The sequence below is a fragment of the Apteryx mantelli genome, chromosome 1 (genome assembly GCF_036417845.1).
Source record: "Apteryx mantelli isolate bAptMan1 chromosome 1, bAptMan1.hap1, whole genome shotgun sequence".
In the NCBI taxonomy this organism is placed as follows: domain Eukaryota; kingdom Metazoa; phylum Chordata; class Aves; order Apterygiformes; family Apterygidae; genus Apteryx; species Apteryx mantelli.
In genome coordinates this window covers 73,050,523-73,122,611 of record NC_089978.1, presented here as the reverse complement: position 1 = coordinate 73,122,611, position 72,089 = coordinate 73,050,523, and the positions used below count along the sequence as shown (strand labels likewise).

Here is a 72,089-nt window from a genome sequence, read left to right as displayed (position 1 = left end):
AAGATCTGATTCAGAAATTGTAATAATGAACTAGTTAAAAAAAATCCCACAAACTACCTCAAAATCAAAGCTTCTTGGATTGTTTTCTTTTTCTTGGTATTAGTATTGCTGTATCAAGTTAGATCTCTTGTTCAGAGGTGTGAAGTTATAGGGGAGTTGTCATTACTCAGAAGCAAAAACGGTTTTGAATAGAAGATTCAGAATAAAAATATCTAAATACATTCAAAAGACAAATGGAGAGAAACAGTACTCCTAAACAGTTATGCTAAAAATGCTAGTATTGCAAAGCCACAGCTGAACACTTAATGTCACATTCTGTCATAGGGTGACAAAGTCATTACAGTGATTATGGGAAAAAAACCTGGCATATTGGAACAGCCATGTTTTCACTGCAAGGGTCAGAAGCTGAGCTCACAAACTGCTCCCACTCAGGCAAGGAGCAAAAGAGGACATGGGGATTGGACGTGCTTGTATGTTCCTGTCTTCAACAAGCCAGACAGAAAAACGTGAACCGGCCTACTAGCAAAGCATTTTGCTTTTCACTGAATTGCTTATTTAAAGACCTCAGAGTTTAGCGTAACCAAAGAAACACTGGGGCTTTTTTCTTACGAAAAGTTTTCCATTTTTATGACATCTCACAGGCAGTTTATATCAGTAATACCAGTGTAGGAGAAACTTGTTTCCATGATGCTTTATTGGCATTTAGCCATTACAGTTTTACTTTTAACAGTCCTAAACCTACTCCTCTGTAAATGCACAGCAAGTGTTTGGGCCTCTTCTAGCTTCATTACCTTTATCTGCTTTTTTAATCGCTTCCCCCCAAGTGCTTTGCCTCAGATGCAAGTAATTCCCAGTGGAAGATGAGCTATGCTCAAAACTGGCTTCTTTTTACTGATTAAGGGTCCACACAAATTAGGTGCTCAGCTGAATAAAATCCACTGCTAAATACCAGTAAAATGATATCATGGAAACAGACCCACATAACCGGTCTTTGGTTTTACCCACCATTTGTCAGATATGATCACAACAATAGCAAATTATTAACTTAAAGAAAAAAGCTGACAGGGCAAAGATACTCGGGCAATATTCAAATGAACCACTTAACCTTTTGGTATTAAAAGCTTCCTGCAATAATGAAACATGAGTCATTCATTAAATAAATGTGCTTTGTTAAATATTAGACAAGAGAGCACATTCAATTTAACGCTCACATATACTTAGTGATAAAAAGCCATCTGTGTTGAACACAATCTCCAGGACAGGAACTATTTTGTGAATGGCACTCCAGTCTAGTAAAGCTCTGATGTATGGGAAAAAATACACAACAGCCAGAACATCATGGAAACAGGTGAGCCAGAAAGGAGAATAATTCCACAACCAACTGAGGTTATTCCCCTATCCGTGTTATCCATCTCATGCAAGCATAAAGAAGAACTAAAGTAAAAGAGCTCCACTTAGGTAGTGGGTAGATGAGGACAACTCACAAAAGTAGGGTAGTGTCTGCAAGGACTAAAGTTCACTCTGTTGCCCTTACTCTGCCATAATGCTGAACTGCAGTTTAATGAAAATATTCCTTTGTGGGTCTGTTCCCTAGGACTATTTAAAAGATGGCCTTTAAACTGTGTCCTTCTCCTCAGTTTTACCTACTGGTCACTTTTGGTAGTCCCTGCTGGACATGTTTTGCTTTTATGAATCTCTTGTGGTTCAGTTCTCCCAGAATACTGTGTAGTCTGGGAGACTTTCTGAATTCTTATGGTAGAAGAATAAAAATCTCAGACAATTGAAAAAAATGTGATGCTAGCCAAATAATGCTTCTAGTTAACATAAATCTATGTGTATATTACTATGCAGGTTAAAAAAGGAAGGAGGAGTGTAGTCTACAGACCTAGTCCCAGGCCCCAAAGATAGAAGCATCCCAGTAGAATTTAGGTTGCTTAGAATTTAGGTACAAAAATTTGGATCTCACATCTTGTGTATCTAGGCCTTCCTCTTCTTCTCAGCAATGGAAAGTAGCTCACAGTTGTCTCCTGGAATTTTAAAAGGAATTTGCACAGTCTGGTTCGGAGCCATCTCACCTGAATACAAACATTGACAGCTCAGCTAGCAGGCCTGAGCTCATCATATAGGCCAAGGTGCAATTTATTTGACATATGCTGGATGCCTGCTTTGGCAGAGGATGCCTCGTACCCTGAAGTCATAGAGGAAAGAAAGTCAAGAAGATGACTTGCATTCACTGATTGACAACTGTGCGTTCCTCCTGTAACACTGCACCATTAGTAGTGTTAAGTATGCAGTTTGGAAGCAAGAACTTTCTTAAGCATGACCTACCAGAAATGCATGAGAATCCGGTATCAAGAAATGAAAAATCCCCCCAATAAGTCCAAGCACACAACAAACAAATCAAAGTATTAGAGACAATTAAACTGGTCATTGAGATAATATTATTCATCAGATTTTGCCCTTTCTTCCTGCCCACAACTTGTCCATAAATTGACGTTCAAAGTTTCTTTTAGAACCACACCATTTGTCAGGGTACTCTGTATATGCCATCTGTGCGTTTCCATAAATGATTTCCAGCATCCCACTGCTTAAGCAGTTGACAGCTAGAATTCACTGGCTAGTCTTGGGCTGGCACCTAAGTCACCTACTCTCAACTGGATGATACAAGCATCATGAACAGAAGCAGGGCCTGCCTAAGTCCCTGAAGCATTGACTCAGTAGTTTGGGGGAGAGGAATGTGAAGAGAGCTACAGCATTTAAATAGTTGCTCAATCACACATGCGACCACTAAGGTTGTGTGTGTGGAACCCATGTATAAAGTGTGCCAAGTTCCTTCCTGAGTAAAGGAAAAATGAAGACTAGATTTATTGTCTGTCAAAAAACAGTGACATTCATTTTTGTCTTCTTGTATTCAAACCAGGAAATTGCTGTGTACTCCCCTTCCTCACTGACCCGTATGAGCACTCATAGCTCCCTGTTCACCTTGACTGAAGTGCAGTTGGCAGTTGGCAGCTGATGGCAATGGGATGCTGTCTATTCTCCAGCATTTTGGTATGAGGAATAAAACATCCTGACAGACGTCCATTAGTCACCTGACAAGCACAGAGGTTTTAACTGAGAAGCAAGTTAGTGGCTCCTCAAAAAAGGTCCTTAAAAATATCTAACCTAAGTCTGAATTTCATTTACCATATGATAAATAAAAATTTTAAGATGAGTTTCTGAGACATGAAACACTCCTTCCTTTTTTAACCTGCATATTAATATACACATAGATTTATGTTAACTAGAAACATTATTTGGCTAGCATCACATTTTTTTCAATTGTCTGAAATTTTTCTTCTTCTTCCACAAGAATTCAGAAAGTGCTTCAGACAGCTCCAGACCAATACATAGTACAAGTGTCATCATGTTTAGCTTTAATGATAGTGTTCTGGGCAAAGTCAACTATTTCATGTTGTTCTGTCAAGAAAAGAAAATGTATAAGCAATAAGAATTGAAAGATTCTGGGAATCTTCCCTGTAAGGATCACTACAGCAGAATGTCTCAACAGAAATAGCAATGAAAACGTGTGACAAAAGGATACACATACTCTACAGCATATATTTATATTTTCAACTATTTTCAAGTCCCTTGGACTCAGAGAAATGGTATTATAACTTCTACTGAGCCCTTTAGAGGGCTTTTTATCAGCACTTGAAAATTCACAGTATTCTTTAGCTTTAAGATTTCCTTGTTTGTGACACATAAATCCACATATCTAAGCCCATAAATAAGTATTTAGTTCATATTCTGACAGCAAAGAAACTAAATTATTGGAAGCAAAGTATTGTTTGCTATTTTGTTTTATAAACAAAATCCATCTATTGTGAGTCATGATTTCTGTATATTTTGGGTGGTTTCTGTGTCAGCCAGTTGCCCCATTCTTTACAATAACAGATTTGATCTTTACTAAATTTTGGAAAGTCTCCAGCAACTTTGTAGAGGTGAATCAGAGGAACCTTCAGCTCGTGTCTTCTACGTCTGCTGGAAGACACCAGAGAGAAAGGCACTCATGCTGAAAACAGTTGGAAAACAGCAAGAAAAGACTTGCTACAATTTGTCCTGAATCTCTTACCACAACAACTTTTTCTTTCAACTACATATCTCCAGTCTTGGCTGGTTAAGGGCATTCTTGCCAGCCATAATGCAGTGCTGAGAATACATTAAAAGCCAAACATAGAGCTGAACATTCCTTGTCACAGTACATCATTATAATATGATGAGAATGCTTTTTCTGAATTGTTCCACCCCAACAGCTATTCTGAGGGGCAAAGACCTGCCTAGCAGTCAAAATCCTAGGGAGAATTCTTAATAAATGCCACCTTTAAAATACCAGAATAGCTCTTCAAATTGTATGCATATGGAGAAAAAAACAAACGTTTTTTCTTATATTAATCTTTAGCTTCAGGGTTTAACTGAAAAATTGAATCTCGGCTAGTAATATATAGGCCAACACAACAGAAAAAAATATACATTTTTAGAAGTGTTCATGTTTTGGGCCAGTAATAAACAGCTGTGTTAAAGGTAACTAGCAAGATGGATCTGTAAGTAAGGATGCAGGCATATACTGAGCAATACAAACAGGAACTAGTCTGAAGAATTAGAGTCTGTGGAAATGTCAAGCCCACTTCATCCCGCAGCAGGAGAATGGTGTGGTGTGGAGGAGGCAGGACTGAGGATCTCCAGCAAACTAATCCTAGAGCTTCTACACTGGGTAAGGAATGAGCAGAGCTAGTTTTAGGAACTCATGCTACCTCATACCCACAAGTTATTTTTATTAGCCTGCTGGTTGTAGTAACTGTTTTCACAGGCGCACAAGTCCCTGCACTCTGTGACAACAACACTCAGTGTAGAGTTCAGATTCCCAAATACTAAAATTCAGTAGCAACAACATCTCGGTTCTTAGCAGATTCCTCTGCTGCCTGCAGTTGTCCTGTCCTTTTTGGTACAACATAGCGAGGTTGAACAGCCAGTCAGGACGGTACAGCTCTTCCATGCAAGAGAGCTCTGAGGGTCTAAGGGTTAGCTTCTGATTTCAGCAGTGCCAAATACTAAGCCTTTGAAAAGAAACATGGCACTACCAGGGCAGATTCCAGAGCACCGTTACCGACACTGCTGCAGGATTTCAATGGTTAGCAAACAGGGCTGATGTCCTACCATCAGCTATCTTTGGAAGTGTGCTATTGCCTTTTAGGGGAATGACTCAGGATTCTGGTTCATCACTTAGGTTCTGGGTATTTTCTTCATTTTACAAAACAGCCCTCCCCCAGATCTTTCAGTTTAATGCAAGAACAACAAACAGAGTAGAACTCAAGAGTTCCTGCTTTCACACTTTACCTCAGAGTATCTTCCACTAGTAGCATCTCCCATGTCATGAGTTTTTAAGGCCCACTGGCAGCCGTATAGTTACTTTTCTCACTGACTTGCACAGCGCCATATAAGTTATTAATTCATATTCATGAATTTAATTCATTTAATTCATTCGTAATACTTGCAGAAGTGCCTTCCTTTCTTTGCTTTCATTCAGTCAACAGGTTCCTATTTATTCTCCGGCCCGCTGTGTTCTGGATGTGGCACTGTGCTGGCAGCGTCGCTTCTGAGGCCAGTTCCAGGCACTGGGCTGAAGCTCCCCGAGGACTCTCTGTCCAGCGCTTCCTGATTCCTTCCTCAAATTCCTATGCAAAACTGTAGGCTGACACTAGCTTTATTACCAACAGATGCTTGAAATGCTGATGTTATAATTGCATCACCAGAACAGTGGGAAAATAGCACACTCCAAAGAAACCAGGACAGCTGGGCAAAAAAAGCAAAGCTATCCCTGCTTACTTGCTAAGTAAAGAAGAATACAGGCTCTTCCATTCAATCATCTATGTATTTTAGCAGGGGCCAAGAACCAGCCCCCTTTCACATTTCTTACCTCTGCATAGTCTCAGTTGAAGACTCAGGCGACTGCTGATGGAGTGAAGAGCTACTACTGCTGAGCGGGAGCAGTAAAGTGGCCCTGTGTAAGGGACAAGTGAAGTGTCATATCCCAAAGGGTGTTGGGGGGGGGGGGGGGGGAGGCAGCAGCGGCGGCGGCACACTCTGATACCTGAACTCACTAAATTGTAAATATCTTAAAAACCTGGTCTCAAATACAGGAGTTCAAGAGGCCGTAGAAGCCTATCTGCATTTCTGGGAGCCTGAACACTGCTCTTCATGTGACGCGGTTTTGCTGAGTTTCTGAGGCGCAAAGACAGAGAGGGGCACCAGGCTGTGAAGCCACGGGTGGGCCAGTGGCAGGACGCCCAGGTTCGGCCGGCCCTTGGGCACCGCCAGACACCCTGGTCCAGCAGGGCCAGGCGTGTGAGGGCTGTGGTGTGTCGGTCAACCTGGCAGGGGCCAACACCAGCCTCAGGGTTTAGGGCCAAGGTTTTCCATCCCTGGTCTGCAGATGTGGGGTCTGGTGGGCTGTTTCCACAATGGTCTGCCAGGAAAAGCAAGTCTGTGCATACATCTACATACCTGGAGTTACATGTATACACATGTGACGTTTGTAAAGGCTTTCACACTTCTCTTGGGGACGTTTGTGATGGTCTTCAAAAAAAAAGTTCAAAACCACTATTTTAAGAGTTGAACAAGTTTGGCTTAAATATACATTATATACTTCATCAATGTGTGTACAATACATGCACTTGATATTTAGTTTTGTATTTGAGTGTATACATATATATATATATGCGCATATATATATATACACATACATAAAATTTTAATTCTTAATGACTGATTTTTACAGACCGCTGAAATAGACATCATGTATTTGTCTCGTATTATTATAACAATCTTCTTCCAGATTTGGGGGAGTGGGAAGAAGAAGGAAGGAAGAGAGAAACTGCATGTGAACATTTTTGTTTGGGGGGATTGGAGGCATTTAAGGGACCTTTACAAAAATCACATTTAAGAGACCTCTTGTTCATCTTGCAAATAGTACAACAACAGCTTGCAGGAAATGATAATTATCTCCTACCACCACTTGCCGGTATCCTATAAAATATTCTTTTAAAATATCTAATGAGTTGAGGTGTGTCAAGTAGCTTTTTCACCACATGATGTGTGATAAACAGGATATCTCTCGTAATCAGAAATCTAAAGCATACAGAATGTAAAGATTAAAAGAGCAGTGTTTTTCTTTAAATGAATGTAATCAATGCACTTATTAGTTTGCTGCGGCAGAAGGAGAGAGTGGGTGGGTGTTTCAGAGTTGGCACATGTCTATTTGGCAACAGTGAATAGCCTGAGTGTTTATAGAGAGAGCTCTGTGGAATCCCTAGATTCTGCAGTTTTCCTTACCAATTTTGTCTCAGATAATTAAGAATTTTAAATAATAAAAGAAAAAGTTAAAGAGGAAGTACAAGCTCCAGCTGGATCAAATAAAAAAAAGAAGGGTTTTTAAGTTCTCAATATTGCCTTAAAATTAAAAATCAGCACTAAAGCACATTTTGGCTCTTAAAAGTAACTATGGAAAACTGGCACCTGCTTCCTCAACATATCTACTCCCTAGATGTATCCAGAGATATATCTCCTTACACTAGTGATTAAAAAAAGAAAAAGTTTCTACAGCTGTTGGACCTGCAGACACAACCCGTAAATGGGACCCATAAATGGGACAGCAATTCATAAATGGGAGAGGTTTGAGTTGGAGTCTTTCTGGTCTGTACCTGATTGAACTGAATCACTGCACTGGTCTAAGCCCTTAGCAATAGGTAGGCTAAAGTTGTTTTTGACCATGGTGATATGTGAGCAGCAATCCTAATGTCCGAGTTCCACCCTCTCCTTCAAGTAAGGCTAAAATGTTATAGCAGCCCTCCTTATCTAAAATGAAAAATATATGTAGGTTTGCACAAATGCAGTCTAATCACTCTTTAGTCATGTCTGGAAAGAATTGTGGCAGACATCCAGTTCAGACAAAGCCTCCCTCTCCTGTCAGACCAACTTTGATGTAGGCAAAGCAAGCAAATTGCCCGTGGGAGCAAACGTCTGGATGCAACAAACTGGCCATAGTTTTACTGCCTCTTTCACACGATCTAGGGTCCTGGAAAGCCAGGGTGGCTGTTGATGCTGCCATCAAGGAGGAGGTGAAGATACACAGAAAGAGCATCACTCATTTTTGAGGAAGGATTAGTATCACCCAGAAGCAGCAGTCATTCATCATACCTCTGCAGGTTTGTTGATGGCAGCAGAAACAAGAGGTCTGACCTTCTCTACTGCTTCAGCTTTTCTTCATTCTGAGCCCAACCCCTCATCCTAGAAACATAATTCAGCTTCACCTACGCTGCTGAAAAGCCATGGACGAGTTTTGACCATAGGCTAAACATTTGTGTACCTGTATGAGGTTCAAAAAGCCTACTGAATGGAGCCCGTGGAGGGCTGGTGGCCAGCTCGGAGCAGATAAGGAGGCAGCATGGTTCTCCTTTGGGAGCAGCACCTCCAGTGCTGTCAGCCATGAAGATTTGACTCAGGACACAGCATGGACATGGCAGCATGGGCCACAGGCTGCCTGCCGGCAACTGTGAGGATGGACAGACATGGTCAGGGACAGTGTCAGATGTCAGCCTACTCTCTTATTTGGATTCTCTACTGGGAGCTCAGAGACAGTCAGAAAGATCAAAAACTAGACAGACAGCTGGTGCAACTCCATTTACACTGTTAACTAAAGTTTTGTGATGAATATTACTGAATTCTTGTAGCACGTGGTCAGACTGAAAGCAATTTCTCTGCAGTCACACATGAACTATTTCCTGTGTCCTAGACCAGCACCATAAGGACTTCTCAATTTCAATATTGAGTCTGAATTGTTCCAGTCTCTATAACTATATGACTTTCCTAAGAACTATAGCATGTTTAATTTCTCAAATTAGCTCAAGAAATAAATTTCTTTTTTTTTCCAGGGGAAAGAATAAACTATATTTTCCCTATTTCTAATACTTATAATACATTGATCAAGCACTATTTTATCATCAGGTTGTCCTAACTGGTTGTCCAAAATCTGTTTCCTACTCTTCCATTACTCTTACTATGACTGAAAAGAGTTTGGTGCTCTCAGGCAATGTATTATTTTGCCAGTTACGTGAAATTAAATGCTAAGGAAAGACAGCAGCTATTTAGAGTGATAATTCTGTGGAAAAATCGACAAATTGCAGAGATGTTATGTCTGTTTATTCCCATCAGTGACTAAAGAAGTTTGGTAAAACAGTATTTGAAAAAAAAAAAAAAAATCTTCTAAATGCATACCTACTAGGTGCACTTTGCCCTTTTTTATTTTTACAAATGTAATAATCAGAAAGTTATGCTGAGCCACTAAAACCTAGAACAATACCCTGTACTCTGTGCAGTCAAAATTCCCATAGCATAGCTCTATTATACCTCTGTTAAGAAAGCCCATCCTTTCCTTTGAAGCCAGCTCTTCTCCAAACACTGGCAGCGTTCTCCCACCCTCTTAAAACAAACAAACCAAAAAAAAAAACCCAAACAGGAGATATGTGCTTTTACACTCTCTCCAAGAGCCACTTCCATCATCTATATCAGCATTTATATCAGCCTCAATGACCAACACCAGTTTGAAGTAATCTTTCCTTTAAGGCCATCACACTCTCTACCCACTTAGAAGTGTCCTCCTGTCACCTAGGGAAACTGATAGGTGTCCGAAAAGGGGACCTCCAAAAGCCACAGCAAAGCTAGCACTTCTCTCAAGGAGTTAAATGTTCAACGCCACACCAAAAGGGGCACCACCAGTATGAGGAGTCACAACTCCAAATGCTCTGCCAGGCCTCAGCCAGGCCTTCCTCCTTGCAAACCTTAACATGGAGGAGCCTCTGCTTGCCGGGCGCAGAGCCATGTCGGGGCCTCTTGACTCACAACATTTCTATCTCACAGGAGCAGGAGGGAGGATGAGGGAGCCGGGATGAACCTCCCTCCATCCCATTAGCTCTCCTCTTGACTGGTAAATCAGAAGGTAGCCAGGGCAGGACTGCAACCTGCACTATGCCATATGCACCCACGAAATTTCACAGAAGATAAAGGAGCAATCCCTACTCTTAAAAGCAAACATAAGGGCCTGATCTAAAGGCCCGTGAAGTCAATAAGAAGATTTGCACTGACTTTGAATCAGGTCCTGTGTGTGTCACTCTTACACTTGGGCAAGACCAGAAAAAAGGCAGCTGAAAGAACCAGGTTGAAGAAACAGGCTTTTGCTCATCTTGAGCTGTGAGATGCAGTCAAAGCCACGTTCTGCATCCTTTTCCAGTATATATTTTATCTGGGTAAAACATTTAAAATCATATCCTTCAAAGCACTTTACCATCTATTCCGATTTGGCAGTTACCATTTTCTTATGCCACATTTATTACTCACACAATTTCTGTGACCATTGATTATAAATAATGGCCACGCACAGCATTGTGTAGGTGAAATGCATTAACGTTGATACCATTCTGCTATTGGGGCATACTAAGCTGCTTGTATGGGGAGTTTCCTCCCCCTTCCCATTTTGATTTTTCTGCTGCTATACTTGATGACTAGCAATAAAAATGGGTAAACAGAGATGCAAGGGAAATGAAACTACATCTGCTGAACATTCAGAGCCAAAATACACAAGGTGGATAATTTGCATGCTGTATGTAAAAAGTAGTTATGCAGCTTGCTTCCTACTCTTTACATCTCCATAAAACATAATAATGGATTTCTAATTATACATCCAAATAATAGGCAAGCTGCAAGATGCTGGGAGAAAATTGGAAGGGGGGAAAGAAACTAACCAAAGGTACAGATGTAACAAGGGTAGTGACATTTCTATAAAGATGCTTTAATGGTTGTTAAGTAGTCATTTTGAAACAAAAATTTTTTAAGCCTCTTAATAAGAGTTTTAATTTTCTGACAATTTGCATCACAGTTAAGGGATGTCAAGACTATAATTTATAATCTACTACAAAGACCAAAGAGGAGCTCTTTTCATATCTATTAAAATAAATAGTAGATTCTTAAATTGGCTTTGTACAAAAGAAGTCAATCAGATTTCTGTCAAAGTCAGGCAGTGGATTGGGCAGTCTTGACTTTGACGTTAAACATTGATAAACTTTATATTAAAGTAAAGCATTATGTTTGTAAATGATAAGCTCCTTTAAGTAAAAAACAATCAATTTATATTGGATTATGAAATGCAGCTATCATCCCCTTTTTACTGGTAAATGAGAGAATTTAAATCAGCCACATATTGCTCTAGGGCAGGGCAGGCATCAGCTTCCCTGGTGAGGAGTGTGAGCTCTCTGGCCGTTTCTCCTTCCCATCACTTGGCCTCTCCCTAGCTCTGCCCTGCCTGCCTGAAGACTGTCTGGTCTCCCACTGCTGGCAGGTACATCCGGTGGGGGGATCCCATCCCTAATGAATGAAGAGAGACATCTCCGACGGTTGAATTACTAGAGACAGGCACCTTTCACTTTGTCAGTCAGTGCTGCAGCTTCCAGGAAAGCAGGCTTGGTGCCATAGCAAGGTCAGCATCCTTGATTCGGGTACCTCTGAGCTGTCCTTGTTCAGTCTTCTGCCTATTTCTTGTTTCTTACCTCGGGATATCCTTACTGGGCAACCATTTTGCAGGTTTCTGGTCTGAGGTACCTTGTGAATCTTCCAAAAGATGCTATGTGTGCTCAGCCCATCAATACCAACTCCATCCACAGAGCTGAGGCAGTCAGATATCCCAGACGTGTTAAGGGATAGCTACTAATCTTTCTGTTACAGAAACAAAGAAGCAAATGTTTTTCTAATGATATTTTCTAAATATCTTTTTCCTTTCCCATTTTGTCTTAGTTAAACAAAATCATTAAGTATCCTTGGCAACCTGAGTAGAAAGGGATTCTTCAGCCCTGGAAGCACGTACTTTGAGGGAAAGAATCATCTGCCTGTTTGCTTAACCTTTGAAATTAAATGAAGCTCAGAGGTAATGTTAGGAGGAAATTTAGAATGGGCATCAGAGCGACTTTTTCACGGGGAAAGAAACTCTGTGAAGGAAGCTGACTGTTAAAGCCTATATATATCATTAGTTGTCCTAGCAGAAGTAATAGCTACCAGAGAGCTGTCTTGTGAAGGATACAGGAGGGACCCCTCTGGCCTTGGCTCAAAACGTCGAAGAGATGTCAACACTCATGTCAGAGTCTCACTAAAGAAAAAGCTTTAAATTCTTAGGAATTTAACTGCAGCTGGGTGAAGGGAAAAACAAATTCCTCTCTACCTTGCAGATGAAATAATTGGTGGGTGAACTTTTACTAAATAACAGATCCCAATTTGTATGTTCCAGAGGAAGCAGATGGAGGTATTTTAGCTGTCTGTCACATGAAAAATTGGTCCACTTGAATTTATATAGGAGCTGGTTGGACACCTTCTTGGTGCTGATAAAGATATCTGTTACCAGAAAAGAGTAAGTCTGTTGTATCCGTGTGAGGAGGTGCAGCCCTTGCTTTAGGGATGCTGGGGTCCATCCCCACCAGAACTTTATAACGATCAGTAAAATCTGAGTCTTATTTCCCTCTTGCACTAAATGCAGACAGTGCACTTGTCAGCACAGACATGGCACTGCTACGCACCAGGACAGTAGCTGTTGGTGGGGTTTTCCTTAGCTGTCCCCAGAGCTACCTACTGAGACGAGGAGGTGGCAACTCAGATTGAGTGTGAAAGGTGGCATGTAGCAGAAAATTGGAAGATTCTGGCAATACAGCTACCCTGTGATTTTTGGGAGACAAGTGATGATCATATTGCGTAACTGTGCTTAAATCTTCCTTTTTACAATGAAGATGAATGAAGCAGAATTTTTGTGTTGAACAATAAGTTCAGTATGCATATGAAAGTGTTCTCATACATTTGTGTGCCTGTGTAGTAGTCCTTAGTGGGGATTTTGTTGGCTGACCCCACGCTTATAAGGATGGACACGCGGCACTCAGACTGAGTGTGAAAAATGGTATATAGGAGACAGTTACAAAGTCCTTTACAAAGCAACGACCCTTTTTTCTTCTATCCTTATCTGTAGTTAGTGTTATTTTGATAATGAATAATCTATATTGTTCTTGCTTTGCCAATATTTTTTCTCTAAAATTTCTGTTACATTATATGTTCACACACACATATCTATACAAAAATTTTCTGTTGATATCCCCACTGGCTAAAAAGCTGCTACTGCCTGTATGCTATTCAGCATCCAAGGTCCAAGATGAGTCACAGTTCTAGAGCAGGCACCAGCCCGAATTCTGTAGGGCTGCTCTGGGACCTGAAATAAGGACTGTATCAAGACATGCTGGAGTTTTTGGAATCACCTCTGCCTTGGTACACCTGATGCAGTCATCTTTATCATGGTGTTGTCATGCCTTACCTTGCCTTACGAAAAACAGCAGTTAGTGAAGGAAAGTATAACCAGGCAAGCAGAAAAGTATCTGAGACCAGTCCTGGAGCAGAAGAGATGTTGCTTTTGTTGATTTCAGAGGCAAAATGGCCCTTTCAGAAGGAAAATGTTAGTGTATCATCTTGGATCTCCTGCTCATCATCCGTCAGTCCGAAGCTGCTCGCATGGCCCACTAGCTTGTGGTGGACCTGTGGTGAGCACATACCACTCTGTTTATATAATTTATTATGCTAGTATCGTCAGCACCTGAATATAGCATCACTTGACATGATGAAGAAATGGACAGATATATCGTGAATGCCTTCAAGCTTTACCGTGTTGAAATAATACACCTTCTTCTGTGGAGCCCAGAAGCTCTTTGCCCCAGGAGTGTGTGAGCTCCCAGCTGAGCAGAGGAGCACCAGTTACTGCTAACCTGGGTGGTAACTGGGAGAGAAATGGCAGGTGGGATTGGAATTGCCCCAGTAGAGAGACTTCAATATCCAGTTATTTAATACCGAAAACTAACAGTGAAGGTGAACGCTGACAAAGTGGTCCAGGGTGATTTGCTGAACAAAACGAGGGCTCCCACACTGCACTTCTGTTTTGTTTATATGGGCAGGTGCATGGCAGCAATCTGTATTAGCATATGTTTGTAGGACGTTTAGTAAGCTGAGACTTCCATTGGTGCCCACTGGGTGCTAGCAGAGCATAAATAATACACTTCCTACACTTCCAATTCCAGCCCATGAGTTCTTACCTACATAGAAATATCACAGAAAAAATGTTGTGAAAATTAATTTCTGTATGCACAAGGGTTTAATGAAAATAACTGTATTGGTGAAATGCAGATTTCAATGCAAAAATCCCCTTTTCCTTGGCCAGAACTAGCAATCTCATACTAGTGACACAGAGAACTGATACACATTATTATTTAGATAAATTGCCAGAAATTAGTATGTAGCTTTATATGGATTTCATTGCCTGAAGTCATAATGCTCTTGATTTTAGTTCTGCCAATTCTCAGGCAAATATTGCTAAACTATTTTTATAAAAGAGTAAAACATTCCATGAAAAACAACAGTTAAAGCATAGATTAATCAGAAGCAACTGAATTAACTCATCACAGTAACACCCACAGAGAAAACTCTTTTCACATTTTTGTTTAGTCTTTAGGTTGCTCTTTCCTATTTTATTTCTGTTACTGAAGCAAGAAAGTGCAAAAAAAAATCCCCCCAAATCAAGATTTTCTGTTGCTGATTATTGAAACAGGAGTATATAGGACATTACAGTGTATCATCCCTTCGAACACTTCCAAAGATGATGACAAACAGTAAAAAAAAAGTCAGATAAAAGGGAAACTGAAGTGTAGTGTCACTTCTGAATGTTACATTTGAAATCATGATATATGTTCACATTTATATTACATTAATTTAATGCATATCTCTGATTTTCTGATATCCTAGGTTTCATCACGACCATTAGTTGTTTTTCATTGTTTTTAGCCAGAAATCAGTCTAGAAAACAGTAAAAATATTTCTTATTTATATATGTATTATGGGCTCTGGATAAAAGATGGGACAATGACTTAAACATAAGCTTTGAGGAAATTATTAAAACTCCTTAAATGAAATTTCATAAGGATTTTTTAGCATATACTTGCTTGACATTCATGTCAGCAATATTGTACAAAAACTTTCTGTTCATTTTAAACAGGTTCCAAAATGTATCAGGATTATGACTGTTCACTACCAGGGTGATACTGGAAGTCATCAGTTTTCAGAGAGATCAGTGATTTTAATGTTATGATAACTGGCACAATGTTACAGTTCCAGTTTCAGGTTTCACACATCAACCGACATTTCTTAGTATATCATCTGAAATATTAATTTGAAGATATTATTTATACATTGAAATCAGATCGCTTAAAACCAGCATCATCTCATATTTATTTCTCTCTTATTTTCTCTCTCTCTTATTTTGTTCTTGTCAGGAGAAAAAATTACTGGAAACAAAATGTTAATTTACCCTTTAGAGACCTAACATATTTATTTACATTTATATTAATTTGCTGTTATAAAATCAGTATTTGTTTGTAAATTTCATCATCATTTCTTTCCTAAGTATCTACAGATCACTTTTGAAAACAGCCGGTTTCATTAGATTGTAAACTGCACCATCTTGTGGTAAAATAGCAGTATTAATACAAAGCAGAAACACCTTTACAGCTTTACCTTCTGACTGAAGAAATGTGAAAATTCCCAGAAATTCCTTGGATATATTCCATTTGTCTTAGAGCCAATTTTGCTGTCTTGCTATCAAAGCAAAACACCAACGTGGTGAAGGAGAAAAGAGCCTGGGTGAATCAGGACATACGTTTGCTGGAAAGCACGGCACGCACATTCTCTATGCCTGTATTCAGAGAACATTTTAATGTTTCAAGCACAAGCATGTCTCACGTTCAGGATACTTTTCTGAGCTCTCCTTTGTTTACAAAAATAAGAGAGTCCACATAGCAAGTGGTTCCAAGTTGAGAGCTGAGAAGCCTGACACACATGCAGTTTGCAGGCTGCGGCTTTTGCTAACCTTGGCAAGAGCCTCAGCTTTTCCTCCTGTGCTCTCGGATAGTAAGGGACCCTTTGGAAAGTGTTACCAGCCTCAAGTGCTGAGTAATTACGAGGTGGAAGACTGGGTTTACCAAGCTGGTATGTGCAAGAAACTATCCATGCTCCCCTGGGATCATAGGTTGCTTGTTAATAACTAGTTTTCTAACTGCTATTTCTATAAATTACAGTTTCTCTCAAAGCAGAGGGATGGGACACCACTCAGTGAAAGAGCCTTGGACTTCCCCCTGTTGTGGCATATTCTCTCTATCCACAGGACATGCATTTCGACTTCTTCCCATGAAATTCTAAGTTTCAGCCTCCACTCAGGAAAACAGCGATGGGACACTTAAATCAGGTGAATGGTGGGATCAAAAGAGCTGTAAGAGCGCAGAAGCAACAGGCAAGAGGTGTGGAGCACATATAAATTGGGTAGTTTGAAATGTGAAACTGTACAAGGGAATAAGAGAAAGGGAAGTTATTCAGACTGATAATCTGATTCTACTACTGTGTTGCTGTCATGAACGAAAACTAACAACCCTAAGGAGAGTTCTCTCATAAAATACGCAGTTCTGATGAATGAGTAAATAAATGAAAAATGGTATGTTCACTTTTTGATCAGCTCTAACACTACTGAAATAGTCCTGAATGTAATTTATTTCATCTCCTAACTCCAAACTGCTGACAGGTATGCCAGGTGGTTAAGAGTAACGTGGTACAAGTGAAAATACAAGCTGCTGTACATATGTATACTACTTTTTTTTTTCTTTTCAAATTTCTTGTCTTTCAGCTCAGTGCTAGTGTTAGCTGGAAGCTTGAGCAAATAGCTATGAAGCAAATGACCCGGTTGCACATCATTAACTAGTATTTCTAGAGACTTCCCGGAAGTTGTAATAAATTCTACAGCTTTATCATACCTAAAATTTTTGCTGAGTCTAAATACCAAGGACCCTGCTCCTACTTTTTTGGAAGGTAAAATATAAGAAATTCTTCAAAACATTATAAAAGATTTGATATGTTGCAGGTACTGATATCCTGTTGCACTCCTGTAGGTTGTTTACTGCCTAATATTTAGGAAAAAAGATGAATATGGTCAAACTGTTAGATTTTCATTTGTATATTCACAAATGTGTATTCAATTGTTAGACTTTTATCTTTTTCTCCTCCTATATTTTCTTCAGCTAGCACCTTCATTTAAGTTCACATGCTTACATACATGCTTTAGTGTGTAAGCACATTATAAAAACATCCTTAAGTATCCATCTCAGAAGGGATGGCTTATTGAATGCTTTTATCACAAGTCACAGCTAGCTTTTATTTTAACACCATACAGCTTGCTGCACACAAGCAATTCAGAGTTAACAACAGAAATTCTAACTAAACCACTTTGTATTTTCCTTAGTGTAAAATATGTCTCATGGAGCCCCCATTTGCCCATTTGTCAAACTCGGCTTGAACAAGTCTTGCATTTTGACTCTAAGCCCCTGAATTTTAGCCATGCTAAAGCTACCAGTCATGCTAGACAAATATTGTCCAACTTTACTGAGTATTCTCAAGAAGCAACAGTTAAAAGAAGCACAGAGTGGTCTTAGGGAGCTATGAATCGCAAATGTATCAGTCAAGGATGCATACCTCTGAAGCACAATTTCTGATCCTGTTTTACTCAGTGCAGAAGGTCTCTTGTTTACTGACCCCTCTTGAATGGTGCTTGGGAATAATGACCCATAGAGATCACTCATAGTCATTTGTATATCACCTGCAGTGACCTGCTAGTACATTTTGTTACCTGTGAAGTGTATTATTTTTGGTATAATCTATGGCAAATATAAATGAGGAAAGGCTGTACTCTGGCACTTAGAAAACTCAGTTGGGAAGAATTCCAGGTATTGCAGTCCTTTAAATTAAAAGAAACTTGGAAGGAACCCAGACTTTCTCATAGCTGGGCAGGTACCCTGATTACTAGAACTAGAGAGTTGTATTTCACAGAACCACACAACAGTCGAGGTTGGAAGGGACCTCTGGAGATCATCTAGTCCAGCCCCCTGCTCAAGCAGGGTCACCTAGAGCAGGTTGCCCAGGACCCTGTCTAGATGGCTTTTGAATATCTCCAAGGATGGAGACTCTGCAACCTCTCTAGACAACCTGTTCCAGTGCTCTGTCACCCTCACAGTAAAAAAGTTTTTCCTCATGTTCAGACAGAACTTCCTGTGTTCCAGTTTGTGCCCATTGCTTCTCATCCTGACACCGGGCATCACTGAAAAAGAGTCTGGCCCTGTCCTCTTAACACCCTCCCCGAGTCTTCTCTTCTCCAGTCTAAACAGTTCCAGCTATCTCAGCCTTTCCTCATATAAGAAATGCTCTAGTCCCTTAAGCATCCTAGTGGCCCTTTGCTGTACTCGCTCCAGTAGCTCTATGTCTCTCTTATACTGGGAAACCCAAAACTGGACACACCATTCCAGATTTAGCCTCACCAGGGCTGAGTAGAAGGGAAGGATCACCTCCCTTGACCTGCTCACAACACTCTGCCTAATGCAGCCCAAGATACCATTCGCCTTCTTTGCCACAAGGGCACACTGGTGGCTCATGGTTAACTTGTTGTCCACCAGGACTCCCAAGTCCTTCTCCGCAGAGCTGCTTTCCAGCAGGTCAGCCCTCAGTCTGTACTGGTGCATGGGGTTATTTCTCCCTAGGTGCAGGACTCTGCACTTCCCTTTGTTGAACTTCATGAAGTTCCTATCTGCGCTTCTCTCCAGCCTGTCAAGGTCCCTCTGAATGGCAGCACAGCCCTCTAGTTTATTATACACTCCTCTCAGTTTTGTATCATCTGCAAATTTGCTGAGGTTGCACTCTGTCCCTTCATCCAGGTCACTGATGAAGAAGTTGAACAGGACTGGACACAGCATTGACCCCTGTGGTACACCCATAGTTACTGGCTTCCAATCAGACTTTGCACCACTTATCACAGCCCTCTGAGCTCTGCCATTCAGCCAGTTTTCAATCTACCTCACTGTCTGCTCATGTAGCCTGTACTTCATCAGCTTACCTATGAGGATGTTATGGGAGACAGCGTATTTCTTTTTGCCTGCTTTCCCCTGTTTCAATGAACCTTACATTCTTTTCTGCTGTAGAAAAGGTGAAGGATGTCTTCCTATAGTCTAGTGATCAGTGCATTTTTCCTGGAAGCTCTATATATTTGACCTCTGTCTCAGGAGGGAAGATGAAAATAAACCAAAATTTTTCACTTTTGGGGTAAGTGCTGTAACCAGTAATCTATTTTGGAAGGCCACAATTATAGATAGGCAGTGGGCAGCACTGTCATCACCTCCTGCTTCTGATTTTAAAAAAGAAAAGTTATGACTGTATTTGACAGAGTCCAGCGCTACCTGTACATTAGCCATATTCAGAACACATCTCCTTGATCAGGCCCCTTGAGATTTAAGAAGTGGAGAAGGGGAGTATTTGAAAAGGCCAACTTCAGCCTAGTCCCTCCAGCTCTTTCTACATTTATGGCGAAGAACAGAGGAACTGACTCCTCCAGAGGGTGATTCAGAGCACCTAAAATTAGGTATTTGCTCTGAATCACTCTCTGCTTAACCTAGGGAGGAATCCTGAAGACGACAGATTCCATAGAAAAAGGTTAGCTTCTGTGACTCTTCTCTCTACTGCCCCTCAATTGTCAGTACCATTCTCGCTAGTTTTTCAACCCTACCATAGTTTAGGTGGAAAATTGTCACTTTGCCTCAAATTCCTGTGAGGCAGAGAGGTACTTCAACATTGTGGTCCAAATATCTGTTTAGTAGTTGCCTAATTCTGGAATTTAGATAGTCAAGCCACTAAACAAATAGACTGATTTTTGAAAAGTTATAATCTACCAACAATAAATTGTGATCAACTTCAGTGGAGCTAAGACATAAAGAAGCTGCTATTCTAGATCTAGTATTTTGAGAAATCATTCCACAATTTTCAAAGATTTATTTTATATAAATAAACATAAAGAAAGTCGCTTGTTTTTTAAATAGAGAAAACATGGTAGTCATAATGGAAAAAAATATTTATTACTAAATATATTTATATAACAATTTTAAACCATAATTAGGTATGTTCTGAAATTCTTGTAGCATTCTGCATTTCTTTAATCTACTCAGACTTAACGCTTTTTCCAGGTGAACTTCCGTCTGGCTCCCTCTTGACCAGGCTTTTTTCGTTCCTTCAAACGTGGGTCAAATGTTAGTAGTCCAGCTACAGAACACAGAAAAATGGCATTTACTTATTGTTAATAGTTTATATTACATGTATACTACACGAGCATGCCAACAGGGGGATTCAAGACAGCCAGTAATTTTGCATATGAATTACAACATCTAGAAGGATAAAGGTTCAGTATAAAACAAGCTAAAAGAAATTTAATCTGACACTATAATATTTTAACTTTTCTTAATAACTGAACTTTCTCATATTTTACTTTACAAACCCTAAAAAAATTCCAGATTATTGCTTTAAATACATTTTACTTAAACCTTTACAGTACACAAGTGTTTCAAAAACGTATTTGGCAATGTCCAAAACCTGCTCAGAGTTATGCTGATCTCGTTATATATACTGGATTCTTTAAAATGCACATTTACAGAAGTATTCTTAACAAGGTACACTCGTCAATACTGAAAAACTATAATCAGAGAAATTTGTTGCAAAGATACTGGCATAAAGAAAGCTTTACTTTTGCGGATGGGAACAGAGTGGAAAAGTAACTGTTCTGATAAGAATATGTATAGGTATCCTCCCTACTAGTGCTAAAAGCATAATTAAAAGCTCACTGTTCATAATTCTGCAGTTGCTGCAAAGGTAACCACTGAGAAGTATTAAATACTGCAGTTATCTAAGTATCCAAGTATCTTATCCTAGCCAATTTGTGAACCCTGAATTAGGCGATAGAGGTAAGAAGCTCCTTCACTCTGGCTTGTTTCATGCAATCTGTTTGTGCTCATTACTATCCCCCTTCAAAGCTAACTCACTAGTGTTTAAGTTTGAAAATAAGGCTTTTAAAACATGAGCAAGGTGAGGCTACCCAAGTGAAACAAAATACAGTATAACTAGCTTACAGCTTACAAAATGCCTGGTCCAGATTTATTTGTTAGTGAATATATATTCATGTTTTGTGATTCTATGTAGACACAATACAAACTGGTTTAGGGACCTAAGACAAGTCATCCAAAATGTATACAAAGGATGTTAGGAAACAACTGAAAACAATTTACAAATAAATTCAGATCCAATTAATATATACACAGAAGTTTTCACTGGGATTATTTACTCAAATTTGCAGCATCTGGTCCTTCATCATCATTGTATTAATTCAGTTAATTATAAAATAGAAGTTTCTACTCCTACCTTGCCTCATAAATTCCACCTCCTTTTCAGTCACAAAACTCCTCAAGGCTTTTGCAGAGGCTAAACGTATTGCTCCAGCCTGCGAAGATCTACCTCCACCAGAGACTGTGCAGATCATATCATGTTTTCCAATTCTATCAAGAAACTGGAAAGGGAACAACAACTGTTCTCTTTAAAAAAAAAAAAAAATTATACAGTTACATCATTTACATATTATGCACATTTCCTATCATAGTATAAGCAGAAAACCACAGTTAATTTTCAGAGAACTCCAAAAAGGCATTTAGATGCCTAACTTCCACTGAAAGCAATGAAATCAATGGGAAATTCACCGCTAGGACCATATACAGAGTGCCAAGAGTAAGTATTTTAAGTTCGGTTTTGCAAATAAGTTTGTCTCACTGATTATCTACAAATGCCAAAATTTGTCAGCTCTGGATATTCAGGCCGAGCAACCTCTCACTTTGTTCTTGAACTTAGTTACCACAATATATAAAAAAATAAAAATCATATAAGGCTAATACAGGAAACTTTCTATCCCTTATGAGAAGTCTTATCTACAGAAGATTAACAAACTCTGCATATCCTCCAAAATCTGAAGCTTTATATGAAGTGTCTCACCTTGTTTTTTTCCACTATGCTACTGTATGACAGTAATCACACATGAGTTTTTAAGTCTCTCAGGAAGCATATTGTAAGAGGCTTTTTTTTTTCCTTTAAGTAAACTGCAAGCCTTTTCTAAGAGGACCAAAACTTGACTTATCCACATAGGCTATGTTCTTGATTTTTGCACCCCTTCAAAAAGGGAGAGGAGAAACACTGAGAGCAAGGCTTAGCTATCAGTTCTTATACTACTAAGTCCTCGACACTAGAAGGAAAAACAAGGCTAGTTTTCATAAAACAGATACTTATGGGGGGCAGGAGGAGGAGAGACATAACATCAACTCCATGGAATATAGCACCGAAATACAATTGTATGGCCTGACTTTTGGTGAAATATTTTCAGTACAGGAAGAATGCAGCATTTCATAATGCTTTCACCTGTCCTGCAGCACTGGAAAGTAATGTAAAACATCCACTCCATTCACTGTAATTTTTCCACTTCCATTGTCATAAACTACTGCAGTAGCTCTTGCAGTTTTTCTTTGACCTTAAAGGAAGCAAAACCAATCTGTTAAGTGACTTTAATATTTTCAGAAATTTCAAGTGCTCAAGAAGTTAAGCAAATCTTACACTTTCATACAGTACCAGAGGTTTCTTTTGAATGCTACAGAAACAAAAAGTGAGGAGAAGGAAGTAAATACAAACAATGAACAATCAATTTTCAATATAATTCAATTTATATATCAATATGCAGGCTTGTCAACGACCCCAAAAGGCTCTTTCCTGTTTTAAGAGCTATGGAAGTCTCCATGATTTTAATCTATTTCTATTAGTGAAAAAAATGGGGAGAAGGTAATAGTGTACCTTCCCTAACTTTAGCAGATCAGGAAATTTTCTGGACCTAATGAGGTCACAATATAGGAAAACAAAGACTGTTGAACATCTAAGTTTGTCATAAATACAATTTCTAAGTCAAATATTAAAATACTTTATTAAAATCATCTAAAGGTACAGCAGTTTAAGAATATTCACATGAAAGAAGGTTAATGCTTTAATTATACTGGTATAAGCAATGCTTATGCATCATTTAGCATAGTTTCCTCAGAAATTCCCTGTGATAGTTCAGTTCTGTCTGTAAAAGCATTAGCTTCAAGTTAAAGCACAACAAACTCTCTACCCTAAAGCCTAAAGATCGATCTTCTGTAACACAACGGAAATAATCATTTTGATAAATGGATTTAGAAATAGATTAGACCATTTGTTTAATTTAGCGGGTGATGGGAGACACAAACAAGACTGTTCTTGAACTTATCTGGCTTTTCTTGAATAACATGGGTTGCATGTTTACCAACCTCAGCAACTACCGTTCTGAAGACACTACTGAAAACCACTGTGGACCAAATCTCAGCTTGGCTCTTTCACATCTCGTTGACTTAATCTTGAAGTCAACCCAGCCAGAACAGAGCTCTGTTTTGCTCCTCAAGTTCTCTGCCACCTTTGTTCTTGATTATCATCATCCTCTGCCTGCTGCTTAGGAATACACTTCATCTTTGACTCAGATGCCTCTTAAGAGTACAGCATAGATATCAAGAGGTGTGTGCATGTGCGTAAGCACAAACTTTCATATGCTCTGTCCAGAAAATCCTCAGACTTTCCTACCCCTTTTGTTGCTACATTAATTTTCCTAGATAGTCACTCAGATTACATCATTCCTCCACTGTGTCCCTCCATTGAAAATGTAAAATAGTCTGTGTTCACAAAATGCAGAGACCTTCATGGCTTCTCTCTAACATCATCTCTGACTCAATACCAAATGACCTATTCCTGTCTCTAGATCTGCTTCGTCTACTTGTTTGAAAACTTAACAAGTCCTCTTTTGCTTTTTCCTGGGCTGTTTGCAAATATGCAACTGCCTTGCTGTTTATTCTTCACATCCCCTACAAAATCTTCCTTTTTGGGACTGCCTACAAAGGTCATGATAAAGGTTACTCAGTGGTCTAAGCATGTCACTTCCACATTAAGCAATAACATTTTGTTTCATCTATGAAGTTCTCCATCTGTATTTGTACATCCCCCTTCCCTGCCCTTTAAGTTCAAAAGTCAACTTTTGGGGGCAAAGAAAGCTTTTTGCATTGTACAATGTGTGACACAATGGGGTCTTCTCTACAGTACAGAAATACAAATAAAAACTAGCAGTTGATAGGCTTTGTGCCAAAAATTCCCACTTTGTTACCTGGCCTATCATAATTTAGTATGTTATAACATAATATAAGATAATTACATGGTATATACAGTATACACATAAGCATGTAAAATGAAGAAGTGAGACCATCAGCAGTGTCCTACACTGGTATCATAAAGAGTCTGAAGAGGAAAAATTATGTATCATTACCAACCAACTTGAAATTCTTACCTTCACCAGTGCTGAAGGCCACTCCTTGCTCATCATACTTCAAGGGTTCAATAACCACTTTTTGTAATTGCGTAGCAATTTCTTTGGAAAACTTCTGCATATACTTCTCTTCATTGTTACCATATGGCAACATCATCAATTTTTGTAGCAGTTGAATAAATCTTGAATACTGTAGACAATAAGAGTTCATTAAGGGATGCAAGTGTAATTGCATTTGCTAAAACTTTCTATTTTTATATACTTGATCTTTCCTACTTCACTTTTATTGATGATTTCTGACAAGATGACACTTTTGCACCTACATGCTGATTTAAGAACAGCATGCAGATGCATCATTTTGTGTGACTAAAGATACCTAATCCTTTCTTCAGGCAACAATGAATCTTTAATTCGAAGTATAACCAACTCCTTGTAATACAGGCTTATTATATTAGAATGAAGGTCATCTCATTTTTCAAAAGAAAACATTCAGGAAGTCTTCAATCTTTTATTATTCTTTTATTAAAATGGCAAAAGGAAAAGATTTTCACCTCATTTTCAGTAAGTCAGCGTATGTTCATTGACATGGAATTAATTTTATTGCAGTAAACTGAACCTCTTAAATGATTATATTTCATAATATATACAGGAAATACCTATCTATCTATCTTTGGCTGTTCAAGCTGAGTTACTTTAATGTTTATGATTTCCTTTAAAACTGAACAATCAAGCTATTTAAAAATTCAAGAGATACTTGACTTAAAGGGCAACCTCTTGAAATAAATTATACTTTGCTACTGTGTGGTTCTCCTTCCCCCCTTATATCCCCTCCCAAGTTCTTCAACATGTGATTAAAGAGTAAACACCACTGTGTTAACCCATTTGTGCTAAAAGCTGGGGCGTCCCGTTATGAAGTGTTACTGGCAGGAGTGCTAGGTAGCTGGTCACAGGATATAAAGGTATGCTAACATCTAAAATGGATTTTTCATATAGATATCATAACTTTTCTTTACTTATTGTTATTAAAAGTAATTTCAAGAATATTTCTTTTCTTCATTTCCAGAATGTTCTGCACAAAATTAATTCCTTTCTGGTAACATAGCAATAGCTCTTGTAATTCTGACATTACTCAGAAAGCTACTTCTGTCTAATGATCTGATAGAGATGTGTGGTAAAGCCTTTAAAAATTGTGACTATAAAAAAACAAAAAAATTATGAAGGCTCTAGATAATGAAAGCCTTCAACAACTTTTACTTGCAGAGTACAAGGAAATTCAATAACTCTTATTTTAATAATGCAAACACCACAGAAAATTTTGTTGTAATGCAAAATACAAAAAATTGAGCAGGTAAGGTGGGTAGCTCATACCTAGATGTTTCAAATACATCTAAGCCTTAATGTTTACTCCTGTGGAGTGAGGCTTCACAGTTTTGCATGAGAGGTTTTTTTCTTCTTTAGTCTACTGTTATTATACAGAGCTGTAATGATCAAAAAAATAAAGCAGCAAAGAACACTTATGCTTATGGGCAACAATCTGCTCAAGACCTTTTCACATTGTCTGTAGTCAAGGAAGCCATCATATGTTACCATTCTGGAGGACAAGCGAGTGAAAGGCATATAGGCTGCTGCCATGCTCTTTCCTCAGTAATGTTGTCCATAGGACACAGTATTGAAGACCATTGTTTCTACATGAGAAAATACCTGATATGCTCAGTGTCATATTCTCTGGTACTATCATATACAAGCTTAAACTTCCAAAACAAAATTAAAGTTGGTCATACAACTGAACCTGCTGTTACTAAAACTAATGCTGTTTAGAGGACTGTAGGAAAAGCTCTGAGTAAGAAAAGTGTAAGAATTATAGTTTAAACTGGAAAAAAACAGGTTTGATTGTAACATAACTACCTTATTCCCAGAGATGCATGTAAAGAAGGACTCCAAGTCTAGATAGCAATAGAGTTTGTTGATACTGAAAAAAATTGCAAAAATTCTCTTCCCTCCTCCTAATACTTCATATCAAGGAGACCATATAAAGAGCTGACCTGGATTAGACCATGGATCGATCTATCTAGCTTTGTATCTTGCTTCTGGTATTTGATCTGTAGCCAACACTATATCCTTAAGGAAAGGATTTCTTACTTTAGATCATCTTTTTTCTAATTTTTCTATCACTATCATGTCCCTCATAAGATTAAATGATCTCTGTGCAGGTTTACCAATATATAAATCCATAATGTTTCTTATCTTGAATATTTACCCCACCTTTCTAGAACCTGTGAGAGTACAATAAATAATTAATTTGAATAAACGACCATTTACTTCTATTAGAGAGTGCCACTATACTCCATTCCAGACTACATAATTAGATCACAAGAAACAAGTCCATTTACTCTAGGCCTTAGTATGCTAGTGGGAAAAGCTAAAATATGTTAGTAACAATGTAAAATCCCTAATAGTTCTGTACTGTTCTAGATAAAAGCAAGGGGCTTAGGGTATTTTCAAAGATGATATGAAACCAGCCTAATAGTGTTGTGAGCATATATAGACTTCTCGGGAAGGAAGAGAAAAATTCTTTATAAAAGCACCTGCCTCTAAGTAGTACCTCTTCAGTATCTAAAAATGCACCCACAGTCTGTATTTTTAAGATACAAGCCCCCTTATGATTAGAAAGATTAATTACTTACATCATGATCTGACAGTTTTTCTAACAACATTTCTTCCAATTCCATCTTAGTCAGCCATCTGCTGCCAGGCAGGTTTCTGTTTAAAATATCACATACATTCTTCTTTTAATTAACTGTGCAATTAGAGTTACGTCACAAAGGACCACACATACAGTCTCAGTTCAGAAATATATTTTCCATTACAAATAAATACAAATCATGTTCCTATAGTAAATATGACAAGGCCTGCATTGATTTTAAAACACCTATCTTTTGAAAGGAATGGTAACTTCACCTACTGAATTAACCGTATTAAAATTATGAATTTCATTTACAGGTTATTCATATTACTAAAATCCAAGATTGGTGAGCATGAGTAACCTTCAAATAGTAAGCTAGTTTCCCCACAGCTTAAAACTTAGTTTTAAAAACCTGCTGCTAGATATGCAAGCAGTAAAGAACAAAATTGTAGGCAGAACCTTAAAAAAATCCTAAAGCAACAGTATTTTTTGCCCTTGGTATTTACTTTTCTGCTCATTCGTGCAACATCACTAGCAGTAAGTATGTCAAAGTAGTAATGCAGCAATGACATACTGCCTTTTATCTACTGTATCATCTTGATCTGCTCTGTGCTAGATTAGACAACAAGCAGAAGTTGGTATCAGCTCTCCTATTCTGGATAACAATACAGAAACTGCACTGATGATAGCAACAGCAGAAATTTGTAAGAAAACAGCCTCATATAGAGATGCCAATACAAAGAAAAATCAATGCCTGAAATAAACCTTTGTGAAATACATATCATATGAAGACAAAACAGAACGTCACCATAAATATACATACCAATATTACTAAGTAAGTTAAAAGCAAAGATGTAACTGTAGTTTCTTAACTGCTACTATAATCTTAATGAATATTTTTAGTGGCATTAAGGAAGATCCAATTCAGAAAAGCACCCCTACTCAAGGTGATTAAGTAGTACTTCTTCTTAAGTACATATTTTAATGTTTTTTTTGAGGCAGGGCCTGAGAAATGTTTACTTAGAAACAACACCATTTTTAAAGGAAATTTAAAAAGGTCCTGATCCTGAAAGACTTAAGCTTATAGCTTTTCACACGTGAAAAATGTCATTGACTTCACTGGAACTAGCTATATGTAAATGTAAGCATATACTTAAGTCTTTCAGTATCAGGTCCTAACTCTATGTTTAATATTACAGAATGCGTGCCATCTTCCATCTTCCCCCCACCCCAAAATCAAAGTAACATACCCAACCAGAAAACCTTATCTACATCGGGAGTTAAATTATCCAGGCACATCCCAGAGGAAATGCCACATTCAACATGGAAAATAGTTCTCAAATAATCCTTTGACTTCTTTGAAGTTTTACAAATGTAAAAAGGGAAAAAGCTTTCAACTCTGACCACCTTTCTGACCATTTTCCACATCAGTAAATCCATTGGCTTAGCTCTGTGAAGAGTCATATCAAATTATTTTTCAGAAAGATACGCTAAGAAACTGAACTTATTTGTTCCCTTGTCTGCTCAGAAACTAACATGAATCGATGATAAAACATTCTGTATGTCATGGGACCCTTTCTTTAAACCATGAAGAAACATGAACTTTTGTTATTTAAGAAACAGAAATAATCCAGCAAATTAATCCTTTCTCTTCCTAACATAAATTTAAAAATTGCTGAAATTAAGAAATGAAAAGCCAACATGACGTGCAACTGAAATAGCACATAAAGCTGGCTAGAAAATACACAGCAAGAGTAAATATAAAAACGACTTCCATATTGAAAAAAGTAACTATACAAAAAAAGCTACTTGGCAAAAAAGCAGTAAGTGCTGAAATCAAAATTCCCCAGACGAATCCATTTCTTTTAACTACTTGCTTGATTTAATATTCTACCATATCAAGAAAGTGTTTCAAAAAAATCTCAAAATAGGTTGTATTCTTCTTTATTCTCTTAAAAAAAAAAAAAAGGCAAGCTTGGTTCTTAAAGCACATACTCATTTCAAAAGCAATCCTGATGGCATGCATTAAGAAACCACAAATCCAGCACTTCCCCATAGCTCCTTCCTCTGGCTGACATGCATCTTTTCTGTTCAGGAGCTAACTAGCTGAACAGCTTCTGCTATGCTTATCAGAGAGGTTAAGGAGGAGAAAGAAGGAAGATAAATTTAAAGAAATTAAATTCAATAACTAACAATGGTGATATTTAAACAAATTCAGACGAATAAAATTGTCTAGAATGACTGCAGTTTTGATGATTTAGCTGTTCAAAACTATTAGAAGTAAAATAGCAAAACAATGTATTTTGATACTCTGAGTGAAATATTTGCAAATAAAAATATTCAAGAACTGTAACTAATGAAAGACAAGATCTGAGCTTTACACCTTAGTATTTTTCCAGAATTGAGCAACTTATTTGATGTTCACAAAAGCCTTCTCACAAAGAACCTTCTCCTTTCAAAAATCTTTAATAAAGAAGTAATTAGAAAATTCCATACATAGGCAGAAGGCACTGAATCTTGGATATTATTTATTTTCAAATCACACTTTAGAATTCTTATACAGGAGAAAATAGTGAAAGAGCAGGAGGAGAGATTCAAGAGCAAGAGAAATAGTTGTTTTTTTCCTATTTATACAGTGAGAACTGAGCACTCCACAAGTATTACAGATATACTTTTAAACATGAAATTAACTTACAAATAGTAGCAAACGAACAGTGAAAAGTCCAAAAATGTGTTTGTGGAATAAAAGGCAGGTGGGGTGGGGGAAGACTGCAGAAATACAGTTCTCTTGAATTTGGATTGAATTATATATTCTCTCCAAATTCAACAGGTCGACAACACTGGGATCTAAGACTATAAGAAGTGCCAAAATAACATACTGAAGCATTTTAAGAAAGTTAATACCAATATTCATTCCAACTGGAAACTTACTTTTTTTCTTTCTCAGGAGGAAAGCCTTGAGCTGTCATTTGGTCTTGGTATTTCTGAGCATTTAGCAATATTCCATATGTTTCCTAAAAACATGTATGGAAAAAAGTTTAAATGCATGTCTCCATTTAATATTTATCTTTTTATTTAAGAACACACATTTAGTTGCTTTAGCTCTCCAAACATCTAAAATTCAGAAAAGGTCAAAACACAGGCAAAACCACAACAATCAAAAAAAAAAAAATACAGGGAGTTAAAACTAAACAAACAAGAACTCAGTATATTTAATATTTTTATATGTAGTTCAAATTAATTCATTTTGAATTCTGCTATTTTTCTTAACAATCTTTGTTGTCTTTGTGTATATGCTTGCTTAAAACAAGTTCTCAAACATATACAGAAAAGCAACATTTGTATAATCAATGTACTTCCACAACATACTGTACAGTAGTTTTATCTCGACTTTATCAAAATACTGACAAAGTATAAGAATGAAAAAAATAATTAATTTAATTTAGTTAGGTTTTTCTACGTTTATCTAGATTTTCAGCTGTAGAAGTGGCCTGCATCAGTTAGAATTCCCTCTCACCCAGGCATGTCCCTAGAGACAAATTTAAGGTTGTACAGTTACCGTAATCAGAGTTTCTGTTCTTTCAAATGTTACAAATGTATTGACTCTGGATTTCAGTACTAATGCTCTTTTTTTTTTTAGCGTAACAGTTAGAGTTTTCTTAAATTCTTAGCTATGCATTTTCAAACAAAGCTAACTGTGACAGTGATTTACAAGTTTAGAAAAACAAAAATATTTTAAAAGCTGCACTGAAATTATTACAGGAGAGACATTCTTTTAATAAAATATTTTCCATTTTTCTTCATCTCAATAATTTTCAGAGATTTTTTTTGTTCTAAAACACAAAGGCAAATACTCCTAATCATGACAGTAATTTAAATTAGATGTTAAATAAGAGTATTTGGAGAAATAATTATAAATAATACTAAAATGAAACAGAGCTGTGGTACTAGAGCAAAGTACTTACATTTTGAAGAATTTCCTTTTATTAACAAGTGAAAACAGAAAGCTTATAATCACTTTCAGTTATTTCATTAATATGACGAGTTTTAGTAAAAGCTTCTAAACCTAGAGAGAAACTACAGTAACAGAATTACTGGGGACAAGGAAGGATCCTTTTTTTTTTTCCTTTGTACTTCTTACAAAGAAAACAGATCATCAGCGAGAGGAAATGTAAGCAGCTTATTGTCAAAAATTAACGATTGAAATGCTTGTTCTTAACATAAGTAATACTGTGGTTTGCAATAAGACAAAGATTCTGCAACTCTTAATGTTTGTTCAGAAAAACCCACAACCTTTCTCACAGCTACAAGCACCTACTGTTCAAACTGATTTATCCACTAATATAAAAACACACCCGCACATATACTAAAAATATTTGTACTTAAAGTGTATGAACTAAGAACAGATTGTTATCTGAGCTACACTCAAAGGCATTTAAATAGATGGGGACAATTCACTAAAAAAAGTCTTTGATGCAGGTCACTGGTGACACTTTTAACTGCAGAGTGAACAAAAGTATTTTTGGAATAATTCCACAGTATAAAACCCTAGAGTATAAAACTGTTCACCTTCCCCTGAGACAGTGCAGAAACTCATGTATTACAGCAGTATGCCTTCCAGAAATCCTTTATTTTTTGATAGAAATAGCTGTGTCAGGTAGGAACTAAGAATCTGTAAGAGTTCACATTTGTTTTACAATCTACTTATCTTGGGACATAGGAAATAACATATAAAAGAGCACAACAAATTATACTTTCAAATATTCCCAAACCTCACAAATTTATCAGTAGATCTCTTACTTTGTAAAGTTACAAGATGTGGTAGTATTACTTTGGGCAAGATGCATGTCACACTGCAAATAATTCTAATAGATCGTTTCAGACCAGCCTGTCAGGATGCAAAATTTACTCTCTCTCTATATAAGAAACCACCCCCCCAACACGGTTTGGGTTAGATGACGTGAGGTGTGCCTGTCACCAAGCAATTTTTATGCACTTGTAGTTAGATGTGAGAAAGAATCAGTATGGAAGCTTCTACTCTGGATTATAGGGGGGAGGGAAGAGAAGAAGGAGGAAGGTTTTGGCTGCAGGTCATCTATCTGGAGAGATCTCAACTGGAAGACCTGTCAGATTCCTGTGAGCTCTGTGAGTTTGTGGAACTGGATGAAGTCAAACCAGGCATGAGGAAGAGATTTTGGACACTGAGAAGGCTTGCTAAGTAATCAGGAGGGGTACTGGGTTAGTGGGTCTTAGAAATGTATAGGAAGGGTTTACACTTTGCTGCCAGCCTCTCAGCTCACACTCTTGTCTCCATAAGGCATACAGTGCCACCTTCCTACCTGGCAAGAGAAGTCCAATCTGCCTCCTCACAAACACCCATCATCTTCGCTACACTCTGGCATACACATTTATTTATTGGAGTGGTCAGCAAAGAATACATTAAACAGGAGCCTAACAAAAAGACAACTACATCAGTCGTACCAACAAAGGAAAAAAAAAAAGGGCAGGAATCACAGCTGTTACCTTAGCACAGACTGATTGTAGTCTGAATTGCTTCTAAACAACAACTGAAATATCTTCAGGTAACATGAAGCAAGTTCAAGGGAGACTTCAGGATTCAGTCATCACATTCAGGAACTACTGATATACATAGCTAAATGAAATGAGGTATGAGTTGCCACCCGCCAGTTTTTAGACTTAGAAATTCATTGTTACAGCTACAAAGAAAGTTTTACAACAGCTGGGACAGTAAGATTTTCCTTAAGATATTCCTTAGGTATTCTTACAGAATACCAAAACTGCACAGCATGTGTAAGTTCGAATAATGTGCACTTCTGAGAATTAAGATGATCCCTTCAAATTATTCTGGTTGAATTACTGTAGCAATATCCATTCGTACAAAATCAAAAACAAACAAACAAACAAAAACCCTTTACACAGGAGATGAATTCAAATAACATTAAAAAGTACTATTTTAAAGTACTTCTAAGTGTAAGAGAAATGCTCTTGCTAAATATAATTTCCTGCATATTCCTGGCAGTAAAACTGGACTTGCATCTCTCATGAGACAAAACCTTGGTCCTAAGTATTAAAAAAAATTAATGCATGTATTCAATTTTTTGTATAGAGATGAAGTTGTCAGACTAATGGAACCAATCACATGTGTGAAGTAAAGTACGTGGATGAGTCTTTGCAAAATCAGGAATCACATGCAATGCCCAGTAATTTATCTGACAAATCTTCACTCCCCAAAGACTAAAGAAAGCTTCTGAAGAAGCTTGTTTTTTCAAAGCTGGCAGGTGAAGATTTTACTAATCATTTAGAGATTCAATAGTCAAACTCATGAATGTACACATCTGTGTGTCTTGTAAACTCAGCTATTATACAATCAAAATAGCTGATTTCACAAGATTGGCTATGTACTGAAATGCTTCCATTTCTAATAGAGGGATCAAATCTCAGATCTGTACAAGGATGCACCCTTTTAAAATGAAAAATAATATTCTTGTTTCCCTCTGTATAAAAAAAGGAAAGAAATTAGCAAGTGGAACCCTAGAAGAACAGATTTTTATGGAAAACACCTTGTGTGGAATATAATTTAATATTATGGTTAAAAAATGCTGCAGAGCCCATGCAATTTTATATCGTATTTTGCCTTTTTTTCTTCGCTTCTTACATGTTTTTGACTTTAACGTATACCTTTCTTTTTTCGCTTTTATTTTTCTAAGAGTTAAAATGCTCTGTTGTATATATTACCTACAATCTCTGATATTTCTAAAAAGATACAAAAAGCACAACAACATAAAATTATATTTGCTACACAGAATTGTTTGCAGAGACTACTTTGTCTTGTTCTGCACAGTACAAAAATATGACATTTCTCTTTGAAAAAACTCTGAAGTTAGAAGATGATCAAATCTACTGTCATTAAACATTTGTGAAATGGTGTTTTGTGCAACACTTTTGTGTACCAAGAGAGAAATAAATTGTCCTTTTCCCTACAACTAAACTTTACTCAACAGGCAGAACAAAGACAACAATGGGAGTATAAAAAGTGAGTATCTTTTATAAAAGTTCACTTAATATTCAAGCCATATATCAACATACACATTGCCTGTTATAAAACATATGGAAAATATATGCAGTCACTCTTTTAATAAGTAATACTATTTATTAGCATTAACTAAACTAATGATATTGCGACCAGTTATCTCACTTGCAATTAATAAAATTCAAGTTCCACATGAGTCTATGTAGTAAGTAATGACAAACAAGTTTAAGCTCAATAATGTTTATCCTATTTATTATACTTTATGTAACAATTTAAAGGATATCCTCAAATGGGACTGATTACTTACACTAGACTGTATTAACATATAACCTTTCTGTTCTCCTAGCCAAATGAATTAGCTCTGAGACTTTAAAATACATTTTCTTCAGCACGCATTAGCCTTACCTAATAAGAGGTTAAAATAACACAGGGAATTTTATGCAGATTTCTTCTTTCATTTGGTTGACTAACTAAAAGATTGTTAAACGCCACTTAACGGATTCAGGTTTATATAATTCTATTTAATGAAGATATTTAGAAACATTCTAAGAATGCTCAAGTACTTAGATATCCTATACTAATGAAATTTGTATTTGTCAAACTCATTTTGTTTGAAGGTGGTTTCTTACAGTGTGGCAACAAGATGCACACTACTCTCTTAAATTCTCAATGCAATCTTGCATACCCTTTCTAAAGGCTAGGAAGAGCTAAAAATAAACTTGTGCTCCTTGTAAAATTTGTAATTTCTTCATTATGATGGAATGCAACAAAACATCTTGCCCTTGGGTTGCTCTGTTTCAGCCAAAACAAATGCAAATGGCTTGTCAGATGACAGCTGTTTGATAAGGCTCCTCTACAAGACCTGCATGCTTTACTTTTTTCCGTGAAACTTGGGATGAAAGGCAGAAGGCAGGAAGAGAATTAATGTAGCATACAGTCTAAAGGCAATGCTACAACCGTGATTAAGTAGAAAAGTTAAAAGGCACAGATTTTCCACAGCCTCGCTGCGTGCAACCCATCCGTGTAACAAGTTGACAGGCCTAGCGCGTCAGCTCCATCATCCTCTCCGACAGCTAAAACGCAGCATTGCATCCCTTTTCAGAGAAAATTTGCGTCTGCACCATGAAGCGTTGTACATTATTTCTTAGCACTGCAGGGGGCTCAAGTCCATATGGAACCTTCACAAATATTACCACAGATCAAACCAGTGGCGTTTCGAGGCAGATTTGACATACCTATTTAAATGAACAGCAGGGGTCCTCGGGCTGCCTCAGGCTGTGCAGGAGAAAACCTCTGTGGAAAGCCTATGCTGCAGCTCCATTACTCAGCAAAGACACACTCTACATTTATCATTCATTTCATTTCTGCCAGGGCAAGAAGCTCATTTGCCCAAGGTCAACAACAAAAAATGGGGGGTGGGAAGTGGAAGGGTGTGTTTTTATTCTCTAAAAGAAATAAATGTACTTGACAAGTGGGGATTTTGTCCTTTGGGTACACAGAACACAAATAAATATCAAATAATTCTAGTAAGAAAAACTACACACAGTAAAGCTGTGCAGAGAATTTGATAACATAAAATTTATTTTTGGAGAACAGACTAATCATAGAATCAACTTTTCAAGACTATCTAATGAGGAAACAAAATCTGACAGGACTGTCCAATTAAAAATCTCTGCATTCAAAATTAATGCTTTTGTCTTCTGTAAGTATACATAAAAAACCTGCATATCTCTCTAAAATCTCTTCTAAAGAGGCACATAATGCTTGTGCTGTTGATGGTCGTAGATATGAAATGTCTGTTCATAATTCACATCAAGAATCAGGATCTAGTGACATTCTATTAGATACAGTTTTTAACATAAAGGTAAACAGACACAGATCTTTTACTCCTGGAACCATTCTAATCAGAATAAGCCTTAAGTTTACATGAATGAAAGTCTTAAAAAAAAAAATCAATTAAGCAGTTTAAATGTAAATTTTCTTCATACTAAATGTCAGCACAAATAACATTTCCTATAGGTTTGCCCTTTAAGAGGAAAAATATTTGCTATTCAACAATGAATTTTCCTAGCACTAGGCGTTTTTGTTGTATATGCATTCTCCAGTACTAACCTTGTGCTACTGACCCAGATGTAGCATACAAGGAAGTGTTCAGACTATTCAAACCCAGTTCATAGCCCCAACTGTACCCCAAAATTAAAGCAGGAGGTATAATGTACTTTGTCCTCTTAAATTTGATATAAAAATACCTCTAAGAATGGATATTGTGTCATAATGAAAATCCATCACATTTAACTTCAGGTGGTGATATTAAGGCCTACTGCGATAATGCTGAGCAAATCCAGAGGCTCCTGAAACACATCTCTAGAATAACACATTCTTGACAGAGAGCTAACATTATTTATTACAGATTGTAACATACTTACATGCATTAATGAATAATATGACTGCTTGCCAGTATAAAAGAGAAAGTGAAATGGTCGGCCATCTTCTCCCCACTGGATTTCTAATCAGAGGCAAGAATAGACAAGAAAGCAATATATACTCACTAAAAAAAAATCTTTGTATTTAATTGCAGTTATAAACCTCTTTTACAACACTGATTACTTTTTTAAATATCAGAGAGCAAAAACATTTCTTGGGTATTCAAACTGTCTGGAAATCTAATAATTTAGACTACCCTGTTAAAAAACAATCTTGATCTGCAATTATAACCAATTATTTAATATAGTATTTCTAAATATCTTGTAATATGAGGGAATCCCTCATGTAGATCTTAAACTTTCAAAGACAGAATTGTTGGTACTATAGATACAGGTATCCAGTTTAGAATAGAAAAAAGTACAAATTGAGACATTTGAAACCTGCATAATGATCATGAAAGATGAAAGATTAACAGCTCTATAAAACAGTGTTCTAAACCCAGAACAAGTTCCATATTAGTATAACATGTCTAAACTAAACTAAGTATTAGTACAATTGTGTTTTGGAGGTAAAGCAATTGTATTCAGAACTTGGGAGATTTTAGGACACGTTAATGTCTGTGGGATGTTTAAACTTGGAGACCCATGCTATAGTTTAAATGAGTTCAGTATTAAAACAAACAAACAAAAACAACAACAACAGCAACAACAACAACACAATTCCATGTAATTCAGCACATCCTATCTGTTTTATTCATTAAAAGGCAACTTGAGAAGACAACTAAATTCCAACTTAAGAAAAAAATTATGACATAGTAAATTTAAATGTCTTATAAAATAACAAGGTATTTTCCAAAAAAAGAAAAGAGGGAAAAAAGTTGACAAAATATACAATTTATTGACGGTGTTATTTTTAGATATAAATACTTTTATACTGATCAGCTCTTGCACTCCTCAGGACAGAGCTAGCATCTCAAAGAATTCTTTGGTGCCGAAAGCCTGCAGAGTATGGCAGATCTGCCATAAATCAGCCCTTTGATTCTAAAATTGCATAATTATGATTAACTCTCTCTTACCCTTTTGCCTTCTACTGTCTATTTCACAAAACTGTGAAGTTAGAAATTAATGCATCATACCATTTGAAAGCAGACATTCTACAATTTCAGATAATATAGATAGCTTTCCAAAAGATACACAAAGACCAAAAAAATTAAAGCATCAATTAATTCCCAGGAAAAAAAGTAAAGGAGTAGGGAGGAAAAAAAAATAAGATTTTGCCAAAAATCATGTGTCCATCTAGAACTTGACAGCTCAGAGAACGTAGACCTTTCACCCATGTTACTAGTTTATACTAAATTTGAATCAAAAAGGAACAACAGGTTTTGATATATATTTTTAATATTCTACATAAAATGAATTGGTGATTTTAGTCAAGTTCTCTCTGAGCAATTGTCCAACGTATTGGCATAGCACTGCTACAACTAGGACTCCACAAGGCATCTCAGGAGCAACACCAAAGACTGCATAAACGTAAGAACTGCAGAATTGGGACTTTCAGGTCAAATCTGAGACATGACTGGGAGATATTGGGGTGAGTTCCCACTCACATCACCCTTATTCTCTCAATAGGGATTTCAAAGCTGTAAATCTGCTACCTTTCTGAGCAATGAAGTCACCAGGAAATTTTTTGGTTAAAAATAGTAATGAATACTTTATGGATGTGATAAACAGCTCTGACAAGAAGCTACGGAATTCAACAAAAGGTGTTCCAGCGATTTCAATAGATACTGCATGTCATCCTACCTACTGTATTTACTTATTTTTAAACAATCAAAAATATTTATCTACAGTCAGTTCACAAGATATCTGAAAAGACCACTGGCATTTCACAATCCAGCAGTACTTTTTATCCCAAGACCTAGAATATCAGGATTAGGGGTTCTATTGCTCACTTCTACATACGTGAAACTCCTATTATAAACTTAGAAATAGAAATCAATAAACACTTACTCCTCTTCTCTGGGAAAATTTCAGTGGGATGCTGTAAATAAATAAACAAACAAACATCAGCAAAAGAAAAATGCTGCCTAAAATACTGTGCTAAAGTACTCAGAAATGCAACAAAAACTCCTACCTTCATCATGGGCCTGGCTCGTTCGTCAAATAAGCCAGAAGGAAAGAGATAGGCAATAGCTTTCTGAAAACAAACACAGACATCATAAATGTATTTTTTCCTGCAAAAGAAGCAGCAAAACATACCTTAGATACTTTCTCTACAAAAGTAGCACAACTCATAGACAAATGAATCAGTAACAAAAAAGTGCTACGGATCTGCTGTGGTGAAAACAAAAGCAATTAATTTTCTTAGGAATCTTCACACAAAGAATTAAAAGACTTCATTCTGAAGTCTGTGATCTAGTGTATCAAAATGAGTGAACTTTCTTCTTCAAAGTTTAATTTTATAGTACATATTTATGGTAACTTACTAGAACTACTCAACTGTAAGTCCCAACTTTCTAGAGTGATTTTCTTTTAAAATTTCAAATGCTGTGACTTCTAAGGGAATTCAGAACATTCATCTTTCTGAAAAGATCAGTGCTTGTTAACAATGCCTACTGACAGATTTTGAGAGTGCAAATTTTATTTATTCCAATATAAAACAACTGGACAAAATGAATTTTTGCACATTTGGTACCCAGTTTCTATAGACTTAGTTTCTTCAAGTCTATTAAAAGCAATGCTTGTTGTGGCAGTAGAAAGTATTTTACATAGTCTCCAGAAGAATTTCACTGACCATTCCATTTGGAAACAACTGTGAATCACTACAATCTATACTGGACATGAATTAATAGTTGAGAGAAGAAAGAATCCTAACTGCTGTTTTTCTTTTTTTAAAACATCAATTCTCTTCCTTTGGATACCTAAGGGTTTGCCAAAATACAACTCAGAAAAATGTATGACACCTTTCACTCATGGTTTATCATTATTTTTACAATATAAAGTACAAGGTATATTATTTATTTTTTACTCAACCAGTATCCACTGCTATTCATATGTGATGTTTAAAGTTAATATTATTTGCCTCCAGCAAATAAGGTAGGTATACGAATATTCCAAAGCACCTTGGCAAAATGTAAGGTAAAACAACTTACAAGGTTAAACCCCATGAGATGTATTTCTGTTCAACATCATCTTACTTTCCCTTTTCAAAGAAACTAAAACATAATTTAATAAAGAAAAAAAAGCATGTATGAGAACTGTTTGTTTCTCTTGGTTTTAAAGACAGAACAGAAAGAACTAGCCAGCAAAAGTCCACAGATGCAGGGTCTGGTAAACGTGGCCTACTATGGAGAGTGGATATTAGAATTAGTGATAGAAATCTTTAGATTGTACAGTTACATGGACTACCTGAGTAAAACCCACTGCAGTGATCTTGGTTGTATTTCCACTAGACAGTAAGGAAAAGTGGAATTACAATAAAACCAGAGTTAAAAATCTTCTCTTAAGAATAATGCTTCTTTATTGGCTAGGTTACCTTAGGGCTATTACTTGCTGATAATTTTTTCCATGGACATGGATTGGTTTATCAGTGCTTCAACTGATTTAATATGCATGGAGTGTAAAAAGACTTAACCTATTACTTTCATTAATCCCCTACTGGCATTCTGAACAGAAATTCTGAGAATTCTGAAGCAAACAAAAGGCTTAACTTGATTTTATGAAATGGTAATTTTGTTTCTCTTAGTGACTACTATATTCCCATTTGTTAGTCAATGGACATTTTATGCATACACACAGCAGGTGAACACCTATTTATGAACAAATGGGGATTAATTATGATGACAATAGAGAAATCTGCTGTGAGCCAAATGATGCTAAACAAACACCTTATATAATAATATATTAAAAGAATTTATTATAGGATGCTGAGACTGACTGTGTGTGTACTTAAGAGGTAGTCTTTATACAAGCATTTCCAGAATCTCAAAACAGTTACTCTATGACACTGAAATCCTAAGAAATACCAAATACAATAATTTACCATTCATAACAAAGAGAATGTCTGTCAAGAAGTATTAAGTCTATAAAGTTTATTTTAGACAGCTTGTTGAGTGCATACTCATGCCTCTCATGCTAAAGCATATATAAACCTTACATTAATCAAGCTCTCTGCACAACAACTAGCCAAAGAATAATAATTCCATGTCATGGGTTTGCTATCTTTCTTGTTCCAAAATGGAACAAGACCCTTCCTGCCTTCTCTCTATTTATGAAGCTGTGATCAAGGAGGGATATTTTTCTTTATAATCTGTTAGAAACTATCCTGGGATGTAAAAAAAACCTCCAGTTCAAGTCTTGCTTTACTTTATTCAGAAAAGTTTCTTCTTAAATAGCTGTAAACCAGGCTGCAGAGGGTCTTTAACTTCAATTTCTGATGTCCTCAGATTGTACTTTTATCAGACATTCCTAAGTTAGTCTGTCCCTCTGAAACTTTTTATGGATGCTGATTTTGTCTATGCAAATGTTTTGGTTTTGTAGGAAAAGAGTATTTTAGTAAAACTGTAATTCTCAATGCTCATATTTACTAGTTATAAAATAAGATGGTGGATCAAAGTCAGGAATGACATAGGAGTTAGTCCTGCTGAACTCAGCTGGAAGGTATAAATATTAGGGAAACCTTTTCCTGAAATTGTATAATGATGCAAATCTTCAGATTTGAAACACAGGTTTCCTTTCAAGAATCTTCATTAATTAAATCAAAATTCAGTAGAGCATTAATTGCATGTTCTGTATTTTCCTGAACATACAAAAAGCAGATGAAAGTTACTTTATAATTTTATAATCAAGGTTTAAATATTAACAGTAAAGTTCCCTGGAAACCTCTGAGGTCTAACTACAGTTCTGCATTCCAGGAATGGCTATATGGCCCATATCCTTCTTCCAGTGCTTAATGTGAATTGAACTCTGGATGAGAAAGGAAATGTGATGAGTACAACCAAGAATCACTTTGAGGCCATCATTTGAAATATGCAAGATTCATTCATCCCATTCTAACTTGCACAGATTCTGGGTTGCTATTTTACAATTCCATTTGCTCAATCACACTGCTGTCATTGCCTTTGGGCATCAAACACAACATCTTTCTAAGAAAGAAATATCCATAATTATTTTCAGCATAAAAAAACTTAAAAATCCTGGTACGTAATAACACACCAGTGTTTCCACAAATTATTATGTAAACTACTGGAAAAAGTGGAATGGGTTCAGCCTTCTTCTGCAAATAATTTTAGCAGTTTCCTACAAGGATTTAAGGTGCTTATTTTAAATGCTGCTGTTGATCCATGCAGAAGAAAAATACTCCGTAGTTACATCTTTAAAAATGGCAGATTATAATGAATACAAGCTAGAATTAACATGATATTTACATCAGAAATTTCTTAAACTGAGTTAGTAAACTTAACATTCCTGCAACATAAACTAGAAGGATCCTGCCATATTATCACTTGCTGAGGGACTGGATGATTCAATGTATTGCTATAGGATGGCAGTGCCTTTTACTTGCAGTTGTAAGTTTGAATTCAAGTCAGTTGGAATAATGAGAACAAGTTTCTGCCTCATCAAAAAATTGTATCTGGTGGTCCTTCAAACAAATCAAATGCAAAATAACTCATTAAATAATCTGTCTGGAACTGTATGTGGCATGCTGTGCAAATTTGGTATACCTGCCACATCCTCATTTCCCCCTCTTCATTGTATACGTTGTACACTCCGACTTCTGCTCCCTTCTGCTCCTCGCTCCCTTCCTACCTACAAGCCAAAAGGTTTTGTTCACTCACTTTCTTAAAGGTCAGAGAATCTAGTTCCAAATGGAACACATCCAGCTGCGGCAGGTTGCGTATGTGTTTTTTTAGTGTGTGTGTGTGTGGTTTTTTTTTTTTTTTTTTTTTTTAAAGTGTCTTGAGAAATTTTAAATTCAGTGCTTTAATTCAGAGTTGACTATGAGTCATACTGGGATAGGGGAGGGAGACTGTGAGCCAGTTCAGTCCTTAAATTACCTTCCATGGGTAGGAGAGTGGTTTGGCAAGGGAAAAATCCATCTTGCCCAAGTGTCTTCCTGTACTTCTGTTAAATCCACAGCTCAAACACAAAACATCCCACTCCAAGTTTCATTGCTCAAATCATGTGTAAAGATAGTTCTGAGTTATCTAAGAAACATCCTGTGAAGAAAGGTACTTTGCAGAAAACAAAGAGGAAAAAAACTCTGAAATCCTCTACCCTGCAGTTCCCTTTCAGCAGCATCTTCTTTGGCACAGGGGTCCAAGTATCAAGCTCATTCCTTTTTAAATATACACAAAATGTCAATCATCAAAACACTAAGCTGAGAAGTGAAACTTTATGTTGTAATATTTTAAGAGAATTTCTGAAGCTGTTTTAGCTTCTTCTGTTCCTCAACTTGATCAAACCAGACCCACTTCCCTTCTTAAACCTTGCTTCCCTAGAAAATCGCCAGTTCTTGAATTGGATTACTTAGCAACTGCAGTTTAGTATTTCTCAGACTGAGATGTTTGATGGAAGACCTGTTTATACTCTTAACTATACTAGCAGTAGTATTTAGAGATTTCAACATCTAAAACTGAGAATATTTGAGGTAGATATGGGAATGAATATTAAACAAAAACATACATGAAATGGTAACTTGGAAACAGCCTTTTTATTTAATAAGACAGAAAAGAGAAACAAAAGAGTGACATACCTAAGTTTACTGTATCATAAAAAAATCCTCCTCTAATGACTAACTACTAAAATTTATTGAAACCATCCCATTCTTTGTCATCCATTATCTGAAGCTGAAGCACAGTTTGGACAGAAATAAATTTCCAGTTTACAGTGAGACATCATTTTAACCCCAATCACTGAAAAAAATTGCTATTATAAGCAAAAAAAACCCCCAAAATTAACATTGTTAATTACAATATATTATTTTATATATTAATGAATTAATCATTAAAAAAAAAAATCAACATCTTGTCCAGGGCTTTCAGATAAAAAATATCTGTATTGAGAGAAACAGTCATTATTTCTATTTTGATAGTAACTTTTCAAAATGCTGAACAATATTAATAAGAAAAGGAAAAAAATACAACAACCATCAGTTCAAATGAACTTTGATGTGGAAGTATGAAAAAATATAGAATGATGTAGAATTTAGCTCAATTTGAAAAATAAAAGAGTCAAAAAAAAGTGTTCTAGCTTCTACTGACTAATTAAAAAATATATATAAAAATCCAATGATTTATTGTAAGGACAGTGTTGGACATTATACTCTTCTTACAGACAACAAAGTTCAGAAATGTACTTTGTTCTGAATAACGTTTCTGGCATTTCACATAGGCTAACATTAATTTCTAACAGTTTCTGTAGATAAAATTTAAACTTCATTTAAAAATCAGATGTACTCAGTCATTTTACAAAGCAAGTCAGTGCCACATATTTTCGTAATGGAAGTCTTAAGTCATTGAAAGAACCTATACTCCGTGAGGAACAAAGCTTCTCCCATATTTATAACACATTTTCATAGTGAACAACCATACTGGTACTTTTGTAACAAGACATATGCAAGTGAAGATATTTTAAAATATGTATTTTATATTAAAATTATCCAGTGCATGACAACAATCTATTAGGTCATATAGCAGACAACAAAAGAAAATGAACATATGTAAGTGTTATTCTAGCTTTTGAGTTTTACTAACTCTTTTGGGGAAGAGTACTGGTTTATGATGTGCTCAGATATCTGGAAGAGCATTTAGTGATTGCATAAAAATGAATAATAAAAATACTGACATATAAATAGGTCATGGAGATTAAGATGCTTTTCTTGTATTAATCTTACTTAAGATTTCTGGGCCTTAAAGTAGAATATCACAGAACTGACAGTGGAAAATGAAAGTAGGCTGTTTACTACAAGCATAAGTTAAAGTTAAATCACAAAATAAAAGGATTACAGAATCAACCAGGGAAATGCACTGGGTCAGGACTGCAATCTCTATTAATTAGGTATCCCAGCTGGGCAGTGGGTATGCAGCTGTTAACTTGATCAATGACTTACCTAAATGTCATCTCTACTGATTCGCTTATAAATTACCAGCAAGTGAGACTAATGTACAGGTGCTAATTTATTTAAACTGTTCTCTGCAGTTCTACATAGCTTTATAAACTGCATCTGGCACCTAATGTTAGCTGTCAGTTGTACTTAGACATGCCTGTCCTAACGACTCTGTTCATTAGAAATGAGTACAAATTATGAAATATTGTGAAAAATGATACATCAAATGGAATGGGCAAAGCAAATCAATTAGAGAAACTTCATACCACATATTCACACATAGGAGAATAAAACATCCCAGCTTCAGAGCAAGGTCTATAATACCAATTAAAAAGCAATTGGTAGACTTCTGCAGAGTTATACATCAATTTGCTGGATTTTTTTCTCCCCAGAAATATAGTTGTAATACACAGCTTAACTTTTCATTCCTAAATAAAAGCATCAGTAAGAGGCAATTGCGCTTCCACAACATCCAGGAGAAGGATTAACAAGCAAGTCAACTTATTTTCCTCTTTAAAACTTCACAAGGTTTAGCTTTTATTAAACTATACTTAAAACTCTAGTGTAGGACAGAATCCTATGATGTCTACTTTTGAAATACACTGCACAGACTGATTAACAGTAGAAGCCATGGAAGTATATAAGCAGTCATCAGAAAGAATTATTACTGTTCAAAATGTAAAGCTTGATAATTCTCCTGCCAGTGCTTAAGCAGCTTTTATATTTTTATAACAGAAATTTAATTATGCATAGCAGACACTATTATGCACTCTAAGTATTTTCAAAACCTGATGGAATATGAACAAATTAAACATGTACCATCGATACTTGGTATCACTAAATAAAACACTATTCTTTTGGCTCCACTTCTCCATCTTTTCAGGAATAAAATTTGCAAAGACATCCCATATATGTCATCTGCATTGCATTTGTAAAAGCTAATTTTCAGAATGAATCTACTTTTACTAATGATGGAGCTCAGTTATTTTGTGCAAACGACCATAGTGATGTGGGATCATAAAGGAGAAACCCCTTCCCAGATATGGTCATTTTCCACTTCTTGAGATCTTACTGTCTGTAGGCCTTCCCACTGGACTCAATCAAGGGAATAAAGTCAGACTGCAGGTGAATGCACTCTCTTACCATTTAAATTTTTGGGAAAATTAACCTACCTATTAGTCTAAATATTAAAAGTAACCTAAATATTATACTGCAAGAGTTGTACTAACATGGGAGTTTTTTGGTGACTGGTCTGTGCACGAACACTTTATAAGAAAGTAACTAAATAAGTTAAACTTCATTAAGGGTAAGAAAAAAGAAAAAACTATCTGAAAAACACAGGGAAAGAAAATTTTATAGTCTTTAAAGAAAGAAGAAAGCCAACAAAGAAACAGTACTGCTCTTACTGTTGACACACATGCCTCGATGCATACTTTTACTTTTGACAAGATCTTATCCAGTCTCCACTGAGACTAGAAGGGTCTTCAATAGCACTCGTCTGTAGAAGGCAAAAGCAAAGCCCTATCTACCTACAACTCTGAATGAAAGCAATCACAGTATCAGTGTATAGCTCCGTACTCATAAAGCTTGATTTTCTACGGATTCATGGCTTGAAGTCAAGCTTCCCTTATGGATTTTCCTGGTATCTGATAAGACTCAAGACTCATTTCAGCCTTTTTCTCAGCAGGTCATTATAGTGTCTCTTTTCTCTACTTTGCTGTCCATTTTCAGAGAAGTTTTAAGAACTTAGGTTTAAAGCCTCTCTGTCAAATGTGGTTGAAATTGGCCTACGTCACCACCTACAGATGCAGATATCTTTCTCGGCATAAGCATGCTGTCGAGATCTCTTTTGCGGACACAGCTTTGGTATAAAATTCTGCCACAGAGAGGTGACAAAACTATGCTAGCAAAACAATCCCCTCCCTCTGGACAAACTAAACTATGCACTGTTCTCTTTTGGCACAAACTACGTTACTATGTCTACCCTAAGGGCCTTACTGATATACTGAGCTGCCATGGCTATAGTAATAGTGTTTCTGCAGAACAGAAAAAGCCTCAGCCATGAAACTGCACACAACTTCAAAAGTTACCAAATGACATTTCTCCTCCCTATCTCTGATGTGTGACAAAATAAGATAAAAATGACAGAAATGAAGACACAGTGGGATGTTAAAAGAATCCATGCAACAAAACTTTTTTTTGTGTGTGAGACACTGCATATCCATACGTGAGCCTAGATGATACAGACAAAGAGGGGGGAACCCATCTGTCAGTTGTCAGAGGAAATGGCAATAAAATAGTATGTTTGGAGCTACTGATATGAACTTAAATTCTGAAACTAAATGAATCCCTAAGCTAAACCAGTGTGTTGGTTGTAAACATTTATAAAATTTAATTTGTATTACCAGCAAGCACAGTATCACAAAAGAAAACCTCACCTAAATATACACAGCAGGTCAAATTGTGGGTAAACATTTCCAAGTGCTACATAAACCTTTACAGTGCCTCTTATAACCTCAGATCAAGGGGATTATCCATTAGTACTTTCAAAAAGGACCTACTGTGCTTTAGCAAGATATGGTATATAGTTCTATACTGTGATACCTGACCTCACATGGTAGCAGGGGTAAAATCTCTATTCACAGTCACAGTTGCAATGTTTGCAACGTATAGTAGTATTCTTTCTTATTCTGACAGTTTGATTAAAATTCACAGAGAGCTGAGGGGCTCATGCTGAAGTAAAGTGCTTTCAATATCTGAAACTCTACAGTAAATTACTTCTCCAACAGAGCAACTGTACTTACATCAATATCCTCTTGGGTAAAAGTTTCTGGATCTTCTCCCATCATGTTGGCTAAATGTCTCTTTCCTAGGTTGAACTCTTCAATCTGTTTTTTAATAAATGCCTCTGTGTACTTTTCAGGTCCTGAGGCTGCTACATTTTTCCTCTGCACTACTGTAGTGGTATAGATTAGCCTTAATGTCTAACAAAAAGAAAAAAAAAAGAGGAAGAGATTTATTTTATATTTTTGGCACAGTGAGCTCTAAATAAAATGCATAGTGTGACAAGCCTCACATACCTATAATGAGATGCAACACATTATTTTCATATGTTAGTCAGTCACACTCACGAAACCATTTTCTTCCAGTTGCTTAACACCCATAAAATGATATACACACATTCTAAAAGCTGAGCATTTTCACACATTAAAACTAATTCTGAGCAATTGTTTTTCTTCTTATTGAACATATTTGTATTTTTGAACCAAAATTTTAAGTTGCTGTGTTTTGTTTTTTTTATTTAACAAGATTTTTCTAACAGAGAATAACATAGTTTTGTACGTTAGAAAGATCCAGCAAAAGCAAAACATGGCACTGATCAACAGATGCATAGTCTTAATAAATAAATAAGAGATCTATCAGCACCTAAGCAGTTTTTACATTCACAAAAACAGGATCTCATAATGAAGTATGAAAAGAATCTGTGGGGTAGCTGTTCAACGGCTTAAATTGGTGCCCTGTGTCTGCATAAATGCTGCTAAAGGCTCTGCTCCTTCCTTGTTTGTAGTGCCAGAATGGTTCTTAAGCTATTTAACTATTTCAAGTAAAATTATTAGAAAACTAAGGCAATTCTTATCAATGAATACTTCTAAACATTGTTCCAGCTCAGAAGTCATAACATGGGGGATGCTTATCTTTTGACTTTTGTGAGACACAGATTTGTCATTCTTTTATCAAAATCATCAGCAGTTAACTAATTTCAATCCAACTCTCTGTGAGAGAAACCAGAGACAGAGCTGACGGAGCTATAATGTCCCAATTCTGTCCCAATGCTATTTTTTATGCACTTTGTTAATACTAAATTGGAGAGAAAAAAAGTCCTCTGTAGCTTAATTATTCCATAAACTGACTGGAGAGCTGATTATTTGTTTGGTCGAGGGAGGGAGAGAGGGAGGGAGAGAGGGAGGGAGAGAGGGAGGGAGAGAGGGAGGGAGAGAGGGAGGGAGAGAGGGAGGGAGAGAGGGAGGGAGAGAGGGAGGGAGAGAGGGAGGGAGAGAGGGAGGGAGAGAGGGAGGGAGAGAGGGAGGGAGAGAGGGAGGGAGAGAGGGAGGGAGAGAGGGAGGGAGAGAGGGAGGGAGAGAGGGAGGGAGAGAGGGAGGGAGAGAGGGAGGGAGAGAGGGAGGGAGAGAGGGAGGGAGAGAGGGAGGGAGAGAGGGAGGGAGAGAGGGAGGGAGAGAGGGAGGGAGAGAGGGAGGGAGAGAGGGAGGGAAATATCTCACAACAAAAGTACTACAGGGGACAGAAAAAGCACAGAGAGAACAACTTCTGAATCAAAAAAATGCCAAGTTTTGTTCACCAGATAATAAACAATGGTCCCCTGAAACATTTCTCTCCAACCTCTTTAATGTGCTACTGCTTGAGTTTGTGATCAGACAGTGCAGTTACACAGGCACAGTGAGGATATCTCACAGTTCACCACTGCCAGCAGCAGAGAGGGCCAGCTTCCCCCATTCTTTCCCCTACTCCTTTCACTCACCTTGTGTCAGCTTTGGCACTCAGACTCTTCTGCAAGCCAACTCAGCTGCCTAAATTTGGCAGAACACTAACTTCTGCTTTCTCCCAAAGAGCAGGTAGTTGTCTGCTGAGCTAGCAAGTCAAAGCAGTTCAGAAAAGGCTCTGACAAGGGCCAGAGAGAAGGTAGCAGAACCACACAACCAGGAGCAAGAAAAAAGAGGAGTTCCCTCTTTACCTTTATTTCTTTTGGAAAATTTAATAATTGCCTCAGCTGCTCTGGAGCTGCAGTCTACCACTGGCTGAACACCTAAAGCCCAAACACACACACAGAGGAAAGTGAACTAGTTAGCAGTCTTATAAAGAGGGATAGAACAAAGCTACTATCTGAAATGATTAAATGCCCTGTGAGTCATAGGAAGTCTCTCCAGATCACAGTTCAGACATGCTAACCATTTTGAAGAATGCCACCATTCTGAGTTAAAGTAATAAGAATAGCTCAAAATACTATCTATCTTTCTGTAACTAATACAGGTACAGCACCAGTATTCAAACCTGATTATAACCATGATGACATGAACACACACAGATGTGGTCTCACCAAAACAAGATTATATGCACATTTGTAAAACAGGAACAAAGAAAGTGGATCCAGCTTACACCTTTTCTTAATAACACTAACACGGTAAAACCACAGATGACCACTGAATCACGTTGAGATGCATCTTCTCCATTACACACTGCTTTGCAGTGGAGAAAGACTTACAAAAAATGCATTTATACCCTTTTTAAAGATATGATAATCATCACTGGATTAAGCTTTAATGACAAGATGGTACAAAATGGTCACACTAAATGGAAAAAAAGTCTAACCACTTCCATATTTATCCTCCATGACTTGAATACCTTAGCAAAATTCTCCTGAGTTAACTTGCAAAAATTTCTCCTGTGATTAGAAGCTTTGGGTGTTCTGTATTACACAGTCAAATTCTATATGAACAGGAAATGAAACACAGCTTTTCTTGCATTTTCACAGAACACAGTTGGTTTTCTGGACATCTGGCAGCCAAGGCTGGACTGGTCCAACACATCCAATTTACCGCACATATGTAAAACTATTCATGAGCAATTTATCTGTCCATGACTGTCTCAGGCTTCAACATACAAAAATCTAACAACCCTACTTGAAATTTCAGTCTGGAATAAAGACTGCCATATCCTGTCTTAAACCTATGTATAGCATTTGCCTGTAATTCAATCAGGCTTGATACAGAAAGTAAGGTAATATAAATAAGGCTGCACAAGTTGGAAAGAACTAAAAATCCCTCTACATTTTTATAACTGACATAGATGAAAATATGCCCTCCTCCCACCAAGAGACAAAATTAAGCAATACCTCTGCCAAAAATGTTTAAAGACAGCTCTGGAGATCCTGGTGTTGCTTTGTTTTCTCCACAGCTTGTACATATCATATGGAACTTTATGCTCCTTTTCTTATATTTATGTTTTCTGTGAGCTTATATTTACATAAAAGGAATTAAAAAAAAGAGCAAAATCTTAAAACTGCACAGTTTCCACCAGCAAAGCTCTGGTGATTGCCTTAGAGTAAGGAATGTAGATGTATCTCTATATATTCCCTGTTCTTCTCTCCTAGATACTCTCCAGGAAAAAATTCTATTCATCTTCTGTCTTACTTGTCTTAATAACTAATTACTTGTAATTCTTGTTAATGAACATATGATTCCTTATTACTGGGCCCAAAATTGCTTTCTCTCTACTATGCTTTAGACAGGATACTTTAAAAAGATTGCTTTTATCTTATTCCTGTCAATTTCTATTGTAATTTTCTCATTTTTGTCCTCCTTCCCTCAAGCCATTCATATTCTTCCCTAGTTTCAATTTGTCACTAATCAAAAGTCCCTGGACACACAAACTGTTCATAATCAGAAAACAGCCTCTTATGCAAATTAATATCTATTGTATTGGGTACCTCTTCTGGAATAAGAGTACTGTTTCATGGGTGGTACAGGCAAGAGCTGCAAAGCAGAGCCAAATGCTTCTGGCATTTCAGTTGAACAAGAAAGCGCACTCCTCTGCTTTCCAGAGGAAACCACAGAGGTTTTGCATTTACTTATTACACATTTCATGAAGCATTATTGCAGACAGCAGCCCTTCCGTTTTTTAAACAACAATGGAGGTTAACAGTACTGCTGAAATAATATTGTTCCACTAGCATGTGGGAGAAGGGTAAGCCTTACTTCCAGACAGAACTCCTGAGTATTAAACCTCCCGCCACTCCAATTACTTAGCATTAAAAAAATCTGGCAAATTGTGATTTTCCAGGGAGACAATAAATTTATAAAAAATCAGCTTACATAAAAAATTGCCTCAGAAAGACTAGGTGCTTTCAGACAATTTCAAGTTTTCTGGCCTATTTTTTCCCCAAGAAGAGAAATACTTAGGACCTGTTTGCTTACTCATGTCACAATAATTTTGCTTTACTGGTGTTGAATGGGTGTAAAACCAATGCACATCATTAATAACAAAGAATCAAGCTTCCTGTACTTCTGGAATGGGAAGAAAGGGGATGCAAAGACGGGGAAGACTTGAATTCAAGAGATATAGCTACCAAGAGAGGCTGGAGTAGGCACAACCTATGTGGTGTGTATATAGCTGTAGACATTTGCATGCTGCTTCCATTCTCTAAGCTTGGCAGACTTCAACCATCTCCTTTTCCAAAATCACGCAGTGCACAACTAGGTGTGTGCTAAGAAGTTATCTTTGTGATAGAACTTAATCAGCAGATGCAGACCTGTATAACCACACCAGTGTGCGGGACTGGAAAAGCCTTGTGTCCGTCAGCTTAGATTATAGATACAGCTAGTGCTGCAGAACCAAGAGGACAAACAGCAGTCCTTCGGTCATTCACTGTATAAGAAAAAAAAACATACATTATGTAAATATCATAAACGCTCAGACCAATCCTGAGTTTCTAAAAACCAGACTGTTCAACATGTAAGCTTTTGTCTTTCTAGTGCACTGTTTTTAAATGCGTGCTAATTGATTTACTTAAATACACCATTTACATGATCTCAGTTTTCAGCTGGCCTAGGAATTAATTAGGTGGATTAATATCAGGCTAATGTTTTAATATGTATTTTGTAAAACACAACAGAAAGTATCACAAGGTATCAGTAAATAAGCGTAAGTGATTTTCTATTACTTTTCATATCAGATATGCCAAAGTATTTCATTAGAAGAAACTTTTACTCAAGCTGAATTATTTCCTGAGAGGTTAACTGCAAAACCAGTATTCTCCCACACAGATCTATTTTCTGTGCTTTTTCAACCAAAATCTACATATATTAGATTTTGTTTATACTGTATGCTATGGAAATATGAGATAGCTCTAAACATATAGATACATTGCAAGCATCAGACTTGCATAACGGGGAATAGGATTTAGGTCTGGTTGTTTTGAGGCACAAGTTATCAAATACTAACAGGCTTTTCAACTCTAGCTTAGTTATGAACTGCAAAAAAGCTATGTCCTTCCAAGCATGCAGTTCTGGGAGACTGTCAGGAGTGAAAAGTGGTATCACCCTTCTGATGTCAGCATGTATACCATCCACAGTGAATAAGGCAGCAGACCCAGTCAAATGCAATAGCTCACATGGTACCCTGAGCTCTTCTGTTGAGAAGAATGCTATGCAACCACAACAGAAAGGATAGACAGTAACTGAGTTAGATAATTTATTTTCTTTATAAATTGGGCTAAATGTCTAATTGTGTTTTGCTTATTAGAAGGACAGGACAAAGACCTATTTTTTAGTCAAAGCTGAGGGAACTGGAATTACAGTTTCTCTTCCATTTCCTCTCTCAACACAGGAAGTTTTCAAATATAGGAAAAGACAACAAGAAATTAAACTATTTTCCATACTAAGATGGATGAGAAGTAATGACTTAAATTCCAGCAAGGGATATTTAGGATACGCATCATAAAGAAGTTTTCTAACAGTAAGGACAGGTAGGTACTTAACATAAGAAACAGTTATAGCAGGTCAGAAAGGTGTATCAGCTCAGTATCTTGCCCTCAACAACAGCCACAAAGACAGGACAAACAAGTAGCGATATTTATCCAGGACACTCCCCCAGTCTCAAACAACCTACAGTTCAAAGACGTGCTGATATGTTGGATAAAGCAGTCCTCAGGGGAATTTTCTTGTTTGATTCTTTTTGTACTCACATAAATGATTAGTATCCACAACATTCTCACAACAGTTCCACAGGTTAACTACATTTCATGTGAAAAAATCTCTCTTAGTTTCCTAGGCCCTGCCTCCCATTAGTTCCTTTCACATCCTCTAGTTCACAGGCAGTTAGAAACAGGAAGATTTATATATAGTTACAAGCTTAAGTATAGATCCTGCCTTTTGGGGATGGAAGGAGCAGACAAATGATCTCTCAAGGCCTCTTCCAGCGCTGGCTTGATACTATTTCCTCAATTATGATAGAAAAAGATTTCAGCTCAAATTCAAGCTGGTGCCTGACCAGGAAAACTAAGTTACTGTTATAATTGAATCTTCGATATAGGATAATCAAAGCCAAACGATGCTTAAATTGAGGATGACATCAAGCGTTATATTTTCAGCCTCTATTTTTCATTCCTTGTACAACTTAAGCATGTGAATTTCTGATTGCTGTATAAAAAACTACCCACATGGACAACAGGTCTTTATCCTGAATGGGTAAATCTAATATTGGAAAGAAAAAAAAAAAAGTAAACAGTTCAGTTTGCTCCTTCCAGTATTACCTTTTGTTTACCTAATGCATTTATCTTCTGTTACCCCATAGTCAGTCACTGCAAAGTTCTTCAGCCCTTACTATCCTAAATTACCTTGTAACTTCAAAATATTACCAGCTTGCCTTCATATACATTTGTTGATCACTGATTAAATATATATAGGTATAACAAAGAGCACAGACACAGGCTGTCACTTCAACACTGACAGCAGTTAAGCTATTTAATGAATTGGCACTCTGTTGAAGACTGGTGTCTCTCAAAATAAGTAGATAATTCTGTTCAATCAGAAATTGTTGCACTTGGGGAGAACATTTTTCTCTCCGTTGCAGGAATTGGGAGATTTTATTTTCTACCTATCTGCTGACCAAACACGATTCAAGACAATAAACCTTAAAAATTACTGTTTATTCAGGAATCTCAAAGTACTTTATACATGTTTAGGGCCTTGCTCTATCCATTAGCTCTCCTAATACAAAAACAGGCCTCATCTACACAGAAACATTAAGAAAAAATAACTCGGTTAACTGTAGGACAGACTTTAAAGGGGCTGGCTTAAAGCTGTGCTAAACACTTACACGTGGGTTTACAATGTGTCTGTTCTTCCCAGTAAACACATCTCGAGAGTTACTGGGAGGTAAAAGCATGCAAGTTTTAGTTTGGTCCACTGTTACTGAGACACAAAGGCCTCACTTTGCTTCGAGGCTCAAGCTACAGCGGAGCAGCAACCGCAGCGTAAATCCTCACGCTCATTAAACCAACGCAAATTCTGCGCACGCTCCTCTCCTGTTTTAACCCCATTTACACAAACCGCCCATGCCCAGTAATGCCACAGCCGAACCAGGCCGTGCAGAGACAGCGAGCGGCACAAAGCCTCGGCGCAACTGCGGACCGACAGCAGCCCGCTAGAAGGAGGCTCTCCGAAATAAGAGCGGTGTCACCTCGCGTCGGGACCCCCCCGCTGCCCGCCAGGTGCGCGGCGCTGCCGCCCCGCCCCCACCCCGCCGCGCTGGGGACGCGAACCCGCGGCAGCACAGCCGCAGGCCGCTCCTGCCCGGCCCGCGCCCGCCACACCGGGCTCGCCTCCCCCGCTCCGCTCCGCTCCCGTCGGGAGGCCTGTTCCCTGCTCCGCGTGAGGGGGGAGCGAGCGAGCTGCCACAGCACGGGACCGGCAAGCCAGCTCCCCACCCCCACCAGGGCCCAGAGCCAGGGGAGGCAGCACGAAGGAGCCGGTCCCTCGAAGTGGGGCTGAGACGCTCGGCGCGGTGGGGAAAGGGCCCGGCTCGGCTCTCACCTGCGCGCGCGGCCCGTCCCGCGCCGCCGCGCTCCAACGGCCGCCCAGACGCAGCACGCGCCCAACGGCCGCCGCCATGCCCGCGGCACGCCGCGCCGGCCGCCAGGGGAGAGGGTGCAGCGGCGGGCCCGGGCGCCGCCGAATGGCGGGTGGGGCTGTGGGGCGGGGCCTGCCCCGCGCCTGCGCGCTGGACCCCTCTGCGGGGCGTCCCCTGCGCTGCGCTGAGGGCGAGCGGCCGTTAGCGGCGGGAGTCCGCCCTGCTTCGCCCCGACGCTCCGGTACCGCCCCTGAGGACGGCCGGGGGCTGCTGCCATGTGGCCCTACCCCCAGTGGGGTGAGGGTGGAGGGGCGTGCTGTGCTCGGCGGCGGCGCCGGCCCCACAGCGCCTCAGCTCAGTGCCAACGGCCATTTTCTCTCCGTAGGTCACGGCAGGGCACGCTCAGTTTTGTGACCTGCGTGTAGGTTTTTAAGGTGAAGACGGGGCTTGCGCGGGAGCACAGGTGCTGCCGTTACTGTACTGACATTTGAGCCATGGGAGGCTGGGTTTGCTCTCATTTCCAGCAAAGGGGGAGATAGGTGAGGTTCTGCTTAAAGAAAAAAGGTGGTTACTGTGTTGAAGGTGATGTAGAGCATAACTATGAAAGGCATTAGTAAAACAGGTGGTGTAGTTAACTTCCATTCTCCAAAGAAAAATGATAAACTACATTTTTTTAGTTTTAAGGCCCCAGAACTAGATTTTACCTAGATTTTTTGGTTTTGTTGAATATTTGACTTATACATATCTATGTATTGGAACTTGAAATGTATTTGAAAAGTAAGGCATATTAGCATTGTTAGAACTCTGACTGGTCTTTAAAATTATGGTTTATTACTTGTATCATGGTAGCGTTGGGGACCCACTCAATCGTGGGCATCAGGCATACTTCTTACATAAAGTTGACTCTGCTCTAGTGAACTTCCAGTCTAAAGAATAAGGCTAAAATGAAGGTGTCTTTTTAAAGTAGGTAGTGTTGTCAATTGTAGCATACCTGGTGGAAACCCACTACTCTTGAGAGTTGAAGCACAAAGCGTATTTCAGCCTAACCATGGTTTTTTTTCATGTAAAAAATATATTCTGTTTAGAGATAATCACAGTTGTTTCTTGCTGAGTTGGGTTTTGGGATCAATACTGTCACCTCCCAAGCTGACATTAATCTACATCCTGAACCCTGAGGGTTTGAGAGAATTTATTGTTTCACAGAGTTATATAGTGTATACCCTTACAGGTGATTAGATTTTGGCAATAGGATTTCATACCACAAAAAAGTGTCTGGAAATAAATGAAAATTTTAGTTCAAAAAAAATTCTACTTTAGACTTATTGTGGTCTTATCTTTAGGAGCACTTGTTATTTGAGAGGAAATCCTGCAGATGAATCTCTTGCTTTTCCAGCTTTCTTTTTCTTTTTACCTGTTCACTGGTGGCTCTTGACTCCTCCCATTCAACTATGAGTATGATTTCCTTCCTGGTATGAAAAAGAGGCTATAAGAAAACCAGAAATGAACAAGGAATGTCACCCATGCAGGGAGGTCAAGGAAAAGCTGTCTGGAAAGCCGTATTTATTCTTACGGTCACCAACTGTGAAAATGAAACCGTATTTTTATTGATGCGGATACGAATAAGTGAACGCCATGAATTCTGCACAGAGGGAAAGAGGCAGAATAACTCTCTTTTACGCACACCTGACCAAGGTCTGGGAATTGTCACCCTATTTCCATTAACACCATGTGTAGGAGTTGCATTTGGTTAGCAGCTGTTTCTTCCAAAAGAGGAAAAAACAAAGGTTAGGTTAGGGTTCACAGTCCCACTGACCCACTTCCTGGAGTGGCCAGCAGAGCTCAAGGGGTACAGAAAGCCTCTTCAAGGCCTGTGGTGATTTTCATCTGCTATCATTGCCTCATTGCTTGGCTTTGTTCAGTGGCTGAGGAGTTCCTATGTCTTCACTATGCTAAACAATTGTTGCCTTTCACTACTGGCAGCAATACAGAAACAATGTGCCATAGGAGTGAACTGTTTTCTTTCTCCAGATACCATTAGCTGTTAATTAAATTTAAGTAGCAGGGCCACCTTATACACACATTGGCCACAGGTATTTTGAAACCAGTTGATGTAAATCTAACTCCCTACATTCCCTAAGACTCCATCTACTCTAGGGCATGCTGTGAAATAAAACTAAATGTTACTGCGGTCTAGACCATATTTTCAATGACATTTGAGTCTGAATACAGCCAATGGTTTCAGTATGAAATTATAAAATGATTCTTACAAATTGCTGAATGGAGACCTCAGTATATCTGGAGTCCAGTATTCAATGACAAGGGCTGTGTTGTGTCTTTTTTGGATCTTTAGAGTGATCAGTTCTTATAAATTAATGGCTACTCATTCAAGATGAAAGATTTTGGCAAAAGTTTCCTACAAATTCTTGGATTCAGGTACATTTCCCAACCATCTTACTGCTGCCGAGAAGTTTACCTGGGTAATCCTTGTCCCTGGAAGATTTCTTCTACAGCGCTGCCTGGGTTACCAGTTTCTATGTTGGTCATACAGTTAAATACATGTGTGTGTAGTTATTCTTTGGGATGCTTTGGGAAAAATGTACTGTCATGGTGGGCACTGCTAGCGTGTTCCAGAAGGATTCTTTCCTATGGAAAGATTGCCACTTCTGCAGGAACGCGTCCGTGTTTGCCAGTTAGAAATCACTTTTTAGCACAAGCCAAGCTAAGATAAAAATGCATGGAAGTTATTTACATGCTCAACCGCCTGCTTCCCCAGCCTTCTCTCAGAAGTTTATTAAGACAGAGGTGGGGAGAAAGTGCAGGAAAACCATGTTTAATCTACTTATCCCAAGATTAATTCTGAAGGCTTCTCTTTCCAGCTCTGTATTTAGTTGATGCTTACCTAATCCATGCAAACTATCCTGATGCTTGGCTAAGCCCTCTGCGGATCATTAGCCTCCTGTGTGGCAGGAATGTCCTTTTGAACCAAGCTGGGCAATGTTCATCTCCTGGGAACTCATTCATATTGTGAACCTTATTACCCATACACTCATGTAACTTACTAATCGTACTCTACAAAGTCACATAACTGGGAGCTGTTGCCTGCAGCACATTACTGGCTTTTGTTTTTAGACTAGATAACGAGCATATCATTTGGGACAATAAGAGCTTTGGAGTGCTGTCTTTCAGGGACAGCCTGACACTGAGAAAACTGTGTGGAACCTGAGATTTTTGAAATGAAATATCACTGAACACAAATAAGGAAACCAGGATGAGCCTGGCATATACGTGGGTCATGGGACAGCCTGAGGGGGACATCTGTAGTATATGCTGAGTACAAACCTAGGACTGTGCTTCAGTTCAAATTTGCCGACCGCTCACATTGCCAGCCTATGTGCAGACAGTCTTGGAGTGAGCTTTTGGGAGTCCTTTGGTAATCAGAGGTAGCATTTGTAGATAGCCTGAGTTCTGGTTACTGATCTAGCTAGTGTGAATACCACTTACTTGAGGAACAGGTATCCCTGTGGTAGTGACAAATGTATGGAGCAGGGTCAAAAAGCATACTGAGTTTCAGCTCACTGCAGCATAAATGCAGCCATGAGATTGCAAGAATGGCAGTACTGGGTTGGACCAAAGGTCTGTTGAACCTCTTGGCTTGAGTGTAACAGTGGGCAATAACAGATGCTTATGGAAGAGCAGAAGGGCAGAACAAATAATACTTCCCTGATACAGTCTCCTGACCTGCAATGACCTGAAGGTGGGGAGAAAAGGGCAGGCTTTCATAGAGGCTGTAGCAGGATCTGCTGTCATGCAATGGAATAAGCTAACCAGCAGAGAGAATGGGAGTCCAGAAGACAAAGCAAAAAGTTGTAGGAGAATTAAGACTTCTCAGGATAACATAATCTAAATCCATTTAAGAAGAAATGTCTACATCTTTTAGGGTTTTTCCTTCAAGAGCAGACTTGGCTTTGAATTCTGAACTAAAGCTGTTCTTGTTATAAGCTATTTTGAGTTCTTGTGCCTTTCTTCCTTAGTCTGTGAGTGTTTTGGCTGGAGTTCTGCAACGTGTCCTGAAACGGACACCACTTGCTAGTGCTTTTCCAGGGACTGAGCAGTTGGACTGCAGGTACAGAAGGGTGCTAGACAGAACATCTTCATTTTGAAGATATTCCTTAGATCCCAACCAGGGCCAGTGTCTGGATTCTCTTTAGACCCAAGGAAGTTTAGGAGTGCCTAAGTTCTGGAGTAGGGTGGCTTTGAGAGAAATCTTTTCTGTTTCAGAAGCTGATTGGTGTGGTTAAAAAAAGAAAAAATGTTAAAAATACAGATAATTCAGCAGTATTTTAACTCTGTTCCAATTAAGTAACTTCTAGATATTTTAAGGCATGTGTGTGTTTTTTGACATAGGAATTGTTTTGCAATGACCTTTTTCATCACTATTGAAAGGTTTGAGGCTACTGTATCCACCAGTTATGCAGACTTCTATGCAAAGTGATGTTCTTAAATACAAACACATTATTTTTTTAAAAAAAACACTAGTAATAAGAACAACTGTCTTACTTACTGTACCTTGCTTTCTTCAGATATGGACCAAGCACATTCCATTTTGTAGACTGCATATACTATATTATGCTATAAAAGACACAGCACATTATTCATATATCAGACAAGACTCATTATTCCAACAGTATTTATCAAATATAAAAATAAAACAATTTTACATGAGAACACCAAACGTAGATGGATCATATTTCATTTTATAGTCAAGGTGGTTTGGAAGGAGCACCGAAACAGTAAAGGTGAGTCAGACATAGCCAGAGATCTTTGCAGTGCGCTCTTTTCTGTTCCTTCATACAACTTTCCTTCTTCATGAAGGAAGGTGTTACCCAAATCACACTGACCTCACTGTGCTTTGGATCACAGCCTCGCATCTGTTTCATCTTTTCTTCTCAGTCTGAGTGTTGGAGGGGTTTTTTTTCCACAGCTTGTGTGCGTCTTTGAGCACTGCAAAGCATTTTGGGGCGCATTCTTTTCTGCAGTGTTATGTTCCAGCTTTGCCATAATTTATGTGCTTGAGTAGCCCCCTTTGAGTTTACAAACAATTCTCTAAAAGAAAGAGAACTTGTATGGATGTAATTTGGAGGCATCTGAAGATTTATTCCACATGAATGCCAGAGTCAGCCCAAAGAGATCCAAACACACTGTCTGGGCCTATATTTAGTTGGCAAGTACTTTTAGGCTGTGTAATGTGTCTTTGTCATTTGTCTACCATACGCTTTGCTGCCGTATGTTTATTACTGCTGCTATCGCTGATTCAGTATTTCAGTAGTAGACTCATTTGGAGCTGTAGGGTTTATATTAGATTTTTTGTATCACTATAATTAGACTGATGTCATTACTCATCCTAGAAGTAGCTTTGAGTCCAAGTGGACATTACATTCATGGGCTGTGTCTGTACTGCTGAGTAAGAGAGGCCTAAGGACTGGCCTAGAGACTGAGTGACCCTGACTGAGTCACATCAGGACTGATTAGTGCTACCTTCCATGTACAGCAGAGCTCATTGGAGTAGCCCAAAATAGAACCAGCAATACAAGTCCCCTATCTGTACGCAGAGCAGTAGTAGTTTTATCTCTTCATCACACAGAAGGAAGTTTATTACTATTCCCTTTACTGAACCTATTCAGATTTATAAACTTTTCATTATTGATTTTTCAAAGTACTGGAGACATATATGTTCGGAATAAATGGAAGAAAACAGTAGTTTTTCAAATAGTATATTCTTCCCAAGATTCATTTATAGATAGGGGGTAGGTGCTGTAAGTCCTGTCTAGCTCACCAGATAACTAGAAAGTACATCTCAGAGTGTGCCCTCCTGTGACAATGTGGGGAATTTGTCTATGTACAGTTTATGGATGCTGTTTAAGGTTATGTCCTCCATATATATCTTTGTCAGAATGCAAGCTCCCTTTTGTTTTTAAGGCTAGACTTTGCCTTCCTATGGCCTCACATCTTTCCCGCTGAATTAAAATTCATGCAGGGGTGCAGGCACAGGGCAGCAGTGATTAAGTGCTATCCCATAGACTCCAGTGGTCCTAGACACTAAGTTACTCTGGCTGAGGAGGTCAGGTTATTAAGGATGTGGTCACCTTGGCCACAAACTAATCTGGCAGGAGACTGCTATCACCTGCTGAAAGCTAAACAGGAACTAGAAAGTTATAAAATGACATGAGTGGAGGCAGTTATTCTTTGGGCCACTTTCAGCAGCTCAAGGTTAGAGGGAGAGACTGGTGTCTGCACATGATGAAACAAGGAAAATCTGCCTTCCTGGTATGTTTATATGCCCTGCCAGGAGCTTCCCAGGGAAAGAGAGGTTAGAATGAGGGGGTGTTCAGTCCTGCAAACTCTTGTGCTTTATCTTTTACATAAGTAAATGGTGTCACCTGAAACAGTGTAAAGGCTGAGTGTGATATTAGCCTTCCCCTGTGTGCCATCAGAAGAAGAAAGTCTAAGCCTCACCTTATCACTGAGACTCTTAGAAAAGTTGTATTTGTGCTGTGTTAGCAGCAGAGATTAGTACCTCTTCCTCAAAGCTGCTGCAGGTGTTCAGTCCAGAGGAGCTGAGGAAAAGGGAGCCCACAGGGTCTGATTTAAAGGATGATTCTTGGATTATGTAGACTTGAGAAGCCAAACAGTCCAGGATATGAAGAATTAATGTCTAGAAAAATCCAGAACAAACATCTTGAAATCAGTTTCTGTATATCATGCTCATGATATGTCTGTGTGGGCTGGAAAAAAATGAATGGCAGAGAAGGAAAGAATGTTGTGTATAGAAAAAAGGTACTCCTCTGAGTATCTTTGGAGCTCAGTAACTGGCAGATCCAGCACCTAACATTTTCACTCCTGCTTCTTGGAGGTGCTCTGCAGAGGTCAAAGTGATTATTCAGGGACAGTTAGGTTTCTTCTCACCTCAAAATGAATGTGATGACCAAATGCCGGCCGATTCAGACCCGAAAAGGAAACTTTGAATTTATTATAACAGGCTTTGGACCAGTCTCTGAAGTAATGAAGCACAAGAACGTATGACTTGAAGATTTCAAGTTTTAAAATAGCAGTAGCAGCAGAAGCTTCTGAGTCATCAGGACTTCCACAAAAAGTTTAAAGGAATATATACGATATATCTTCCAGAGAGGTAACAAGGAAAGAGAATGACAATTGGATCTGGATTAAGAAAAAAAAAATGCATCAAGTACTGCTGTTACTTTCTGACCATTGTATATAGGAAAATAGTTGGGCTACTTTTCTGCTAAAGAACTATTTGTAAAACAAGCAATTCGTGTTCCTGCATTGAATCTATTTAAAATAATTTTGGAGCATTTGCTTTCCTTTATGCTACCCCAGTGAAATAAGGGAAGAAATAGTTTTGTACCTGCTATAATGTTTTAGGTGCTTTTTGTTAGAACGTGAAGGCTATAAAGTGTCCATCAAAAACTAGTATCTAACATAAATAGGGTGTCTTCCCAAGATGTTCTGATAAAATAACTGATGGTTCTTTTCGTTATTACAGCAACAAAGCCACTACAAATCTACCTTGTGGATGTACATGAAGAGCCAGTCAGCACAACACTTGGAAATGATCCCTTCCTGTGGTTCTGCTACACGAAAAGAAGAGCTAAGTTCACACTAATCCTGTGCAGGTATGTTTGGAGAGCACAGGAAGCTTCTTTAGTGTTGACACACATGTGCAAGAGGGAACCTAAATGCGGAAGTAGTACTCTGCTTTCCATCAGCTAGACTGGGGCTTGGATAAGAAGTTTGACTCCAGATATTTTTTACTAGCCTTGAGGAATAGTGAGCCATTGACCACTTTGGGCCAAGTTCCAACTGCCCAAAACAGTCCTGAGGAGAACAGCAGGAAGCATTATTGAATGCTTTCTCTTCTAAACCATCTGGCATGCAGGTAGAAAGGCATTATCCATTTTAACAACTCTTGTTCTGCTGTCCTCAGTCATCAAAGAAAGCATTTAAGAAGGCAAATGATGTAGTCTGGAGCTAACTCATGAAGTAGCATGCATAATTATTATAAGTATCAATAGAAACTGCCTGAATCATCACCTCCTTACATGTAAGAATCTAATAGTGCATGTCAGCCTAAATCAGAACATCTGCAGAGCAAGCAACTGTGTTTCCCAGTATTATGGAAGCTCTTTTTCAATCTAGGAGGCAAAAAAGGGGAGAGAAAGTTGGATGGATTTTGGGAAAAGAAAGAAGGATTCTCCAACTTCTGTCAGCATGGTCACAAACTGACTGACTGACACAAGCCAAGTGTCATTTATAATGTGCTGTCACAGTCCAGCTCAACAGCTGGTATCCTGAGCCTTGCAGAGGTAAGTAGACTCCAGCTTTTCTAAAGGATGCCAGACATTTTGTCTCTTTGAGCAAGCCTTCCCAGTCATTTATAAACTTACATAGAAAGGTCAAACTATACTTAGATATAAAATATGATTAAAATAAATTACATTAAACCATTTCAGTTTACTTAAATAAAAGCAAACCAAAATGAAAAAGCTTGTTAAATATCTCTTGGGAAAGCACTTCAGTGTGCAGTGTAAGTGGGATGTGATTGCTAGTTTTTCAGTCTTCTAGATACCTTTAAAATAACAAAATCTAAGAGGATTTTCGTTAATAGTTTCTGTTGGAGTCTAGAGCAAATATGGAAAGAAGTACACATTTTTTATGCAAGAAATCTTCAATAAAAACAGTGGAATTTTCAGGGAAAATATGCTGTTCAAAATATAAAATAACAATTTTAATCGCTGAAAATAAAAGGGAAGGTGAGTAGGTAACTCTTTCATGGAATCAATAAGATAGACATATTTTATCCTTGCCTATTTTCTATATCATTTACTCTTTCATGCACTTCAAGGACAACTTCACACCTTATTGATCCTGCCTGCAGACAGACTTCATCTAACTGATCTGTTTTGCTTGAGTCTGTGGGAGGTGTGACACTGATCTTGTGGCTGCTGGATCGTTCCTATCTGAATACCTTTCATATGTTCAATTGCCTTAGATTTTTGTTCTGCTAAAATAGGAGAACAGAACATGACCAGTGGTCATGGAGTATTTAGCAATTCTTGGACCAGTTGCCATAAGAGCAGGACTTCAGCCTGGCTACAGGAAAATGTCGTTGCATATGGGAGTACTAAGCAATAGAATGATTAGGACGGGTTATTTTGGTTTTTAAAAGTGCTTTCCTGACAAACTGCCTCTGGTGTTTCTTTTCACAGGAAAAGTGTTTTCAATTCTAATGCCTACTGTAAAAAATATTTCTTCAAGTGGAAAAGGGTTAATTTGAGGAAGGGAACCTGAGAGACTTTCTATCCTAGCTGTTTCCTGGAATCATTGCACTAACAGACCTCAGGCAGTTATATGACTATGGGCAGATGCCACTTAGAACAGGGCTCAAGGAGAAAAATAAATTTGACGTAGTATTTATGTTTTATCTTCTGTGGTTTTATTAATTAAATGCAATATTGATTGATTTTCAAAATGCAAAGAAAAGATTTTCTCCATGTCCCTTGAACATAACATACAACCTTATTTACATACTCTGTGCCATGATACTGATTTGCACTGGATAGTGGTATTTCTTTTTGATGCATTCATCGTACAAGGTCTGATTCTGAAAAACCTCAAATAAATGAATAACTTTGTTTCTGTGAGTAATATTTAAACAGTTCTTTCAGGGCTAGGCTCTTGGTTATTTCTGCTGTATTAAAAGTACTTTTTCTTGACATCTGAGTAAGTAGAGGATTGAGAGATGTAGTTGGCAGAGATATTCCTTACACGTCTGTTCTCACCACTTTTCTTGATAAGGCTATTACTCTTGTCTTGATATGGACATTTTCCATCCTATCTTGTCAATGCTATTCCTTCATCTTTACCTGATAATGATATCTCTTACTCAAGGTGATAGTGTTTTAAGAAATCCGTATGTGTACTTTAGTTATAAATAAGAAACTTCTCTGGTGAGATGCTTTGTCCCAGTGCCATTTCATCCAGTGAACAATACCCTAGAGACCATGAAACTAAATGGGGAATTATTTGGTAAAGTATTTGTACATTCAGAATAGTGATCTACTCACTTTTTAAATACCTTCTTGGAGCCTGTGAACAGTTGGCCTTGCAATGCAGACCAAGCTTGGGGAAACAAAATTTCTGTTTGAAATTTTCTGTAAATGATGTGTAGTTTAATTTTTACTTCAAACTGTTTTTTTGGCTTATTTAAATAGTTTTTTACACTCTGCCATGATATGATAGTTAAGCACCTTCTAATTATTTTCAGAATGTTTGAAACGTACATTGGTCTTCAGATTTTTTGTGAGATTATTGCAAATATTTGCTGTAGAAAATTGGAATTGTTTGAAATTTTAGGAGAAAACAAATCTTAATTTTATGTTCACACTGGAAATCACATGCTAAATATTTTGTTCCTCCACTGCAGGAGCAGAAGTAATTCTGACAAAATGAATCAACACAACTGCGAGAGTCTTTTGTTTTCAAATATTGGAGGACTGTCACTCATTTCAAACCTTCTTTGTAATATTCAGTAAATCCATCAGTTAAAGTATTAGTTTTAGGTGATGGTAATGTATGTATTTTAGCTGTTAGCATGTGTAGAACAGCTTGCCAATGTCATTGAGTAATTGCATTGTGGTTATTGGTAGTGAATATGATATTTAGAAAAATATAAAATTTAGGAACCTTTAGAAGTTAAACTCAAGACCAATGAAGCAAAATAATGTAAATGTACAGTGTAAGATTATAACAAAATTGAACATAATCAGCAGTGCATTTTTTGAACTTGAATTTGAATTGTGAACAGAAACTGAACTACAGTTACCTCCTTTGGGAGAAGCAGATGCTGTCAATGAAGACAGAGATTAATTGACTGAATAAATTTGCAAAACATGGGGATTCTGTTCTCTTGAATTTTCTTTTAGAACTGAACCAGGACCAAGATTCTGCTACTATATTCATTTAAAGAATATCTTACCTGGTAGACAAAGCTGTTACCAATAATGGCACTATTAAATTCACCACAAGCAACAGTTTCAAAACCTGATCATAAGCATATCCAGGATCAATTGGAATTTTTTCAGGCCAGGGGTCTTCAGCTTGTGGTTTGCAGACCCCAAAGGATCTATCAGTGACTCTAAGGGGTCTGTGAAAGGTAACTGGAACAACCCAGTAAGCTCCTATGTTTTCTCAACTCCACATCAACTTTCCTTCCTCCCTTATACAAACTTTCCAATGCTGAGAAATATGTCTGTGGGCTGGCTGGGACACTCTGAAGAGGCCTCTGCTCCTAAGGTGTACTGTGATGTGCTATAGCCTATAAGTGTGGATATGGCTATTGTGACTCCTGAGATAAACTCTCCCACCCCAGGTTTATCTGCCTGTGTACCTAGGATCCAAAGCCCAGCTCTGGTACAGCACAGCTGCATAATATTGACCTAGAAACCTGAGAAAGAGCTGTGAGAAAGTCTAGCGAGATAAGAAAGACAAAATGATAGGCAGAGGTAGGGTTATTGAGACAGGATTGTTTGTAACACAAGGATTCAGGAGGGAAAACACCAGCACTGAAAGGTATAAAATCCTAAATAGAAAAAAGCAGGGATGATAGTCAGTCTGGTCAGGAACTAGTTGGAGATCATCCAGTTGAGCTGTCAGTGTCACCATGGAGCTGATGGAAGATGGTGGTTAAGCAATGCTGAGGCTCCTCTTTCAGGAGCCCTGGAGGTCAGCCTTTCCCCTCCTGAGTAATGCCTGCCTGGCCAGCAAAGAGTCTTCAGGTGCCTTGCAAGGGTGGTAAGCACACTAATGCTTAAATATTAAATCCTGCCAACCTTTTGTGTGTTAGCCAGTAATTACTTTATACTTTTAAGTTGTGTATATCCTGCTTGCAGTCTCTTTGAACCCTACTAAAGATGTCCAAATGAGCTGACCTAAAAGAGAAGCCATAACACTATATGGGTATCTACAGCAATACTAGAAAAGTTAAGAAAACCCTAAATCAAAAAGTCAGAAAACCAATGTGTTAAACACTTGAGCTTGTAGAGATGTAATGTTCAATTAATTTCAGTATCTCCTTGAAGAAGAGATATTAATTTATCTCATATCAGTAACTCTTATGTCAAAACTATATTAAGTGTATTTCTTAATGCTCTCTCCATGCTACTCGGAGCTGTAGCCATACATTTAATGATGATGTTATTATCACTGTATCAAATTGCCACCAGGGAAGAGCTTTTCTTACAGGCCATGATATTATTTGTTGTCATGCATTTCTCCTTTTTTGTGATATTTCTAGACTGCATATGCCACAAGATGGGACAGCACTAACAGTGCAGAGTGTTTAAGAATAAACAGCTGTAATTTTAAGTATTTTCAAAATCTCAAACATTATTTGAGGGAACAAAACATATTCCACATATCATTTAAGTATGTGGGCACTGTTCATATCATATTGAATGGAGATCTTAGTGATCTTCAGCAGAAGAGCTTATACTACGGTATATATGCATTTGGAGGACACTATTGCATTTTTCAGAGTATATTATGAGTTCATGACACATACCTATATGGTCAGACCTTTTGTGTCCCTTGGCAAGAGATCTAAAAAAAAAAAAATTTAGATTTCATACTCAATATATTTAGTCTCTCTTGTACTCAATTTATGGTTTTAAATAAGTAGTGCTTGCGTCATGATAAAAGTGAGTCAAAATGTAATGCAGTTGACATTTGAAACTTGATCTATTTAATTTTTTTTTTCAGAGCATTTACTGTTTGTCTTTCCATTGGTCATACAAAATATTTTTAAATAAAAGGAAGTACTGTATTAAAATAGCACAGCAATGATCCAAGAAGCTGCACTTAGGAAAAAAGTCTAAAACCAAGCACACAGACTGAGGTTGGTATGTTCAAATGCATAATGAGGAGTTCAGTGCTCATGGTCTTATAAGAAATACTGTTTTCTATAATTTTCTGGGAAAGGTTGTTCCCTAGCTTTTAATTTCCTACTTATAAATATGATGTTTACATCAACATATATAGCGTTAGTTTCTGCTAGTTTGTTTATGTTAGTTATGGTCCTCGAAGATCATATCCATAAATCAAAGACAGAGTAAAACCAGAGTAATTAATATTCTCTCTTGTACCTATTCTGTGCTCATTTCATAATTTGTAACAGATGGAAGCCAAATGTTTTCAAAGAAATAAAAACCAGTTTTGTAACAAGAAGGTTCATCTTCTCTAAATAACTTCTACTTAGACTGCCAGTTATAATTATACTTATGATTTTAATCTATAAAAACATGAATATTGGTATATAATATTTTGTGTAGCTCCAAGTGAATCTGCATTCTTTGAATCTTCCTCCATATTCCATGTCTGAAGATTCTTCATTTTGATACTACTGTCTTATTGTTTTATTTGTCTTTGGAATCAGCCAGATTCCTTTCTGCCACAGCTATATTCTTACTCTGTTAGCAGGCTGTTACGGTCTTATTTATGGTTGATTTTCTTGATTTAGATCAAAATCTGAGGGTTTTTTTATTTATTGTTTTAATGCAATGACATATAGAGTACATTATGAGTAAGTTAACAAAACAAAGATATCTGTCATTTTTTCTTAGTTAAGATTTCAGGAATTTCTAAGTTAATATTTAAAGAGATGAAGGTAAAGATAAAAGAAATAAAAGAAACATCTGAATGAAGTAGAACAGAGGAAAATGTTGATGAAATAGACTTTTTCTTAAGTGAATATTCATTTAGAAGAAGTAAAAATAAACAGGTTATAGTGGAACTGAAGCCTATGGCAGAGTGGAAACCATAAAGGAATATAGAATATACGTAAAAGAGAAAAAAAAAAGAGCATAGATCTAGTGTATGTCCACAAAACCTAAATAAACAAGACAGAGAGGGAAAAGCTGTTCATAAATGCACAGTTTCTTAAACACGTCTTTATGTTGCTTAACCAGAACTTCAAAACATCTACTGTAAAAAGAAGCAAATACAGATGAATATATTTAGTTCAAAGCAAAAATGAAATCCAGTGTTTCGGGTAGCCAGATCATCTGAAAATTTACAACAGTGGTCTATTCTTATCTCTGATTTTTCTTCAAGTAACTATCTAGAAAAACTGAAGAACTCCCAGAAGAATAAGTACATGCAGAAAGTAAATTTCTTGAATAACTCATTTGCCTACTAAGATATAATGTAGAAGCTGCAGAGAAACCATTCCTTCTTGGAAAGCATCTAATACTTTCTTATTGTTGGGAACGGTCCTGGTATGTTGCAGTGCCATTGTAACAGAGAGCGCTCCTGCCTCTTAGAAATAAACAAGAAGAGAGTCAGCCAAGCCAAATGAATATATCTACAGATAGAAGACTTCTTTTTGAAAAGTTTGTATACATGTCAGCCATGCAAGAAGAAGTCACAATCTCTTATGATGATTTCAGGAATTTCACTGGGAATTTTCTTTAAATTTGAGAATACAGTTTTTGAATGGTCACTACAGTGGAGGAGTTTTTGAATAACATAAGCAAACGTAAAGGTTTTCTCTTGCATTGGTACCAGAGGAAAGTGGCTAGTGTTTGTATAATTCCATGTCTCAAATACAAAAAATGTTAACATTGCACTAAAGTTGCAAAGCTAAGAGGTCAGATAATGCTAATGCTAAGTTGTCCGGAAAGGCACATCATGTATACTTTGCACTTCACGTTTTATGATGCCAAAAGTTAAATGGATAATGTAAAATTTGTAGAAGCTGAACTATATGATAATTAGGATAATTAGGGATATTTCTCTCCAGAGAGCAAGCTGTAGCAGTTGAGAGGTAACTTGATGTTAAAATAAAAATTTCCCTATTCATTGATTAATTAAATAAAGGAATCAGGGAGGTTTACCGCACAATGGTAAGGCACATAATTTGTACCTTTTCATAGGCCCCAATATATATTTATTAGCAAACATATCTGTATTTATTGAAAGTTAAGACTGCAGCAGGACATATCCTCTTATCTGAGATGTTACAACTATGGTAATGAATAGCTAAGTGGGAAGATGTATAATCTTTTTCACATTGCCTAGAACAAGCATCAGTCTTGTGCTTCATGGTGCTTTTACCTCCATTTCTGGTAGCTCTCAAAGGCAATATGTATCTCGCTTCTATCAACAAATGTAATTCTGAATAACACCAGCACACACAGGCTATATTTTGTTCTCCAGGGGCATGCCAAAGAGTGCCCTGGAGTGCTTAGGACAGTTGAAGTGGTGTGTCTCATATCCATCCTGTCAACATCTCCAGACCTTTGCAGGGGAACATCTCATACCAGAGCACTCCACTTTCTTAATCTTTTGGACTTCATCAAGGTCCTGAATTTCTGCAGGACAGAGACTGAATGTGTCTTCAGTCGGCAGGCCCTTAGGCTACGTTTATGGCAGTAAACTAAGCATTCTGGGGCCATTTTTTGGCACTGAGGCCAACTGTCACAGAGTGGCTTGCAACTGTATTAATTTGCCTTTAGCAAAGGGCAGCCACATCCAAACCACCTATTGGGAATGGTGTCAGAGCTGTACTAATTCTTGAACCATGCTTGGCAAAGTCCTAGTTGATACAGACCAAAACTGTGCCAGGAACTGTTCTAACAGTATAGTTGAACAGCGTAGCTGTTGGAGTTCCCCTGCTCAGGAACTTTAAATAGTGATACTATTTAATTTACTAGTATATAGCCCTAGAGACTGGCTCAGTAACAGCGTCCTGAGAATCATTTGCATTGTCAAAGTCTGTAGCAACTTCCAGAACTGGGTATCAGGTCTCAGGTGAACCTTTCTACCAGGACTGCATGCAGCATTACAAGCCATTTGGGTCCATCACAGCATAGCCTGACACTGCTGCAGGCCCCAAATGCAAAAGTTTAAGAATTCAGCTGCTCAGGTAGAGGATGAAGACTGGCAAAACCAAACCCATCGGTCCTGTGGTCTGCAAGGCAAAGAGTGCTGCTTCCTTCTCCAGTTCTCTCAAGCACTCTTCTTTCCTTCCCTCTCCATCCTGATCGAGACCTTCCTTGCCTTCTGCCTTCTTCTCCATTGCTCTTTGTTGAAGTAGACGCAGGCCAAGAAGTGTGATCTTCTAAGTCCTGGCTTCAGGCATATTTAGGAGAAAATCTAACTGTAAAATTCACGATGACACTGCCTGGTGGCTGCAGTCCTTTTCCACGGGTATTGCCTCTGTTTGGAGATGTTCTCTTGTGATGTCTTCAGGCTGGGCAGCTCAGACCCCTCTTTCAGAAGGGGATGACCATGCCCCTTGTGATGCAGAGACAGTTAACATGAGGTGAGCTGACACCCTAAGCACTGGAGAGCTAGTGGCAGTACAGGCTTTCAGAAGTCATCCTGTTCAGGCGAGTTCTGATTTATTTTCTTAGGATACAGCTACTGGAGATTTTGACTCTTGGACTAGAGCAATGCTTTCATCAGTACACATAAATAGAATATTATAGATTTAGAATTAGATGAATTAAGCCTTTTCTCCTCTGGAAGTGATGGGCTTTTGATCAATGTGGAGCCAGTTTAGGTAGCGGATCAAAGTAGTTTCCTTATGACCTTTGGACTGAGGACATTTCACTCTCTGGCTAGAGTTTTTAGATTCTGAATGTATTAGATGATATTAGAGTTTAAAAGGGACTTTTTCA

General features: G+C 37.8%; 1 protein-coding gene across 3 annotated transcripts; it reads right to left on the bottom strand.

Moving 5' to 3' along the window:
- Window positions 1-20,080: 20,080 nt before the first annotated feature.
- Window positions 20,081-55,379, bottom strand: MRPS9 (mitochondrial ribosomal protein S9). 3 transcript variants are annotated; one of them, XM_067294858.1, is made up of 12 exons: window positions 55,299-55,374; window positions 52,016-52,131; window positions 47,496-47,675; window positions 38,719-38,781; window positions 38,595-38,625; window positions 36,588-36,667; window positions 30,042-30,124; window positions 27,112-27,187; window positions 24,449-24,617; window positions 22,474-22,582; window positions 21,433-21,602; window positions 20,081-20,283 (listed from the first exon to the last, which is right to left on the bottom strand). In XM_067294858.1, the coding sequence occupies exons 3-12, from the start codon at window positions 47,538-47,540 to the stop codon at window positions 20,192-20,194; spliced, it is 918 nt and encodes a 305-aa protein (XP_067150959.1). In that variant the 5' UTR covers window positions 47,541-47,675; window positions 52,016-52,131; window positions 55,299-55,374; the 3' UTR covers window positions 20,081-20,191. The 3 variants fall into 3 exon arrangements, with proteins under 3 accessions (XP_067150959.1, XP_067150964.1, XP_013809682.1); XM_067294863.1 differs by lacking the exon at window positions 52,016-52,131 and having other exon boundaries at window positions 55,299-55,379; XM_013954228.2 differs by lacking the exons at window positions 52,016-52,131; window positions 55,299-55,374 and adding an exon at window positions 51,833-51,921.
- Window positions 55,380-72,089: the final 16,710 nt, after the last annotated feature.

What these genes read in the sequence shown, in the direction of transcription:
- MRPS9 (XM_067294863.1), bottom strand. Translation starts at nt 55,376, where the DNA reads ATGGCGGCGGCCGTTGGGCGCGTGCTGCGTCTGGGCGGCCGTTGGAGC. An exon ending in GGGACGGGCCGCGCGCGCAG is followed by an intron (nt 47,676 to 55,298) that starts GTGAGAGCCGAG and finishes TCTTTTTGTTAG; the next exon opens with ACATTAAGGCTAATCTATAC. An exon ending in GGTGGAATTTATGAGGCAAG is followed by an intron (nt 20,284 to 21,432) that starts GTAGGAGTAGAA and finishes TGTGTTCTGTAG; the next exon opens with CTGGACTACTAACATTTGAC.